The sequence below is a fragment of the Aphis gossypii genome, chromosome 2 (genome assembly GCF_020184175.1).
Source record: "Aphis gossypii isolate Hap1 chromosome 2, ASM2018417v2, whole genome shotgun sequence".
Taxonomy (NCBI): domain Eukaryota; kingdom Metazoa; phylum Arthropoda; class Insecta; order Hemiptera; family Aphididae; genus Aphis; species Aphis gossypii.
Genome location: NC_065531.1, coordinates 4,648,396 through 4,720,484, shown reverse-complemented (window position 1 = coordinate 4,720,484; position 72,089 = coordinate 4,648,396). Strand labels below are relative to the sequence as shown.

Genomic DNA, 72,089 nt, shown 5'->3' with positions numbered 1-72,089 from the left:
TCGACTAGTTATGCTGTACACAGACACAAAAAAAAAAACACACATCATTGTAAAATCAATACATTTATCACTTCGTTCAGAATCTAAAATCTTATTTTTTATGAACTCATTACAAGTCTTTGTATGAGCCTTTCATTGAAATACGAATTTTACAAAGTCCTTTCGTTGTATAATTCTTATTGTCATTTTTGCGGCTATATAATATTTGAGCAGTACGCGATTTACTTACAATAATATTGCTGGAGAAGCATCGCAACTACAAACAATGCAACTGAATTATTCACGATCATTTTAACTTACTAGCACAAAAACGAGCAAATCGTTCTATATATTAAAATTTAGACACCAGGATTAATATAATATTTTAATGACATCAAAGATTATTTTGAATTGCAGACTGATGTTGGTGAATTGCGGGGTTAAGGATTTATAGTCTTATAGGCGAATTCATTATAACGTTTACGCCCCTTCGTAGAAATTTACATACCTACCTTGTGGTTAACCGGTAATTAACAAAACACAATTTTTAACTTAATACTACGTATATGTCGTAGATGTTTTAAACATTTTGTGATTATTATTTTGTAATAGAATAGTACATTAAGTACAATAATTAATGTATAATTATAATATTAAAAATATATTAAATAAAAATAAATAACATACATCAACTTGTTGATCAACTTTCAATGTTTTTTATAGAGAAGGAGCATGTATGTCGTGTGGGAAACCAGCGATGATGATAACCACTAACTCTTTTCCCATTTATTGTAGTATGAAAGATATGGCATCTTAGCCACCTACATCGAAAGAAAAAATATCAAAAGGGAACCAAAAGTTTGGATACAAATATAGTTAAAATATAACATAAACATTAACTCTAAAATAGGTATTCATAATTTACTTTAAATATAGAGTATTTTGAAGTTAATTCGTATTTTGTTTTAGCGAGAATGCTAAAAAAAGTATAAAAAAAAATGCTTTTTACCTATAAGTTATTCATGTTTAATAGTAAAGTTTCGAGTAATTTACCTATATATAAATACACATAAAAACTTAATAGTGGTCCTTAAACTAAATACGATATAGGTACTATCGAGGCAGTATTATACATAATATTATAATTTGTTTATCTGTGTAACTTAATAATAGTATGCACTCATGTACTATAATGTATATTACTTAATAGAAAAACTAATTAAATTTTTCTTTTTTAATTTATCAAGTAATTTTTTTTTTTTATGAACTTCATAACTTTGTCAAATTAATTGGCCATTGTAATTATTTAGTCCTTTTTAGTTACCTATCTTGATAAATAATACAAATAAAACAAAAAATGTTAATATTTTGATTTAGTAATTTTAAAGATACAAATTCATAAAAATTGTGTAAAGCATTACAGTTTAATGTACAGTTCACAATAAATATTAAATAACAATAGTAGGTAGGTATTATGAGTTAATATAAAATACATAGGCACTTACTTGTGTTTGACAAAATTGAGCACAAACTAAGATAGTTAAGTAATAATTAATTAATAACTTACTATATTGTACTAATAATGTATATTTAAATATTATTGCAACAATAGGATTTAGGTGATAATTAAAAAAAAAAAAATAAAAAAATCGGCAAGTGGGTACCGCTCTGCTGTACATATATAATACAGTTTTCATCAATCACAATTCCATTAGCAATATAGTGTAACCAATTGTAATCAAAAAAAAAAAAAATCTTATTTTTTATAAACTCATTACAAGTCTTTGTATAAGCTTTTCATTGAAATACGAATTTTACAAAGTCCTTTCTTTGTGCAATTCTGATTATCATTTTTGCGGCTTCAGCTAAAAGATAATAAATTAATGAGTGAGGGCATGTAATTATATATCACCAAAACATACATGTAAAATGATAGCCAAGTTCAATACTATAATATATGCCCTGGTTGTTGACTTCAACGACAAAAGAAGTGAGATCTAAATGGATGCCAAGTTTAATGTTCAGTCCAGAAATTTATTTATAACAACATAACATATAATTTCTTCTTATCACTTAGAATAATGTTTTGAAGCCTAAGGTCTGACTTGGCTGGTTTCCATATACGAATTATGTTATAGCCTTCGCAAATTCTAAAGTTGTGAGTTCTTTTTTATCCTTCTAAAAATTTGACTTGCTGGTAGGAACTAGCTATGGAACATAGTGCTCTTGCATGACTGTTTTAGTTGTATAATTCGTATATGACAACCAGCCAAGTCAGACCTTAGGCTTAGGTTAGGTTAAAATTATTTTATCTTCTTTTGAGTATATTATTTTTAATTATCATAATTTTATTTACTTTAATTTCTACTGGTGGGTGGATAATTCATAATTGTAAGATTAATTATTTAATTATGCGCGCGGGTCGCCAATATCGACACGACGACACATATCGACTGGACGTATTTTTGGAGCCGCGATTTAAAAATGTTCAAGTTTCTGATTTTTTCCTTTATATTAACCTAACTACCTATTTGTATGCCAAATTTGAACTTTCTAGGTCATCTGGAAGTGGGTTAGAATTTTGATCTATAGGTGAGTCAGTGATAAAAATGACGATTTTGGGACGTTAATATCTAAATAACGGTTTGAGATATGTTTATAAAATTTGAAAAAACATATGTATCTAGTAAGTCTCAATATATGAGCCAAATTTGACATGTTTATGTGGAATAGTTTTTGAGCTATGAAGGGGTGAAAAGTGGCTCCAAATGGTTCGTGTAATATTACACACGGTGCTGCTCGCCAGTTCTGTTAGCTAGAACTTGGCTTGACACGCTACCGCGTGTTTAGATAAACATATAAATATAAGAAAATATAACTGTAGTAATTATATATTAGGCAGTAAGTTTAATCTTTATTATAAATTATAACTGTTTATTAAATCCTTAGAAAACCTGAAAATAAAAATGTCTGGAGATAAAACGCAACAAAGTGAATGTTCTGGATCAGATACACTATGTATAGTTAAGCAAGTTGTATAGTAAGTTATAATTTTATAAGCTTATTTTAGTTTATTTATAGTAAAGTTTATTCATGTGTGCATAATTTTATTTGGTGTGTGGGAAGGGTGGCAGGGTATTAACATTTTAAATTTTCACTAAATTTTTCTTCTTCTTCTTCTAATGGCATTTCTAGTCTCTAAGAGTTTTTGCCGCCATTACTACACTTCGCCACCTGTCTCTATCTTGAACTGCCTCCCTCCAATTCTCAAATCCAAGGATTTTAAAATCTTCTTCTACATCGTCTATCCATCTTTTTCTTGGTCTGCCTCTTGGTCTTTTACCTATTGGGTTCCATTCCAATGTCACTCTAACTACTTCATTCTCTTGTCTTCTCATTATGTGTCCTAACCATTGTATACTTTGGCTTTTGATGAAGTTTGTTACTGTTGTTAGCTCCAACATATCGTACAGCTCTCTGTTGTACCTTCTCCACCAATTCCCCGTTGTTTCATTAAATACAGGTCCACATTTTTTCCTCCATATTCTGTGTTCAAAAGTCCTCAATTTCCTGAGGACTCTGTTTGTTTGGTTGTCGTCCAAGCTTCGCAACCATAAGTTAGCGTCGGTCTTATAATGGCTACGTATAGTCTTGCTTTCGTTTTCTTTGATAACATTTTGGACGTGAAAAATTTTGTCAGAGCATAGAACGTTCTCTGAGCTTTGTTTATCCGAATACTTATTTCCTTTGACCAGTCATTCTTTGTACTTAATGTGGCTCCCAAATATTTGAAATCGCTAACTTTTTCATAGGCTAAATTCTCCAACTCACTAGGGTCCTCCACGCTCTCAATTAGTTCCATTATCTTTGTTTTCTCATTGTTAATTTCAAGACCTGTTCTTTTCGCTGCTTCTTCTAACACTCTGGCTGAGTTGGCTGTGTCTAAAAGCGAGTCACCTATTATGTCTAAATCATCAGCGAAGCCGAGAATCTGTATCTTATTCTGACCGATTAGTAGGCCACCTTCATTGTCCTGTAGTACACTTATTACCTTCTCTAGAGCAAGATTGAAGAGTACTGGGGACAGTGCATCTCCCTATTTTATTCCGGTTTCCACTGTAAAGGTTTCTGATGTTACATTTTGTGTTCTCACTCTGTATTTCGTGTTTTCCATACACATTTTAGTTAGAGCTATTAATTTTTTTGGAAAACCGAACTTGTATGTTGTAGAGGCTCTCTCTATGAATACTATCATAGGCTTTTTTGAAATCTATGAATAGTTGCCACATATTCTGCCAATATTCGTACCTCTTTTCAATTATTTGGCCTATTACGGATAATTGTTCTGTGGTTGAACGTCCTTTTCGGAAACCACATTGGTATTCACCTAAACAGTCTTCCACATAAGGGACCATGCGATTTAGTAAAATTCTAGAGAAGAACTTGTACGCAGAGTTCAAGAGCGATATCCCTCTATAATATTGTCACATTTTTTCTTGTTTCCTTTTTTGTACAATGGTATGATGATTGCCTCATACCAGCTATCCGGTACCCGTTCTTCCATCCATATTTGCTGGCACAGTCTGTATATTACTACATGTAGCTCCTCACTTCCATATTTAATTAGTTCTGCTGGAATATTATCCGTACCCAGTGCTTTCCAATTTTCAGTCCAATTATAGCGCTTTGTACTTCATCTAGACTAACATCCTCTACATAGGGCTCCGTTATTTCATATTCGACATGTGTTACAGGCTTTGCTGGCATCTTACCATTTAGTTATTTTTAAAAATAACCTTTCCATCTCTCAGCTCTTGACTCTGGCTCCATTATCATTTGTCCGTCTTGGTCTCTGATTGCATACCATATAGTGTTGAATTCTTTATACCTAAATCGTCTCCTCTCATCAGTGCATGAGCACCCTTCATAGCGACAAGTGCATGAGTACCTCTCAACCAGACAAGTGCAGGAGCATAGCATACTCACCCAAGACCACTCAAAAGATCCTGCGTACGACATCTTTGCTGTTTCCTTTTTTTAAAACGAAATTTGTTGAGTGTTCAGTTATTTATTTTTGAGTGTTAAAAAATAATGATTTCTCTCCTTATCACGTCGACTGCGATCCCAGTCTCAATTAGACTAACCACAGAGCCTGACCTTAATTGGTCGGGCAGGCCTGGTCCACCTGCAAGCACTGAGTCGGCAATGGTGAGTGGGGCCGGTGTTTACATCGGTACTCAAGTAGCGGGCTTACCATGGTCGTCATCTAGCAACCGTGAGAGTACGGGGGTGGCCAGCCAGGCCCCCGCAACTCTAGATGCTACTAGTGCTGATGTGGCAAGAGCCAGTCGCTTATCAAGCGGTACCCGCCTGCTCAAGAACCAAGACGGCCACGAGGAAGGTCATCGACATCGGTGCCCTCAGCGAAGGAGAGCTTCTGGATAAGCTTCAGGGGTACATCAACTCAATGTGTGCTTTTGTTCTTGGCACCAGGAATGTACACAAGGAGTTAAAAGATACATTTGCTAATTCAAGGACAGTAATGCTGCAATATACCAGAGTGCTGAAGCAGGGGAGAAAGGTTAAATTAACGTCCAAGACGCATAAGTCCACCCAAACGCAGACAAATGACAATGACGTTGGTGTCACGCACAAAGCCGTGAAGGCCAAAGTTACGGTAGAGGTGGGAACCGACGCACCGCCATGGAGCGTACCTCCGGCCGGAAGTTAACCACTTCCTACTCGTCAGAAGGCGAAGAAGCAACCGGAGCAACGGCAGGCGCAGCAGAAGAGGCAGAGGAAGCAGCAAGACCAACAACAAATGCAGCAGCCGCATCAACAACCGCGTCAGCAACAGCCGAAGCAGCTAGCTCAACAGCAGCAGGATCAAACGTCTCAGCCAGGTGCCAATAGACCAGAGGACTGGAATGTCGTTGTGCGTAACAACCGCCGCAAGCCCAACACCCTAGTTGATAGCAATGGACAAAAACCTCCACCACCCAAGGTGGCTAAAAAGAGCATGCCCAGTAGTCTGGACCTCATCAAAAAACGTGCCCCTAAGAAGGAGGCGATCGTTATCAGCAACCCAAACCTTCAACCTTCAACCTTCTCAACCTTCAAGAGCTCGATGTCCAGGCCACTGCTAGAAGGACGAAATCTGGTGCAATACTATTGGAGGTAGATGGGTCAGAGAAAGCGGATAGACTCGCGGGAAAGCTTCGGCAGATGCTCGGAGCCGCTGCCTCTATAGGAAGACCAACCCGCAAGTCCCCTGTATTGATAGTTGGCATCCCCGATTGGATTGATGTCGGCGATGTCCACCAGGCGCTAAGGTCAATTAGTGAGGACGTGTCTGACGTACAGGTAACCATCCGCTCCAACAAAGGCGGTGGTCGGATCGCTCGCGCAGATATCCCTATCGGTGATGCCATCAAATTGGCAGAACTGAAATACTTGACCCTAGGCTGGGGCAGACGCAGGATTAAACTACTGGAAAAGAAAAGCCTTACCTGCTACAGATGCCAGGGCAGCAATCATGTGGCGGCAAGATGCACTGCCGCAGAAGCCCCCAGGAGATGCTATAAGTGCGGAAGACAGGGACATATTGCCAGGGAGTGTCCTGGTGTCGCTTGGAGCCCAACGGCAACCTCTTCCGCTCCGGTCCCGCTCGATACTATGCCGGACCAGGAGAAAGAGTCTGTTGACTCGGGGAAACCAACACCACTATGACGTCATTTATCCAGTGTAACCTCAATCACTGTAGCGTGGCGCAAGATCTTATCGTCCAGTACATGATTGAGGAGAAGATAAGCATCGCATTCCTAAGCGATCCTTATATGGTGAACGCAGACTCTAGTGCCTGGTTTGCCAGTTCGGGACCAAGCAAAGCTGACATATACATCGCGAGCGACGGAGCGACTATAGTCAACGTGCTGACGGATCCAGAATTCGTTTCTGCACGCATAAACGGTTTTCAGATGTTCAGCTGCTACGTGTCTCCGAACCAGCCTCTTGAGGACTTCACTGACTTTCTCCAACGACTGGAAGACAGTGTCAGGACCGTCCCTCAAGATGTGCCGGTGCTAGTCACTGGAGACTTAAACGCCAGGTCCGCAGCCTGGGGAGACTGGGTCAGCAACGCGAGAGGCGAAAAATTGGGCATGCTGATCGAGTCGCTGGACATCGTCATCATGAACTCGGGTTCCATTCCCACATTTTCAAGAGGGGCTGGCTCTGTAATAGATCTGACACTGGCATCAGAGCCATAAGTCGGGCGACTTAGCGGCTGGAGGGTCATGGAGTCTGTATTCAACAACAGTGATCATCATTCTATCCGCTTTTATCTCAGTGGTAGCACTCCAAACCAGCCGCAACCTCAGAGACCCCCATGGATGGAACACGTCAGGTGGGATAGACGCTGAAGCCTTCTGCACCGGACTGTCAATTGCAGCATAACTTGACGGATTCCATCATCGTGATAACCAAGAGGCTGAGGCCGGAGCCTTGACTTTTCGGTCAAAAATTACTGCAGCATGCGACTTTGCATTGCCCATACGGGGGATCGCAAAGCCAGGGAGGCCGCCAGTCCATTGGTTGAACGCGGAAATCGGTACCCTTCGTTCGGAATGCGTTAGGGCTAAAAGAAGTAAGGTCAGAATGGTAGCCCGCATAGCACGCCTGCGGGAGCGGACTGTGGGAGACTTTAACGAGGACCGAGCTAACGCTGAACTTGAGAGGACCAACGACGCGTTGACCACGACCAAGAATCGGATTAGAAAAACACGCGATTCCTCGGAGCAAAAAAGCCTGCTGGTGCGAGCTCATCGCCTCTGTAGACAGGGATCCATTTGGAAAGGCCTACAAGCTAGTGATGCGCAAACTTAAGGGACCACCGGTGACCGCCACTATGGAGCGCCAGACTCTGGAGAATGTCATCAGTACGCTTTTCCCACCACATGAACATAGACCTGTTAGTCTTACAACACCAGCGGAGCCAATCGTGGAATTCACCACAGAGGAAGTCGATGCAGTCGTTGACAGAGCCAAGAGGAAGAACAAAGCCCCAAGTCCGGATGGTATCACCACTCGCATACTGGCGGCCGTACACAAGGCCAACCCTCGTACATTAGTAGAGCTGTTCAACAACTGCCTTAAGTGCTGGACCTTTCCATCCGAATGGAAGTCGTCCCGAGTAATCCTGCTCAGAAAAGGTGACAAGCCAGAAGGTGTTCCATCATCTTACAGACCACTGTGTCTTCTTAACGATGTAGGGAAACTTCTGGAATCTCTCCTCACCCGTAGGCTTGATGAGTTTATATCAAGCAATAGTGGCCTTCCCCCTAACCAATTTGGTTCAGAAAGGGGATGTCAACGGATGACGCCATCCGTCAAATGCATCAAACCATTGTCAAGGAGGTCAACGGCGGTAAATTTTGCCTGGCGATTGGGATCGACATCAGGTATGCTTTCAACACAATCAAGTGGAAAGACATTCTCACTGCGTTGGAAATGTGGAGCACCCCTCCATACCTAGTCAAAATGTTCCAATCCTACTTTTCAGGCAGATATGGAACCATGGACCAAGGTCCCCGGAATAGAGGACTGGACTTTGAAATTACGGGAGGGGTCCCTCAAGGCTCGGTCGTTGGGCCGTTATTTTGGAACGTCACATTCGACCGAGTACTCAAGGAACCACTTAATGATGGGTCAAAATTGATGGGTTTTGCGGATGACACCCTCGTATTGGTATCAGCGAAAACTGTAAGATACCTGGAGTAAAGGGCCAACAGCGCCATGTTCGAAGTCGAGCAGCGTATCCACAGCCTTGGCCTAGAGATCGCCACCAATAAAACGAAGGCTGTCATGTTCACGCACAAGTATAAGTTCGAGTTACCGGAACTTATGATGTGTGGCCACAAAATTCCGCTATCATTTGAAATGACATACCAGGGCGTGACCATCGACAACACGCTACTGTTTAAGAGCCACGTAAGTAAGTCCGCAGCAAAGGCAGAAAAAATTGGGTCACAACTCGCAAGGCTAATGCCTAATGTCGGAGGTCCGCGCGAGGACAGGCGGCGCCATCTGTCTATAGTCGTCCACTCCGAGTTGCTATACGACGCACCGGCCTGGGCTCATACCATGGACCTTGTTCCTGCCAATGCTAAGGACATCAACAAGGCGCAGAACCTGTGCCTATCGCACAGTTTCAGAAGCGGCAGCAAATGTAAAAGCCGCAACTCCCCCGGCGGACATGCTGGCCAGAGAGCGGGAGGTGGAATTCCTTAGAAGAAGACTTGGCGCAGATGCATTACCCAGATATGATATAGTTATTAGTTAGCAACTGGCAGGAGAGGTGGGAGAAATTCGAATGCTGGACAAGGAAGCTCATCCCGAACATAACGCGGTGGTACACCAGAAAATCCGGTAGTACCAACTTCCACCTCACACAGTTTCTATCTGGACATGGCTGTTTCGGAAATTATCTGAACCGAATTCGGAAGCTGGAGTCACCCGAAAGCATAGACTGTTTAGCGCCAGACGACGATGCGGAAAACGCATTTTTCATCTGCGACAGGTGGTGGAGGCAGAGAAGAGAACTCGAAGTGAAGATAGAAGGGGAATTTAAACCAAAGGGCAAAGACCGCAATCATAATGATGCTGAAATCCCGAATCAACTTCTTGGCAATCAACGACTTCGTGGTCAATGTTCTGAAGACCAAGGAAGACGAAGAAAGAGAACGTCAACGCAGACAGAATAATCTTTAACCATAGTTAAGAATCGTTGTAATGTGGGCCGAAGGCCAGTTTTTCCGATGGCGTAGGGCTATCTCTTTTATTAATATATTATTTGATATTTTTATTTATTAAATAGTATATTATTTAGGTGAAGTGAGTATTATAGTGGTGAAGATATAATGTGGTGGTTTTAAACAAATTGTATTGGCAATCACAAGGGACACAATCCTTGAATGATCCCCTCAAATATATTTATAAATTATTAGTTATTTATTAGAGTAAAGTAATTAAGTTTTCTAAATAAATTGTAGGACATTCACAAGGGACACAAGCCTAGAATGAATGTCTCAAATATATTTAGAAGTTATTAGTGATTTGTTGGTTATCTTAACTTATGTCTTATTATTTTAAATTTGCGTAATTACCTTCCTCCTGATCGTCGGAGGATTCTCGAGGTCGTGCTTCAAAAACGATCAAGTAAACTGTTCATAAAATACTAAGTTAATTATTAATTTATTAAAATCTGATAAATTAATAAATAAAATAAAATACCTGCATAAAACTATTATTTTGTAAATATGGATGCGCATGCACCTTACCTTATCCGTAGCTGTCTGTGATCGCAGTCGACGTGATAAGGAGAGAAATTATTATTTTTTAACACTCAAAAATAAATACCTAACTGAACACTCAACAAATTTCGTTTTAAAAAAAGGAAACAGCAAAGATGTCGTACGCAGGATCTTTTGAGTGGTCTTGGGTGAGTATGCTGTGCTCCTGCACTTGTCTGGTTGAGAGGTACTCATGCACTTGTCGCTATGAAGGGTGCTCATGCACTGATGAGAGAAGACGATTTAGGTATAAAGAATTCAACCCTATATGGAATGCAATCAGAGACCAAGACGGACAAATGATAATGGAGCCAGAGTCAAGAGCTGAGAGATGGAAAGGTTATTTTTAAAAATAACTAAATGGTAAGATGCCAGCAAAGCCTGTAACACATGTCGAATATGAAATAACGGAGCCCTATGTAGAGGATGTTAGTCTAGATGAAGTACAAAGCGCTATAATTGGACTGAAAATTGGAAAGCACTGGGTACGGATAATATTCCAGCAGAACTAATTAAATATGGAAGTGAGGAGCTACATGTAGTAATATACAGACTGTGCCAGCAAATATGGATGGAAGAACGGGTACCGGATAGATGGTATTAGGCAATCATCATACCATTGTACAAAAAAGGAGACAAGAAAAAATGTGACAATATTATAAAGGGATATCGCTCTTGAACTCTGCGTACAAGGTCTTCTCTAGAATTTTACTAAATCACATGGTCCCTTATGTGGAGGACTGTTTAACCACAGAACAATTATCCGTAATAGGCCAAATAATTGAAAAGAGGTACGAATATTGGCAGAATATGTGGCAACTATTCATAGATTTCAAAAAAGCGTAGTAATGTCGGCAAAAACTCTTAGAGACTAGAAAATTTAGTGAAAATTTAAAATGTTAATACCCTGCCACCCTTCCCACACACCAAATAAAATTAATGAAAAAACACATGAATAAACTTTACTATAAATAAACTATAATAAGCTTATAAAATTATAACTTACTATACAACTTGCTTAACTATACATAGTGTATCTGATCCAGAACATTCACTTTGTTGCGTTTTATCTCCAGACATTTTTATTTTCAGGTTTTCTAAGGATTTAATAAACAGTTATAATTTATAATAAAGATTAAACTTACTTTCTAATATATAATTATTACAGTTATATTTTCTTATATTTATATGTTTATATATAATTACATGCCCTCACTAATTAATCTATTATCTTTTAGCTGAAGCCGCAAAAATGACAATAAGAATTACACAACGAAAGGACTTTGTAAAATTCGTATTTCAATGAAAGGCTCATACAAAGACTTGTAATGAGTTCATGAAAAATAAGATTTTAGATTCTGAACGAAGTGATAAATGTATTGATTTTACAATGATGTGTGTTTTTTTTTGTGTCTGTGTACAGCATAACTAGTCGAAATAATGCTCCAATTTCAAACTATGTGGGTGGTTTCCGATGTAAAAATGAATATCCTTGGTGCATTATACAGGTAAAAAGTTAACATTTTCCAACAGTTTTCAAAAAAAACGAGAAAAACAAAAAAAAAATGGCGGAAAAACGGGAATTTTTACGCAAATCCAGTTTTCGACCAAATGGTTTTTTTTTTATGGTTGTAATTCAAAAACTAATCCCTGAAAATACTTGAAATTTTCACCAAATGTTAATGTCAGTGGTATCTGTATATAATTAAATTTTCAAAAAATTTTGACTTTTTTTGAGTTATTTATAAACCACTGAAATTTTCGATTTTTTTGAGAAATTTTTTTTAAAGTGTCGGTAAAAAATCATGAATATTTGCAAATTATTTTGTAGTTCAAAATTCATAAAATTGTTCGTATTTATATCTAACGTTAAAAAAATCAACACTATGTTTTCCATAAGTTCTGCTTGAAAAAGCTATAGAGAACATTTTAAGCGTCATTATAGGAAAAATGTTTTGAGCGTTTGAATTTTAAATTTTTATGAAATCGGAATATTTGTTTCAAAATAGAATATATGACAATATTTAATTATAATATATTCTAGACTGACAAATCATCTCCGTTCAGAATCGTTTTTCGTAAACAATGATACCTATCATTGCATTCAAATTTAATCTACCCTAGTCCGAGGTCCACCCCACCCCCTAATGTACATCAGAGCGGTACCCACTTGCCGATTTTTTTATTTTTTTTTTTTAATTATCACCTAAATCCTATTGTTGCAATAATATTTATATATACATTATTAGTACAATATAGTAAGTTATTAATTAATTATTACTTAACAAATTTTATATTACTGTGTAATACTATACTTTTCATTAATTACTCACCACGATACAGATATTTTATATTATACCTAATGGTTAACGTTTTAATTTTTTTTTTTTTTTTTGTACACGGCTGTCCTTACAATAGGTAAATAAATAAATTTAAATGAAGACACCCTTTAAAAAATTTAAAAATTTAAATATTTTAAAATATGGTATGTTGTATGTTTATAACACAGAAATAACACGTGTGGATTTAACGTCTTTTAATAACTTAAAGTGAAATATAAGTTGTCTAGGTGAACAGCTTAGTGAATTACATTGTGTACAATACAATCGCCTTGATCACTTAATCATAAATGTATTTTATGAAATAATATTGTTATTATTAATATGAATTTATACTTTTTGTAATCAATTTTCAAACGATCTAATTCGTATTTTAACTCTTCTATCTTCTTTTTTGACACCACCGTTGTTGGCACAGGAAAGTTATGCATGGATGTACAAATTGGCACGTTTTTCAAAAAACTTTCTTTTTGCTTATAAGTGTTCATTGGTTTTGGGGTTTTTACTCCTTTGCTTCTGAAATGAATGGTTTATTATGACGATAAAAAATATTATATGGTGTTTTAAAGATTATTATTGTACAATTCGATTTTAATTTAGCTCTCATATCAAATTGTGTACCTAGATATAGTTAAGTTTTTGCCAATATATAGAAAAGATTACATAAGACAGGATAATACGAAGAGCATATCATAATATGATCGTGAAAATATTAACTTAACTCAGTTAAAAACAAGATATTTTTTTTTTTTTTTTTAATTATCACCTAAATCCTATTGTTGCAAGAATATTTATATATACATTATTAGTACAATATAGTAATTAATTAATTAATGATTACTTAACTATCTTAGTTTGTGCTCAATTTTGTCAAACACAAGTAAGTGCCTGTGTATTTTATATTAACTCATCATACCTACTATTATTATTTAATATTTATTGTAAACTGTACATTAAACTGTAATGCTTTACACAATTATTATGAATTTGTATCTTTAAAATTACTAAATCAAAATATTAACATTTTTTGTTTTATTTGTATTATTTATCAAGATAGGTAACTAAAAAGGACTAAATAATTACAATTATTAAAAGACGGATTATAATTATGATAAATGATATAATATATTAATATAATAATTAAATAATATATAAATAATATTAATATAATAATATTTTTATAATATAATATTTTAAAAATCACTATTACGCGTTTAGTTAATTTTCATAACAAATACATAAGTTTTATCGAAGCCATATAGGCAAGAATGCAAGATTTCTGAAAATAATATACCTCTTACTCATGAAGCACATAATATGATTTTATACAAGTTACAATTACAAATATATAATAATTTTGTACAGGAGTGTATTGTACAAAATTACAATAGAAAATTAACCACATAGACACACACGACCTAATTATTTATATTAACAGATAATTACGTTTATTCAGGATTCACAAATTATTAGAAAATTGGTAGATACCTTTATTGTTATTATTATATTATGTTCGATAATCAATTCTGTTGGTACCTGGTATGGTGTTATATATTATATATTTATACAGTTTATACTTTTTTTGTGAATTTTGTACCCACCTATGTATAAAAATGCCCTATAATATACATTAGTTCATAAATTTACTCACTTAAATTGTTTGGTCAATTTCTCTAGAAGAATCAAATCTTTGGCATCCAACGGTTGACTGAAACAATTTTAAAATTAATTTTTATCATTATTTTTTATGCAGTATTTTGTTTTTGATAAACAAATTTTATATTACTGTGTTATACTATACTTTTCATTAATTACTCACCTCGATACAGATATTTATATTATACCTAATGGTTAACCTTTTAATTTTTTTTTTTTTGTACACGGCTGTCCTTACAATAGGTAAATAAATAAATTTAAATGAAGACACCCTTTAAAAAATTTAAAAATTTAAATATTTTAAAATATGGTATGTTGTATGTTTATAACACAGAAATAACACGTGTGGAGGTAACGTCTTTTAATAACTTAAAGTGAAAAATAAGTTGTCTAGGTGAACAGCTTAGTGAATTACATTGTGTACAATACAATCGCCTTGATCACTTAATCATAAATGTATTTTATGAAATAATATTGTTATTATTAATATGAATTTATACTTTTTGTAATCATTTTTCATACGATCTAATTCGTATTCTAACTCTTCCTTCTTCTTTTTTGGCACCACCGTTGTTGGCACAGGAAAGTTATGCATGGATGTACAAATTGGCACGTTTTTCAAAAAACTTTCTTTTTGCTTATAAGTGTTCATTGGTTTTGGGGTTTTTACTCCTTCGCTTCTGAAATGAATGGTTTATTATGACGATAAAAAATATTATATGGTGTTTTAAAGATTATTATTGTACAATTCGATTTTAATTTAGCTCTCATATCAAATTGTGTAGGTACCTAGATATAGTTAAGTTTTTGCCAATACATAGAAAAGATTGCATAAGACAGGATAATACGAAGAGCATATCATAATATGATCGTGAAAATATTAACTTAACTCAGTTAAAAACAAGATATTTTTTTTTTTTTTTTTTAATTATCACCTAAATCCTATTGTTGCAAGAATATTTATATATACATTATTAGTACAATATAGTAATTAATTAATTAATGATTACTTAACTATCTTAGTTTGTGCTCAATTTTGTCAAACACAAGTAAGTGCCTATGTATTTTATATTAACTCATCATACCTACTATTATTATTTAATATTTATTGTAAACTGTACATTAAACTGTAATGCTTTACACAATTATTATGAATTTGTATCTTTAAAATTACTAAATCAAAATATTAACATTTTTTGTTTTATTTGTATTATTTATCAAGATAGGTAACTAAAAAGGACTAAATAATTACAATGGCCAATTAATTTGACAAAGTTATGAAGTTCATAAAAAAAAAATTTACTTGATACTTAAATTAAAAAAGAAAAATTTAATTAGTTTTTCTATTAAGTAATATACATTATAGCACATGAGTGCATACTATTATTAAGTTACACAGATAAACAAATTATAATATTATGTAAAATACTGCCTCGATAGTACCTATATCGTATTTAGTTTAAGGACCACTATTAAGTTTTTATGTGTATCTATATATAGGTAAATTACTCGAAACTTTACTATTAAACATGAATAATTTATAGGTAAAAAGCATTTTTTTTTATACTTTTTTTAGCATTCTCGCTAAAACAAAATACGAATTAACTTCAAAATACTCTATATTTAAAGTTAATTATGAATACCTATTTTAGAGTTAATGTTTGTGTTATATTTTAACTATAGTGTATCCATACTTTTGGTTCCTTTTTTTTTCGTTTGAATTAGGTGGCATATTGCAATAAATGGGATGAGAGTTAGTTGTTTTCATGATTGCGGGTCTACCACAAGATATACATGCTCCTTCTCTATAAAAAACATTGAAAGTTGATCAACAAATTGATATATGTTATTTATTTTTATTTAATATATTTTTAATATTATAATCATACATTAATTATTGTACATTATGTACTATTCTATTTCTTTTTTTTTTAATTTTAACGAATTTGCGTATATTTTAAATCATAACAGAAATATCTTTTATCGTCATATTATTTTTTATACGTAATACGTATGTTTCACTAAACCATTGTTTAATAAATTAATAATTCAACTAAATTGTAGTGATTTAATTGAATAGGTACCAATATTAGTAACTATACGTTTTATTTTCTATTTGGCTTATTATTAGTAATTAGTTAATTACCTACCTACTTGAAACTTTTTTTTTTTAACTTTTAAAATTAATTAATTTAAATATTTATAAAGTAGTTATTTGAATGAATGACAAGATAAACATGGGAGAAATATTTTTTTAAAGAACACAAAAATAAACGAGTTATTTAAAAAAAAAATAAAGAACTTGAACGTGAATGGCTTCAATTTTAAGTTAACAATTCACACCACCTTCAGCTAACTAACAAATTAAATTGTTTAAGTTTTTTGATTAATATATTAGTTTCAATCAATATTATTATCAGTATAATGTGTAATTATGATATATAATGATATCAACGTATAACAAACAAATTAACTAAACATATACTTATCTTACATTTTTAATTTTAATCATTGGTTTAAAAAATATATTATTCTTGGTTTACTTAAATAAATCTTAACACATTTTAACAATTATAATTTGTAAATCCCTGGTTAGTTTAAACCACGGTATATTATAATATATATAATATACCGTGGTATAAACCGATTTTGATAAAATTATAGTGTTCAGAGTAATTCGAGTTGTAGTAACTAATAAAACTTAGCTTTATCTATAGTGCTTGTAAGTATATAGACCATGGTATATGTCGGTAATGTAATTGTTATACTTATAATGTTATAAAATTTAATTTAATTTATTTTTTCCATTTTCCATATCTAATCCTGTCTTTCAGTTACACCTGTGTATTTTTAATTGTCTATTCAAATAAATAATTTGGTAATAATTTGTTGGATAAAAAATAGGTAGGGAATACTTGATAAAACATAAACTATTTTTATGTAAATGTTTTAATAAATTATACCAATAATTATTATCATAATCAATAATGTGTATTACTTTATAAATCTGACAATTCCACTAGCTTCAGGATCTTTTATAATATATTCTCTTATTTGATCTTTAATTTCATTATGGGTCGACATTACCGCTTCTTTAAATCTAAGGTACTTTTCTTTATGTACAAACGACTTCTGTAACTCTTCAATATCTCTTCTATCCTTCTCAAATTTTTTATTCTATATTAAGCATCATAAATATTCGATATACCTCGCCGTACATTAATAAATATTTTTATATGAAAATTATAATAATAATTACGTATGATTCAAAAAAACTAAGCATAATCTGAAAATTTGTTCTATAATCGAGATCGAATTCGCGGAAATCTCGTATCGACAATGGCAAAAATAGATCCTTCCTCTTTTGTCTTCTCCCAAAAATATCTAAGTATACTTCTCCTTTGGAACTTATATCCAACCTTTTCAAATTATCTTCTTGTTTTGTTGGCTGTTACGAATCAAATAATATTTTAAATTAAGAATTTTATTTTCGAATTTTGATCATATTAATTAAGTTATTTCTATTGTATGACTTACATCGAATTTACGTTTTTTAACTGTAAACAATGAATCAATGTCTGAGTTTATGAATTTTTGTTCTATGTCAATTTCTTCGTTTTCATAATCATTATAATTATCATTAGGCTGAAAGTAAGATAATTATTTTTTTTATTTTCGAACATTTTGTGCAGTAGATTTAAAAAAGAATATAATTTACAATATCTTTTATGCTTTTTTTAAATTTTTGCATAGCGCAACAAAGATTTTTATTTTCATTTAATAGATGTTCCATAATTTCTTCAATTACATTTCGATCGTTACTGAAAAAAATTTTCATTAATTGGTATATGACTATAACGCATATCAATTAGTTTTTTTTTAACATACTTATAAATATAATATTCCTTTTGTTCTTCTAAAAATGTGTTCACATTAAATGGTGGTTTTTCCTCCTCTATCTCTTTTATTATCTCTAGTTAAAAATAACGCACAAATGTAAATCATTATTAATGCCAAAAGGACATAAAATTAAATACGATTTCTCATATTTGAATTGTACATGAAACCTTTTTTTAAAAGAGTAAAAACATACTTTTTAGACTAAAAATTATGTGATAAATTATTACTTCTATGAAATATAAAATGTTTCCAAACAAATATTTAACAGACGTTTTTTATTTTTAGAGTAAAATGTAATTTTTTTTTGTTGTGTATAATGTTTTAATTTTTATTATTAAATAATTATGACAACTATTTTAATACGATTCAAAATGTTTTTCATCATAAAAAAGTATGTTGTTGTATACTGTGTAAAATGACTTTACCGGAAATAAATCAAAATATCCAAAACGTATCATAAATAATATATTAATAATTGTTGTATCCAATTAATTCCAAGTTTAAATAAGGGCTTGAACAAGTTAGAAGTTAAAGTCAAATTTCGTAACAAGTCACAGTAGTAATTTATTTTTGTTTTTATTTTCTTCTAATTTAACCAGTTTATAGGAATGATCATTTTTATTAAAAATAAATAAATTAAAATACCCTTAATTAAGGTAATAACCAGGAATAATAAATTATCTTAAAAATTATAATTTCACCCAAATACATTATTTGAAAATCGCTCAATAATAACACTATCAGATTATCCAGTTAAACGTTTAATAAGGCGCGTTTTTCTGTGTTTTCATTACACAATTATTATATTTCTTTATTAGTCTTTGGAAAATATATTAGAAATAGGTATTGCTTTAAAAAAATCGAACTTTGAACTTTAAACTTAACTCAAATTATTCTAAATCAACTTATATTAACAAGTTAAAAAAAATTTTTAACTAGCCAAGTTTGGAAATATAAATATATTTTTTTTTAATACTGCCTTTGGGATAAACTGGATTCCTGGCTTACATATATCTACATAAACTGAATAAGAATTAAGGAATGCCAATAATGCTGTGACAATTAGATATCGATTAACAAAAGTAAAACGTTCAATATTACCGGGTTCTGATGAAAATGTTGAAATTGAATTATATTCGAACTCTATTGATAATGCTTCAAACGATTCTCCTTCGCATTCCTACGTAAAAAATAAAACTTATAAATCAAGTAAGTTTATCAGACAATTATAGTTTATACATTTATTGATTCGGGATCGTTTTCAGGATCTGGTAACGTCAAATTCGATGTTGTAACATCTGTAAAAAGAACAAATATTGTATTAGTTGTGTTCAAACATTTTTAATTAAAAAAACAATACAATATCGACATAATATTATCTGTCTATTCAATTTCGATATATTTAATTTTAAAAATAGAAAATTTGTAAGGCGCTTCGGATCATATTTTTTTATCGGCATTTATAAAACAAAAATCTAAAAAAAAAAAAAAATAGAAAATGTTTTCTGCTAATAAACTCAACCTTGAGAGTTAAATTAATAACTTCTTTTAAAGTACATTATCGAAGCAATGTAAAATCAATACATTCATCATCATTTAGAATCTAAAACAAAATAATTGTAGAATTAAATGTTATTTACTTTGTGTAATTTGAAATTCATTGAACCTCAATGTTAATGCATTCAATTGCTCCTGCATCATTTTGATCGTATCATGCATGGCAGCTTCAGTCTCAATTGAATTCGTTGATCTTAAAAATAGATAAATAGATATGTCTTACATCTATAATATAAAGAGTATACTATAAATGATTTGTTTTTACTTTTTTTTGCATTCTTCAATAGAAACAGATCTCTCATACGTCTGTAATAAATTAAAAAATATAAGAAATCAATGCTGTTGTGAAAATTGACTTACGTATGCCTAAGTATGATAAAAATAAAGGATAGATAAAGGGTCATAAAGGGTAAACGTAGATAAATGTACCTATAAAAAACTCGGTAGTGGTGTATGCAATAGAGGTGTATAAAAAGATTGAAACCCTGCCATCCTTTGTCGAAATTATTATTTTTTGTTTTTAAATTTACTCACTATAGTCTCTTAAATCATGTATTTACCTTACCTAACTATAGTCCATATTTGTCTACAATCTATGATTACAACTGAACTGATTTTACTCAAATCTAAATATCGTTAGGTTAGCCAACATTTCGATACCCGTTGTACATATCTATGTATAGCTCTTATATTATAAATATTTTTTGATACCTATTGAATTTCCCAAGTGCATCCTCAAATATTAATAATAGAATATTATTGGAGATTAAACCAGCTAAACTTCCCGCGAGGTATAGTGGGTAATTCTAAATTTAACAGGGGCAAATTCAGACTATAAAGAATATATAAAATGTTATTCGAAATAGACTTATCTATTATCATATTTCATATAACTATACTAACTTCAGCATCTTCGGTGACTTCTTTCTGTGTTGAGAGAGTTTGAATTGAAACAGTTGGGTTATCATCATATTCTCCACTCATCTCCAACATCTAAACCATTATTGAAGTTCTTATGAATACATAATAATATAAATGGTTATATTAAATTCTTTTTAAATTCATTAATAGGTCAGCTTAGATCGCGACCAGATAACTACTTCTAAATTATGTTATTCGTGATACATTTTATCATTTTTTAAATTTTAATAATAAAAATAACTCAGATTAAAGTTATTTTTCAAATAACATCCATTTTTCTTACTTTATATTAGTAAGTACCTGTATGAGTTTTTTTTAAATTCTGTTGTACTTAAATCAAAGTTTGAATATGTATAATTTTTGAGTTATTAATATTATGTTTAATGTATAAACATACATTCTAACGATAAAAATCCTTAAGATGGCTTTAAAAACTATAAAATATATTATAATACCTATACGGAAATGATCACTCATCCCGATTTGGGACTAATAAACGATCAATTTATAACAATTTGTCTGCACTTACTCCAGATTCTTCAAAATCTTCGTGCTTTAGGCATTGACGAGCTTTTCTTTTTAATGTAGATCGTGGTCGTTCAATACGTAAAAATCCATCATATTCTTCATCAAACGTCACTTCAAAATCATCGTTCAGTGGTATTGTTAAAGAGTCATGAATTCCAGTATAAACGTCCTTTCAATTATTAGTTAATAACGTTATTTACAATTTAATAGTATGTAGCTTACAAGTACCAGGTTTTTAGTATAATCGATATTATAGTATATATAAATATGTATTGTAATGTAAAATACCTGCGCACGGTTTTGGTCACTTCCGGTAAAATCAACGTAAAATTTATTTAAATTTGTGTGGCGCACAACCACTTCCAAAAGTCGAATTAAGAAATAGTGGTTTATATGTTTCTGAAATTTACATCAATAATTATATATAATATTCATATGCAATTAAACAAATACTCACATTTCTGGCATCAATCGCCATTTGAATCAGATGTTCTACATTAACTGCGAAACCCATTTTATTTTGATTTAATATCGTAAATATGAAATAGATTATTTTTCACGAAATAAATACCAAATTAGTAAGAACGGATAATAACTGTTAATACTTTTGTTGAAAAATATCAACTAATAATGTTTAAATAATTGTTTCTAAGACGATAAAAAAGGATGTAAAAATATTTTATTGTTTTAGTAGCCAGTATAATATAACATGAATTTACATTATTATTTTATTATCATATTAATATTGAAAATGACAAAATACACGTCGACTACGGTAGCATATTGTATGATTATATTAGTAAATACCTAAGCTATGATGTTATTGAATAGGCTCTCGTAAGTATTATGTCAAATTCTTAAATTTTCATTGTAATACTGATTCTAAATAAACGATAGGTAATAAAATAAATAGTTGTTTTACAAAAAAGTACAAAAAATTGACTAATAAATATAATATATAAAACTGTTTTTTATAAGATCCATATAAAATGTATTATGTGAATAACAATTGTAACAAATGCTGAGTACAATAATATAAACATAATTTTTACTTTGAACATATTTTTGATCTAATTAAGTGAAAAACTGAAGATTTTACAACGTAATCTTCAGCTTTTTTAAGGTTAGGTAACTGAAGATATTCATTTAATTAACATAGCAACTTGATATTATGATACAGTTAAAAATATATTTCATATGTTTAAATTGGTTTGTTATGTGTAAAATTTAATATATTATTTAGAGGACGTTGCACCCACGTGCATTGCCTCCATCTTACACACTCATACGACAAAGTAAATTTTCGTTCCCCAGTTTCAATAGTGTGCTTTTAGTTTTGGTATTACAGTGAATTGACGTATTATCAAACTTTTAGGTAAGAACATTATCTGTATTCTCTAGTTGGGTTTTCACCATATTTTATTTTTTAAGTGAGTTATGAGTATGAAAGATATTAAATATTTGAAAATGCTCATAATTCAATTATAAGTTAACGTACAAACCAACAAGACAACATATTTTTATACTTAGGTATATAATTATTAAATTAAATATACAAAGTGTTTTGTAGTACGAAGAAACATTTATTAACATCACAAAATAATATTATATCAACTAATATGCACAAGTCTCCCTCGATAAATACACACACTACGTATAACGTGTACATTAGTATTAACATAGTCTCAAAATTAGATACATAATAATATTAATATTAATAATAATCAAGGTGTATTTATCAGATGACTTTACTCACAACCGACACCCGTTGATAAAATGAACGAAAAAATTGACCAGTTGTATATTCTGCTTGGGAGCTCTGTCTAATGATGATATAAATGTACGTATAACAACATCATGACGATATGAATGTTTGGACATTGTTGTTGTTTGTTTTATAGACAAGCTTTTATAACTTCAAAAAACTACAGACGATTTTTAACTCAATACTGCGTATATGTCGTATATGTTTTGAACATTTTGTGATTAATATTTTGTTTTATTTTTCCATCTATTTAAAAATGCATATTATATTATAAAATACAACCATAAACTATAATATCATAATATTTAATAATAATCATAATTCACTATATTATAAAATTGTTTTTAACACCCATTTCATGCTACACTGTGGTCCATGATACTCAAAGTGTGTAAAAACTAAAATATTTTGAGAACTATTCTAAAAACAGTAAGAATTAATAGTGTAAGATTTCAGCTATTGATACCACGCATTTGAAACTAATGTATTTACCTATACTATCTATATTCTATGATCATTAATTATTTTTGACAAAAAAGTGAAAACTTGGTTGATACAGCAGTTGACCCCACAACTATTTTAATTTTATTAAATAATTTACTTTGTGAACGTTCAATAGGTAAGTGCATATTGAAATCGTTATTAGTGGTATATTTCATACAGACTCATAAATTAAATATATCATTATAATATACTTGCTTCAAGTTAAGCTAAAATATAATAATGGAAATCTTTAATTATTGTTACAAACATGTGGCAGATTTCAAAAGACGGAATAATACTCATTTAACTATCACCGTTTGTTAGATAAACATTTAATTTATTAAAACCGATTACTTATAATCTATACATAATATATTGTATTTAATATCTCTCTAGTATAATATTATTGATAATTGTAGATAGATTTTTTTAGTATAAATTATATTCTACAATTATTTAGGTTAGGTTAAGTACTTAAAATATTTTGCTTTGGTAGAAGTTCAGATTTATTTATTTTTTTCAAGTTATCTTTATTTTAACTATATAATATATTTGATGTCATGTCTGGTCTCGATATTTGTCATCGACCTTAACTTGTACCAGATGCACTTGCAAAATTGGAATTCAAAAATTGACCCGGGTTCATTGATTGAGTTACTTGATTCTGATATTGGCTAAATTGACTTGGGTTGGGAATTTGGTTTTGGTATTGTAATAAGTAATAACGCAAAAATAAAGAAACTAAAAATATGAATATTAGTTAAGGTAAAAATATTAATATGTGATTAATATTTTTATTTTTAAAAGTAATGTTTTGATTTAAGCGAAGTAGTTCAAATAAATTGTATCGGCAATGACAAGGGGCACAAGCCTTGAATGATTGCCTCAAGTATATTTGTAAGTTATTAGAAATTTATCGATTTTTTTAGCCTATATTTTATCACTCTAAATTTGCGGAATCACCTTCCTCCTGATGGTCGGAGGGTTCTCGAGGTCGAGCTTCGAGAACGATCAAGTAAACTCTATAATACTATTATTGTTTAAATATGGATGCGCATGCACCTTACCTTGTCCGCAGCTGTCTATGGTTGCAGTCGACGTAACAAGGATAGAATTTATTAAAATTTTTAGCACTCAAAAAAAGAAATAACTAAACACTTTAACAAATTTCGTTATAGAAAAAAGAAACAGTAAAGTTGTCGTAGGCAATGTCCTTTGAGTGGTTGTGAGTAAGTCTGCTGTGCTCCTGCACTTGTCTGTCTGGGTGGTGCTCGTGCACTTATATGTTTTGGATGTGCTCATGCACTACTCGCTATGGAGGGTGCTCATGCACTGATGAGAGGAGACGATTTAGGTCAGGCCCGCCATAGTCATCGGCGGCCCGATCAAAGGTGTCGGTGTCCCCAAAGAAAATTGTCTTTTTCCCTGGTGAAAGCGACCCTGACCGGACCATCCCCCGTCTCCGGCGGCACATGAAAGAAGTTGCATGTGTTGCGCTGTACCGTTATAATCCCGTACAGTGTCCTGTACGAGACTAGATAATAGGAATCGTTCCAATCACCAGTGACTTGATTTATTGGGGTTGTTTTAGATTTTATTACATGCGTGCGACAACTCGACCGTTTTATATTTTATTAAATGAAAATAACGAATTTTACAAAATGTATGACATGTAAATTTGAGCATATCATTACAGTATTGATTTAATTAACTCGGCATGTAATTTGTATAAGACTGAAATCCAGTCGATGAAGTGCTTCCATCCCTAGCCATTATGGAAGGCTGTATCTTAGTTTCTGCTGGTTCAGGACCAGCTGCGGTCTCTTGCAGATATGGTGTTGATAAATCTGGCTGATGTGTTGGTGTTGGAGACGACTGTGGTTGAGATGTAGAGCCAAGTGATCCATATCCCTGTAACTGGCCTAGAAATTCTTTGATTTTATTTATTCTAGGCTCATCCTCGTTACTAATTTCCCTAATAAATCGACGTGTTGGTTTACCTAAGAACAAAATTTAATTCGTTGAAATTCGTTTATTAATATTTCTTAATTATTGCGATACAGATAAATTCTAACACTTCCTATATTTATACATATTTATGCTTGCTAAGAACAATAATAATATGTTTTGATAAAAACAAATTCTCAACTGTTGTGGATAAAAATTTAACATTTTCAGTACACAGTATATATTACTGCAATTGTTGAAATTTTAAGGTTTAAACGTCATATTTTTTTTTATATATTTTTTAATGGTATGTTTTCATTATTTTTTTAGGACATATTTTGAATGATTATTGAAAATCAAGCACTCTAGTAAGTATTTTTTGTTAGTTTAGATTACAGTATTTTTCAACACAAAATTTATTAAATTATTTATTTATAATATTTATTTCTGTTAATTTTAAAAATAAATTATAGAAGTTGTGTATTAATTATCTATCTGTATTTTTTTTTCAATTTTTTTTCCGTCTATATTGAATTACATATGTGAAATTGTTCGATGCATAGGTGTATATTTTTAAACAATACGTTTTTAATGCATTAGTCTTTACACTAGCTCTTAGTTATTACTTATTACTTATTACTAAATATTATAATATTTTATTATTATTTTTATTTTTTAAGACTTAATATTATAATAAGTATTATAGCATTATTGAAGAAAGTTAAAGTGGAAATCTGTGAGTCGCTTTGTTATATAAGGTTTGTTATAACGATAATAATGTTGTTCAAAGCATAAATGTTTATCACACAGAAAGATTATTAGGTTTAATATTATTTTAATATCTAATATTGTTTATATATTTTAATTATTAAAATAGGTAACTGTATGATTTAAAGACAGTTTATTTTACAATAGTTATCGATTTCGTTCGCATTGTTGGAAAATATCAAACTTGTAACTATCATATTTTGTAATGATGCATAATAATTTTGAGCAGAGCCAAAAATAAGTATAAATAACATAATAAACATTTTTTTGTTGGTCGATAATTCTATGATAATATTATATAATTAATAGGTTATTGCTTAAGGTGTAACAAATGGTACCACAGTTTTTTTCAACATTAATCTCAACAGAACAATATAATATTTGAGCAGTACGTGATATACTTACAATAATATTGCTGGAGAAGCATCGCAACTACAAACAATGCAACTGAATTATTCACGATCATTTTAACTTACTAGCACAAAAACGAGCAAATCGTTCTATATATTAAAATTTAGACACCAGGATTAATATAATATTTTAATGACATCAAAGATTATTTTGAATTGCAGACTGATGTTGGTGAATTGCGGGGTTAAGGATTTATAGTCTTATAGGCGAATTCATTATAACGTTTACGCCCCTTCGTAGAAATTTACATACCTACCTTGCGGTTAACCGGTAATTAACAAAACACAATAAAATGTTCAAAAAAGATAATCATTGTTGCGCACAACTATCATATTTGCATTTGATTACCGCTAAAAATAAAATAAGGTTTGTCCTCTATTCGTCTTTGTAGTAGTTCGTATGTTTCACTGGATTGTTGAAGTCATTAACACACTTAGAAAAATAACAACTATAAAATTAGACTATTAGAGTGATTAGATTAACTCTCCAGAAACGCGCACATTCGATTATCTAAAAACATATACTCCGACCTGCTACTTCAGTCAGTCATCTCGCTATTTGTTCAATTTGGCACAGGAATATTCCGTGTTGTGATATTACGTTTAAAACCTAAATCATCATGGTATTCTTTTCCCAGTTTTGATTAGTCGGTTGTTGATTGCATTTGATTGAATTTCCAAAAAACTTATCTGTAATCTGTATAACCTATTAATGAATAATAATTAGAAACTATCGGATTAAATTCATAAAATAACTTTTTAAAAACTTCTAAATTGATTCCAATACAATCTAATAAGTAATAAGACGAATTTTTCATAACTAATATGTTAGTGTTAGTGCATGTATCATTCAAGTATCATTCATTTTCTAACGTATAAATTATCTAAAATATTATTAGTTTCTGGTTTGTCATTTAGTCGAAATCCAATTTAGGGTCTATAATTTGATTGTCTTATTACAATAATTATTATACTATTAATTGATAATTTTATAAAGTTTCATTATAATGACATTTTTTTGGTTTTTTTATAGTAATAAATTATTCTCTAATTATTAAACTTTTGTAACTATTTCATAGCCTTAATATGCTACTATAAATATGAAATTTCATAATAAATTTGAAAAATTAATAACTATATCTTTTCAAACAGTCAATTTTACCTTTTAGAAAAAATTACTAAAATTACGATTTTAGGAATTAAAAATTATAATTTACCAATTAACACCAAAAAAATACTATGCTTCGTTTTATAATATTTAGTACCGACGATTGTGATTAAAAACGATTTTGAATGGTATAAAATTTGGTTAAAATCGTATGCACCATCATATCTTTGAAAAATAAGCTACTACTGTATACCTACTGAAAAATTAAGTTTTTTCAAATTGGTAGTATTTAGGTTCCATATATTATTTAGATTCTATGTGCAATCGATATAGTGTTGTTGGATAATGTAAAGTAAATGTTGTCCTCTGATTTAGACAAAATTATATAAACAGTATAATTATTATGAATACACAATAGGTTTAATTTCCGGGTTTTCGGTGAAAAAATTTAAAAAATGGCCATCAATCTCCGCAAAAGTCTTCAATACTACACGAACAACTACACGCGTTGTTTTGATAGGTCTCCAATGGTTGATTTGGCTTGCCACTTAAAGTAACTGGTCCTGTGGTGGTTATTAATAATTCTGATTGCGGTACCGTTGTGCCCGACCCTGTAGGTTTCACTGAATTAGAGTACCCAGAATTCGACTCCGCATTATTAGATTGCCCACCGACTCCGGAAACGGACTGTATTACATCCTTTAATCGGTCGACAGTTGGTTTGACGTTGATCCTGCTATTATCTACCGTGGTGCCTATAATATTGGAGAATAATAATATTGAATAGTTAAATCGTTTAAGTATTTTGACAAAAGCTCAAAAGTATAATAGTATCTAGTGCAGGGTAATTTTATTTAGAGCGAAACACTCGTTGTGTGTGGTAATGTTAAGATGTTTACTAAATTTTAATATATTTTACAATTTAATAATCTATTTAACATAATATCAACATCATACAATACTGTGAAAATATATGAACAATTATTATATCGTTAATTTTTTTTTTTTTTTTGTCGATTTTTAGAAGTTCTAATAGTAAGTTAAACTGTCTTATTGAAGTTTGATATATATAATATAAATTTACATGTTCTATTATGTCAATAAATAAAAATTGGTGCTTAACAACTTTTTATCTTAATTTAAATATATTTATAATTTTTAGTATTTTAACCACTTTTTACCAATATTATCATCAATAAAATATCAAATAAAAGATAATTCATTTTTATATATATGTTAAATGGTGCTAAATACTAATACTGTGCTGCAAATAAGAACTTTTTATTTTAATACAATTTAAACACATTTAAAATAATTATTTTAACTCATGATATAATTATACTTACAATGATAAAGATGAATGTAAGCCAATGTAATAGTTAAAACTGATTTCGTATACATTTTTAATAAATCTGAAAAAATTTAATTATAAGATCATAACTTAATCAATTCAAAATGATAATCTATAAATCATAAATTGCAATAAAAAAAAAACAATTTCATTAAAAAATTTTGTATAAAAAGGCAAACTCAATCGGTATAAATCTGGAACATCGTGTATATATAAATTGGACTGTTTTGTATATTATATTATAATATGATACATGTCAAATTTTTAATTATTTCCCTTCTTATTTTACTAAAACCTGACAATTTTGCCTTGAGTATCACATATATGATACCTACTAAAAACTTTTTGAGATTATTTATTCATACGTATGAGGAATTTTCCATACCAGAATCTCATAAAAACTAAATTTATTATCATACATGAACCTGGGTTTTCAAAACTTCTGAGTGCATGTAATATGATACTCATGGTGTTCGTGACAAGATCAGTGAAATTAGCTAGAAGCTAGATACCTAGTCAACTTGGTATTCTTTTTTTTAACATAACAATAAAATATAACACGAATAGCGATGCAAAAACTTACCTTTTTAATTGAATAAAAACTAACTGACGATTGCTGTTCACTTGAGACTCAATATTAAATTTAACCCCAATAGTAGCGTAGGTATTAATTGACACCGAAACAAAACAATTTTTTCACACAGTATAGAATTCTATGTATAGGTAGTTAAATTAAATTTATTAATAACTTATTTTCTTAAAACCATTGAAATGGATTTCTTATTTTTTTCCAATTAAGTGTAATAATATAACTTTGAATTGCAAAAACAATGTAGCTCTGTATGAGTTCCCCCTCTAAATCGGTGTCTCTCCCACTATTACCAAATAATGTTATGTATTCGTAGAAATACAATTTATTTGGATTGCATTGGATAATTTACGTAGATACCTAACTATGGTATAATAAAATATACTACATTTTACTACACCGCAACTGTTATTCAAAAATAAACATAGATAATCGTAAATGGATTTTTCCCAGAATTTACATTCGCTAGTCTTAATCAATTTAAAGGGGAAATTTTGGGTTTGATTTCATTTATGTCATAATAGCTATTATGAACAGTTCAGTGATTAAATACAATTTATTGTTGATAAGAATGACTTTTTACATAATTAAAGATGCTACAAATTTAACAGTTTGAGTGTTCAGGTATACATTATAATATCATATGTAAATGCTTATGATATAAACGATTTGACCCTTGTTTAATACTTCAGTGATAGCAGGAAATACTTAATCAAAATTATTTATCATTTTTAAGCTATTATAAGTGATTTGAAAATAATACGTGTATCTAGTAAACTCATATATAGCTATACAATTTTTTATAAATTTATTACTTTTACAAAAATAATTATTTTTACTATTTGTTAAAATTTTTGTAAATATAGTCAACTGTAGTGCTATTACTTAGTTATCTATAATAAAATCTATGGTATGGTTTGGTCAGTTACTACACAAAACATAGGTGGTATATCGGTATATGATAACATTATACGTTTATACTAGGTACATAAGTTTATACACACATTGACATACGTAATATACATATAGCCAAGAAAATATTGGAAAAAAAAATTAGATATTTACATACTTATTCCGAATTCTAACATATAAATTTAAACTATTTAGCAATTAATTGCAGACAAATGGCGTTGGATTATTTTAGTTTGTATGTCTCCCCCTTGTATAATTGTGTTTAATTACTAGTCTGATAGAAATCTTACAAAAAGCACTTATAATAGATTTTATTATGAATTAAACAAATTGTACTGTCATCAATCGACAACCTTATATATAAAAATGTTACAAAGAAATGCATATATTAAAAAAAGTAAATAGCAATAAGCATAAAAAAATCAAATACAATAACGGATTTGAAATAAAAATATGTCAGATTACAATTAAAACATAACATTAATTATAACACATTATGATTACATTTATGAAGCTTTTACAGTGAGCCACGTACGAATTAAATTCAAATAATTTTTATATATTTTATTGAACATGTAATGTGAAATTAATGCACTTTTACGAATTGAATCAAAAACTGGATAGAAGATATTTTTTATTCCACATGAAAACAAGTTTAACTATTCCAACAACATTAAAGGTATCAGTCCTAAATTTTAATAAAGTGGTAGTTATATTTGTTATAAATAGCTTTACCAATATATTATTACTTACTACCAGCTAAACGGTAAATAGTCATAAATTTACACGAAACCCCTATAAGTATGGATGGAAGTTTAATTCATTAGGAAACACAGTAAAAAATCGAATGTCCAAAAAATATTTCTAATCCAACAAAGTTCTAACCCGCTAATGTGATGTCACGTTTACCTCTCATTTATTTCAATAACTGAACATTTAGCACTACACAATAATAATAAGAGAAATTCTATAGATATAAAATCTATAAGCCATACGATAAAAATAAAATAAGTTTAAGTAGTAACATGTTATAAAAATAATTAATCATGAATATATTGTACATAGGTATAGAATATACTAGAAGATATATATGAATTACATAATACATTGCTAACATATACATATATGTATATACGATCGAGTGACACGATTCAATTGTAAACTAATAATTTGCAAAAGACAAGTAATAAAAATGTTAGTTAGCTTAGTTTCAATTTTTCAAATGGTAAAATTATTATACTTATACCTACATATACCAAGTATTTAAACAAAATGCATTCGATGTGTGAATTAGATCTCAATATTTTTAGTAAACTATTTTTATTTTTGAACATGATTTAGCATTTTGTAATAAAGAAGATGATTATCTCCATCCAATAAAAAATATTGTTCTCAATCATTAAACAATTTTACAAAAGTGTAATATGAATGTTTGTTTTTTTTAAAAAAAAAAATGTATTAGATAATATCTTTAAAAATCATTACTATTGTAATGATTATAATAATTTATAAAATGTGTACTTAATGATGATTGCCTAAACGAATTTAGCCAATGTGATCGATTTAGATTTCTACCGACCACATTTCTTTAATTTATATTCTTTTAATGAATTTCATAATTATATATTATTAATATAAATAATTAATTATAATAAATTAATAATAATTAATTATTTAAATCAATTATTGATTTAGTATCAAAATATTTATATTATTATAAATTTTGCTATTTTTATAGGTATTTAAATAATAATAAATATTTAGTTTCGATTAGTTAAACAAATTTCAAAAGCTTAGTTCATATAATAATAATAACAACAAACACCAAAGTTATTCAATTCTTATTGTTCCTAATGTCAACAGATTGTGTTATATATATAAAGAATTATCTAGTAAAAGGAAAACATTTTCAGTTTTTTTATACAAGTAGTAATTGTAATTATATACTTTGTATTTACGAGTAAACGTGTAAAATATACATTTTACAATGTCTTAAAATAACCATCTTATAACCTATTTGGAACAGCAATAGCCAATACATAAATATTACATATATTTTGAGTAAAACACATTTATAGTAATTATTAATATAATATTATATCAACTTTTTAACTATAAAATTTGATTTATTTCCAGAATTTACAATATGACAAAAAAATTTTTAACGAAATACAGTAAAAAAAAAAAATATGAACTGAGAAATTTTTAAATTGTTTAAACAAAATAAGATAAAATTACATACATTCTATTTATATACGTCTCGGTACATATGTTATGGTAAAATAAACATGTCCTTAAACCTATAAGTTGAAGCCAGCTGATTTTCTTTAACCTACACCATCACTTTCTCTATGCACCAGTAGGCTTTGAACTCAAATATTGACCAGGATTCATCGATTGAGGAATTTGGTTCTGGTATTGACTAAACTGACTCGGGTTGGGAAAGCTGTTCTGGTAGTGACTTAATTGACTCGGCATGTAATCTGTGTAGGATGGAAATCCGGATGAAGATGTGCTTCCTTCTTTAGCGGCTATTGAAGCTTGTGGTTCAGATGCGGCTCCGGTAGAACCAGCTGTAGCACCGGAACTACCCGGAAAGTATGAAGTGAATTGACTTGGGTTGGGGAATTGATTCTGATATTGGCTAAATTGACTCGGGTTGGGAAAGCTGTTCTGGTAGTGACTTAATTGACTCGGCATGTAGTCTGTGTAGGATGGGATTCCAGATGATGACGTGCTTCCTTCTTTAGCGGCTATTGAAGCTTGTGGTTCAGATGCGGCTCCGGCAGAACCAGCTGTAGCACCGGAACTACCCGGAAAGTATGAGGTGAATTGACTTGGGTTGGGGAATTGATTCTGATATTGGCTAAATTGGCTCGGGTTGGGGAAGCTGTTCTGGTAGTGACTTAATTGACTCGGCATGTAATCTGTGTAGGATGGAAATCCGGATGAAGATGTGCTTCCTTCTTTAGCGGCTATTGAAGCTTGTGGTTCAGATGCGGCTCCGGTAGAACCAGCTGTAGCACCGGAACTACCCGGGAAGTATGAAGTGAATTGACTTGGGTTGGGGAATTGATTCTGATATTGGCTAAATTGACTCGGGTTGGGAAAGCTGTTCTGGTAGTGACTTAATTGACTCGGCATGTAGTCTGTGTAGGATGGGATTCCAGATGATGACGTGCTTCCTTCTTTAGCGGCTATTGAAGCTTGTGGTTCAGATGCGGCTCCGGCAGAACCAGCTGTAGCACCGGAACTACCCGGAAAGTATGAGGTGAATTGACTTGGGTTGGGGAATTGATTCTGATATTGGCTAAATTGGCTCGGGTTGGGGAAGCTGTTCTGGTAGTGACTTAATTGACTCGGCATGTAATCTGTGTAAGATGGGATCCCAGATGAAGACGTGCTTCCTTCTTTAGCGGCTATTGAAGCTTGTGGTTCAGATGCGGCTCCGGCAGAACCAGCTGCAGCACCTGCCGACGTCGATTCAGATCCTGCATTGGCACCTTGCTGATACGATGACGAGTCTGGTTGACTTGTTGAGGACGATGGTGACTGTGATCCATAGCCTGGAATCTTGTTTAAGTATTCTTTGATTCTAGATGTCCAATCCTGTCCTTCTCTGCTTGTTGCTCTAACATAACGGTGCGTTGGTATACCTAATAATATTTAATTTATAAACTTAATGAGATAATATATTACATCATATACATATGTTTATTATCCTTAAGCGCATAAAGATAATAAAATATATTTTTATATTGAATTCAGTGCAGTAAGTATAAACTAAATTAAACTATATTATTTATTTAATATGTAAATAAAACTTGATAAGAATGTAGTTTTCTACGTTGTTCATAGAATAAAAATGAAATATAATAATTATTTTATGTTTAGTTTATTGATTGAATTGAAATTAATTAATTATTTAAAGTTAATCTAACTTAATTTATTACATTAATAGTAAATTTTCAGTTTAATAGCTAATAGGTATATGTTTTATTATTTGTTGGATCATCATTTATGAATTATGAATTTTTTTTTTAAGTGGGTAGACAAAGTAGAAAAGACGGAAAAATAAAGAATTTGCGTGCATATACCCTCTCTTAAATTATAAAGGCCAGTACATTTTTTATCTGGTTAAATTAAGTATATTTTAAATAACTGAGTGAAGGTACATTTATAATATTTTTATTTTAGGTCTTGAAGTAAAAATTATGACTTAACTATTTTTAATAATTTATAATCATTCATAACGCAGCTTTAATCATTAGACAAGAATACTCGATAAACATAAAAATATCACCTTAATAGAAAAATTAAAAAAAAAACTACATATTTCATCAAATCATTTAATATATTTTTACTATTTGGCCAACCTTAAACATAATAATATACTAATAGTTGACTATCATACTAATGTAAATAAACAAAACCGTTAAGTTTAAAATCAAATGGCACATGCTAAATAAAATTGTGCGATTAAATGTACTTACAGTGAGATTGCTGGAAAAGCGTCGTCACTGCGAACAGGATGACTGCAATTTTCACGTGCATGTTGTATGTCTTGATGGTGGTTGAATATAAATAAATCGTATTGCTCGAAATTAGTCACTGTGATTCGAAAGGCGGTTGCTATAATTTCGGCTCACAGACCCATATACGACTGATGTTTGGATGACCGGTCGTTTTGGATTTATAAAGAAAACAAATGCCAATGTCCGTTTCCCACTAGTAGTTCGTAGAGAATTTGCATAGCGATTGGGGGAGTAAACGGACCATTAACGTTCTACACAATAATTGGCAAAACAGATAAGATCCCCGGACGGATTTACATTTGAACGCCACGATTCCGATTGCGGTGAGGGTCGTCTGCGCGAGAAACGGTTGCAATAAATTAGAACGATTAACGCGGCCCATCACCGGAAACGTCCGTGTCGCCACTATCAGAAAAGCAATTTATAAGCGACTGGGCGTTTGCGACTCGCCACTGTATACGGTGTACATTACACTCCACTCGTTCCGACCACATATACTTTGTATTAATATTTTTATTATTGTCTTCGTCGTCGTCGTATTGTACCTAACAGATTGACCGCAGTCATCATGTCACCCAAGAATTTCGCTCTGATCGTATTGGTGTGCCTCGTCAAGGGTAAGTCATACCAAACGCCGCGAATGTATATCTTACGTAATTACAGGTGCATTATCGCAACTGTGCATCATATCATAATAATACTACATTATGTTTACGACCGTAATTAATGGTATAATATTATACTGCTGCAGCAATACACGCCCGCAACATTTCGCTGATAAAGTTATTTAAAAGCGTCCTTACGAATTTTAATTTCGATTAAAAATAACACACTAATAGTCCGTTTACGAGTTTTAATTGCTATATTATTTTATTATTATCTACATCGTGATGTAGATGTTCAATAAACTGGCGGTCAATATTATTAGATTAGTACCTCGAGGTTAAACACATGGAAACCGAAGGATATACTAATTTTATTAATTTCTTCAAGTATAATTTCACGTGTTGTTTGTCTACCACATTTCTGGATCGACCGACTAATCGTGTCAGTATACACCGATGTGTTCCTATTACTACCTACGTAGTGATAATTTTAATATTATTATTTTTTATTTATTTTAATTATTCAAACACAATACCAAAAGTTTAACTTTGACGTGAAACACATTATACAAAGTCATTCACAGCCAGTCATTGTAGTGATACGTTTTGTATCGTTTACGTTTAAATATATTGAATTTAAATCAATACTTGTACATTTATTTTAATCCAAGCCGAAATCTTTTTTAATAATAATCGGTGTAAGATTATAATATTATACTCTAAAAATGTCGAAAACCATATTGGTGATGACATTCGTGCACACAGTACTGTATAATATGCAAAAAAGTAAAATACATCGTCACTTAATAATAATAATAATAATAATATAATTTTAACAGTGTTGAAAATTTCGTTCTCATTTATTAAACATTCGTATTTTTGCGTCGCTGTAAATAATCGTATAATTATAATATTTAACTTTATATTTTTAAATAATTATTTTTTTATTTTTTCAGATGCTTTCCATGTAGATGCCGCTCCATCAATCACACGCGACGATTTGACTGCTGTGAGTACAATATACTCAATATTAAAGTATTTTTCAGTGACTTTAATAAGTAGATTTATTGAGAATTATTATTTATTATATTTTATTAAGTAAAACAATTTGAAGGAGACCCGAGGGGGAGCATCACTATATACGAATAATATAAATACCTATATTTAAATATTTTAAAATATGTCTACATGTAAAAATGGAAGAAAATAGAAACAAGTTTTGTTTATGTAATTGTAAAAATTTATAAAAAAAAAATTCTTTAATATGTACATTAAGTACATCGATGAATAAAATAAAATGACAATTTTATCATAATAATAATAGAAGATTGAAAATTAAAAATAAGAAATTGATTGTTTTAGTATATCGTGAAAATACTCTTTAAGATTATAACAAGAGTAAATTACTGTATTGTGTTTTTATAATTTTGACTATAATCAAAAAACGTTATAGTATGGCTTGAAAAAAACTTATTGACGTTGTTCGTTTCAAAAAAATATTAGCTGCAAAAATTATTTAAATTATTTATTTGATGTACAAAATAAAGATAAATGTAGTACTGCAAAAAACATAATAATATATAAAGATAAATGTAAAAAAAATGCACTCGATACGAATTTCCATTAAAGTTTATCGCTTGTTGTAGTCCAAATATCAGATGCTAAGTTTATCGTAAGCTATTAAGTCGTTATTTCAAACTTAATAGAATTTAAATAAAATACGTATAGGATTCATTCAGCAAAAGCTACGTTAGAATGCTGACAATCATTCTATAGTAACTATAAATAGTTTTCAGCGTTTGTTTGCCAATGTTTATATTTATATCGCTAACTTATTATTATAAATGATATATTAATTGTATAGTAATACGCAATAATATACTTGTGCCATAGTGAATAAAAAAAAATTATGAATTTTTGAATACCATACAACTTGCAACAACATTTTTAATTTTTTACTCCAGTATAATAAAACAAACAATAATATATTAAATAGATATCCTTCAATATTATTATGTTTTAAAATACAACGTTAATAAATTGACCAGAATTATTAATGTCCACCGTTTTAATATAAATACATCGTAACTTTCCTAAAAAAAAAATGTACTTAAATAAATAATGATTAACTCTTCAATATTGTTAAATGTATAAATCGTTATCGCGATGCTTTCGTTGATTATAAAATAATATATATTCTAATTCGTATTTTAATAAATGTATATCACTCAATCATAAAAGAAACGTTCCAGAACGATGCACACGACAAACAAGTAAAATAGCCGATTATGCACTTAAAAAGTTCTGGGTGAACGCCTCCCCCAAGTAGGCATACAGGCATAGGTACATGTATCATAATATTTTACTTATCAAAGTAGTTGATTTTATCGTGTGCAATTAATATGGATGAAGGTATGACAATCAAACGAAGTCTTTAACAAATACAAGTAAAACGATTTACGGTTTAATTTTTTGATTATATTTTGTTCTGATGTATTATTATATTAAAGTGTTATTATACTCAAAGTATCAGGTTTGCTATTGTTTATTGTTTGGACTAGTAAGCGACAATAAAGTTATTTTGATGTCATTATGTACCTACAATGACCACAGTGTACAAAATATAAGCAAGTCGAAGAAAAGTATTAACTTGAATTTGTATTTTCAACTACTTAATTAAATTTTACTGATTTAAATGAACGTTAATAATTTTAAATTATAATTAAATAGCTAACAAATAATATACTTAACTCCGAGAGTCTCAAAATTAATATTTAGATAACTACCAAATTGCTCAGTTAAATATTTTTTTTTTCAATTACGATTGGCTCTCCCGTAGTGAATATGAAAGTTTATAATTTTTAAATTTATATTTTGCGATAAAAGAAACTTTTATTTTACCGCTTATTATTATTAAGTATTATACTACCGTGTATCTGTAATATTTTAGGTAATTACTTATTTGTGTTAACTAAATAATCAAATTAATGAATATTTATTTTTTATTTATTTTTTATTTAAAATCCTAATAGCTTGATTAAAAGAAAAATAGTTATTATTTAGATTTAAATACATTTATTGTAGGTATAATATAATATTCAATTATAAAAAATATTCATATACAAGGTGTTTAATAAGCTGGAAAACGGTTATTAGACTGAGTCTATAATATGATATAATTAATGAGGTTATTAAATATTTTTTATAACAAATGTAGAGCAGTGTTATCTGTTATTGTTTTATCTAGGTATTAAAAGATACATAATATAAAAGTTAAGATTTTCTAAATTTTTTGAGCACCAAGGAAAACCTAAACATGATATTAATTTGGAAGTATTATTTTCCATATTACCTGGAAAAATCTGAAATTATCATAATGGATATGGCTAGTTAACTCAATTAATAAATTAGAAAATTAAATAACTAGTTATGTCTTATGTATAAAAATGACTACATGAAAATGTAATACTAATCCCCCTTGCTATTGTGTTTAATATATAATAAAAATATGTATATTTGTGTGTGTGTGTGTGTGTGACGTGTGTGTGTGTGTGACGTGTGTGTTGTGTGTATGTGTGCAAGAATTTATAATTGAAATTTCTATGATCGTACATTAATTACGTGTGAAATATATTTTGAATTTAATATGATGTTAGGCTATTATTTTCCACGGATCGTGGAATCCGAGATTCCACAAAATCTTGGAAACGTTAATGGGTCTAACATAGTATCTAACTTCCAAAACGCATTCACTTAGCCAATTTTCAATAACTACTTTATGAAAACAAATTAGCAAAATCGTAGTATACTAATAACCAGTTATCCCATATATATATATATATTTCAGTTGTTGTGAATAGATTTTGTGCATAAAATGTATAAGTATCTGGAAAATATATTATAATATTGATACGACATTTCATATATTCGGGTAAAACAATTATTTACACTTCCAAGAGCTTACGGAAAAATTTTACGCTTGGGCCCCACTATTTATGAAACAGGATCGATTTGACGGCCGATACATTTTAGAGTTTATATAATTTAACTCGAAATCTATAAAAATGTTTTTAAATAATGTCTGAGTCATGTACGTTGACAATATGTCGAAAATTGGTATTTTATAACCCTATAAACGCATTCACATTTGAGAAAAATGGATAATATAACCTTGTGTGTGCACACTGCACACGTACCTACAACTTTTCCGTAACAGTCGTCGTAACATACCTATATACTTTAAATTACAAAATTCAAATTTTATATTATATCTAAGCAGATGGTCTTTAAACAATATTCAACTCTAGAATACAGAATTAAAAAATAATATATGTATGTCGTCTTTCAAAAATGTGACAAACTTAAAAAAAAAAAATGGAAATCAAATCAAACTATATAAAAATTTTATATTTTCAAAAAAACGTAAAACTAATTCGAAACAGACACACTCAAACGGGTACATAATATCGTACGTAGTGTAGGATTTCGATTTTCACTTAGACTCGGATAGATCGAAACAAATCGACCTGGCAAATGTATACGCAGACCGCATTGCTGTTTTTTCAACACACGCTCGTCCCGTGAACACCCTGCTCAAACACAAACAATAGTAAAATTGTTATTTAGAACACGTGCGCGTGCACACACACACACACACACACACACAGAAAAACGCACAAACGCAAAACAAACGCGCACAAAAAAAAAAAAAAAACAACACTGGTGGTGTATTGGCCGCAGGTGTTGCCCGGTTCGCTGGCCGAGCTGTTCGACTCGGAAGCGTTCGAACGGATCTGGCGGAAGGCCGCCGCCGATCAGATGGTCAAGCGATTCGGAAACGGCGCCGGACGCGACGACGACGGCGGCCCGATCACGCGCAACATGGTCGGCGACTACATGGTGTCGGACGAGTTCCACCAGGCCGTGTGCAAGGCCGGCGGCCAGGGCATGTCGTCCATGGGCGGCATGATGGGCAACGCGCCGCCCCCGTGGTCGTATATGGGCACGTTCGTCGGTTCCGACAAGTTCCAACACGGCACGTGCGACATGATGTCGCAGGGGCTGATCCAGTTCGGCGAGGGCATGAACGGATGGTTCCGGTCGGCCGGGGCGGAAGCCCCCGAGGCCCGGGACCCGCTGCGCGCGGTCGACGCGTTCTTCCGGTCCGAGTACTACGACAACGCCCGGCTAAAGCTGCGCGACATGTTCGCGGACGTCCGGTTCTGATCCGGCCGGATTCGCCGTCGCGGATCTCTAATATACCGCTTTTTTATTTTCGCGCAGCCGCGTGTTGAGCGCTGTTGTCAACCGTATTACTATTTAGTCGTCGTCGTCGGCATCACATTGTTATCGCATCACTAAAATACGAGAAACCACACGTTTCGTTAACGATTAATTTTTATACGCACTATTTTTATGCTGCACGACAATATTATAATGTTATTATGTCGTCGACGATCGCAAACGTTATGATTTGATGCCTATTATATCGGTCAGTTTTTTTCTATGACCATTGTACTACACATACACAACGTGCCCGCTAAATGTTGACCGGAATTGTATATGTTTAATATTTTTTGTTTATATAATATTAACGCTTACTGCTTACAACTGTATTCGAGTGCGCAATTCGTTTCGATTCACACTCATAATGCGTTTAAGTCTCCGTCGTTTCTTGTACGGCATAATACGTTGTATACACTCACCCCGTTCGCAATACCTAACCCACCAATTTAATTATAATTGACATGATACGGTACACAAAACACAGTTAATATGTTCCGTCGACTGTAGAGCACACGCGTTTTAATAGTTTTTATAATAAGTCATAAAATTTAGAAGCGTTCGACGAGTTCGACGAATTTGATATTTCTAGTTAAACACATTTTTCGTTTTATCATTGTGCACTTAATTATCGACAACAATTGTTATTAGTTAAAGTAATAGTAAAAAACCGTACAGTTTTATATTCCTGATCGTGCCTCAGCAATTTAAATACTTGTACAAGGATAATTTATGAAATCGAATACGTATTTCGACACGTCAGATAAAATATTATCTTTACGCACCTATATATTTATTAATAGTATAATAGTTGTAAGTGATATGTATAAATATAAATAATTTAATTTAATTAATTAATGTATCTATACGTCGAATATTGTTTTCAATAAATTTCAGACTGAAAATAAATAAACACGTCTAACAAGCATTTTAATTTCTTTAATATCTATAGTAGCGATACAGCTAAAGTAATTCTTAAGTACAGCCTCAGTCTTTTAAATGTTTCAAACAATTCTTGTTCCTACAATTATAGTATAATATAATATTATGTTCTCAATCACCATTATCATAATAATGATATCATGTATGTATTCAAATAATATTAACTGAGGTTTTTGGTTATCATAATAAATAACTCCTATAACAGTATTACCATACTTAGTTAACTGCGATACTAATAAATTACCTATTATATAACATAACATAATATGTATAAATATTATCATAAATCTTAAGCTAATAAGGGAATACGGGGATAAAAAAAAATAGAAAAATTAATACCCTCGTCATTATTCAGAATCTTAAAATAATATTATACTTAATTAATTTACACAGTAAGTTGTATTAAGTTACTTCTTGTCTATAATATATTTTAATTATAATACAGTGAATATGACATTCATATTTTAAAACATGCTTAAATAACTTAATTAAAATGGGTAAATACAATAATAATCTTCAAAATGTTCGTTATCAAATAACAGTTCAAACCAGAACGTTGAAATTAAAGTTTAAGTAATTAGTAATAACAACATAATTTGTAATAAAAAATGAAATAAATAGAAAACTAATAATTATCTACCGTAGAATACCGAGTGTCGAGTGATAAACATCAGTTTTATCCCGTATTCCTTTATAAGTTCGTTGAATCTAATTTAATTATTATATGTATTATTCTATAATTCTATATGATTAATGCTTTAATGCATGCACCTATGCTACAAAAATTATTGTAACTTTAAAACGATAAAACCAATCAGTATTTTTTTTTTTTTAATTTAAATGCATATTTTTATATCACAATATGCCTGTATTATTGCGGTCATCACGATGTTTGTGCTATACAATTCATACATAGTGTCTCATGAAATTACGTGTAGGTAGTGCTTTAATAACAATATATCGATGAATACCTATATTGTAATGTATTTTTACTAAATTATAGGAATCTAAAACTGTCGAAGTCGAAAATAGAGTACTAACAAAAGAAGAAGAAAACGAAAATGAAGTCGACCAACGAGAGACCCCGTTTGAAAATTTTATTCAAGGGTTGCACAACATTGACGCTGCAATGGAAGCTATGATCGATAACTATACAGACGGGGTCGAGAATCTGAGCCAAGAAAACGGATTTCAGGATAAAGACACTTCGATATTCGACAAGATTAGTATCGAACGCAAGGATAAAATAGCGACTGACGTCTGATAATTTTCGTGATGATCACAATACAAATGATAAAATATATTAAAAACATATGTCACTTAAATTATTACTTATATTATGTAAAATATTCGTAATAACAATATACGCACATTTTCATGAATAATCGTATTGTACAGTTTGTCGTATGTTAAGTTCACACCTATACAGAGTATAATAATGCAATTATTACAATAGATATAGTAAAATTATCCTTGTTTCATCATTATTATTGTAATAATATTTTTCATTATAATATATTTACGATTATTATAATTATTATATTTTGAGATTTTTTTCATTAAATTCGTACCATTTTCATCTTATTTGCAATGCCAACGTATAATTATTGTTTTCAGGATACCGTGGTGGAAAACCGGAAGGCAAATCCGACGACTGATCAAATCGAAACGCCACTGGTTGATGGTGATGACGGATTGCATTTCACGGAACACGAAATGTTGGCCAAAGGTCCGCTTTCCGGTATCGTATCCGGAAGCGGCGGTGAAACGACAACTTCCTCGCCCACCACCGGTTATGGGGGATCAACACTGCCGTTTGGGGGTTTGCCGACCGGAATTCCCGGGGCTGGGGCTCTGCCTTCATCGTCCCTACAAGGAGACGGTGGCGGCCAGAGCCCGACTCTGATTTTAGGAGGTTTTTCCGCCATCGTCATGCCCCTTCGTGGCATGAACATGGCCAACATGGCATCAATGCTTTCTGCCGGACAACAGTTGGGTCAAATGCTACCTAAACCCGGTGGTAGTTAAACAGCGAAACACGAGCATCAACGGTCGTTCATATACATCACACAAAAATTCACTCAGGGCATTATCATCACACTAAATAAAAATATCGATCTACTTATTATAATATTTATTACTACTCGACAAACAATATGTCGATACAACATATTATTATAACGAATAAAAAAATAAAAGTAAAATTGATTTTGTTCTCTTTTTGTATTATTATTCTCATTACTAATTTTTATGCTCAAAAACAATTTTTTTAACCGTAATAAGAATATAAAATGTTCACAATATAAATGCAAAATTCCACCCGTATAATAGAAATCGGCGAAAGGCATATTAATTATAGGTACACTATGCGAATAATATGCAAATCGTATGCGTTCGATTGATGCATAATATATATTATAATATTATATTATATCATTTATCAGACGATGGACGCCATCATTATAAGTTCTTCCTGACAAAATCTGAGTACTTGGCCACGTCCGTGAACACCACGTAATGTTTGGTGTCGCATACCCGTAGTCCGTCTTTGGCCACCGTTAAGGATACAATTCCTCTCAGGTACCACCTATGGTTCCTTACGAACACCATGCCACCGCCACTGTCTCCGTTGCATACACTTGTGCCTGTATCGGATCATATTATTATTATTATACAAAATTAATTAAATACTATCGTATTTTATACATTACAAAATTTTAATACAAGATATTTCGAAGTATATTACATTTTTTTTACGTTTGTCAATATTCGTTCTAACAGCGTGAAATAATAAAATTGTAGTTTCTAAGGTATGCTTGGCTCAAAAAATAAAAATTCTCTATACATCATCGATACGAGAAATAAAAATTAAATTAAATTTTGGAGTGGGTAGTATTATGGAATTGACAAGTTATAAAAATATAAAATAAAAAAATAATATAATACATTACTGATGTTTAATGTTTATATTATATGATAATATATTGATCATTAAAATCAGAATGATTTTGTCATACAACAAAATATTTAAGTAAATACACGTATGTCATATACAAATAAACTATATATGTTTATATAATGTCTATACCTCCCCCCCCCCCAAAAAAAAAGGAAACTAAAACGACACTCAATCGAGATTAGAGGGGTAAATAACGATAAATATGTCAAATAAACATAATGTTAAAAATCGCATATGCATTTTAAATCGATTTCTAACCGTCATTATTTTTCATAACGGGACTCAATAACCAATTAATGTATAAAATAAGTATAAGAAATAAAATACTATTACGTTTTATTTATAATATAATAAACGTATAACGAATCAATTACCATTTCTGAAGCCGGCGCAAAACGTTCTGTCGGACGTGAATTCTGAATAAAATTGTGGATAGCTCCAGAGGCACGTTTCCTGAGATACGACCGGCATCTTGGCCATTTTCAGTTCTTCGGTTGGCGTGTTGTTTTCATCGAAGCCCCAACCAACAACCTATCGAAAATAAAATAAAAAAAAATAATAAAAAAAGAACCAAAAATCGACAAATATAGCAATAGGTATAATCGAAAAGAGAAACACAACATTATCAAAAAGTGGTTTATGTGCATGTGGCACCTAGATTATCAAATTTAATTTTAACTTAGAATTTAAAATACGATCGGTCAAAAAATAATATCGGTGGAGTGTACGTTTGTCCAACAAAGCAAACGTTAGTACCATTTTGTTGGAATTTATAATTACACATTTAATAAGTGTAATACGATTAGACCATTATTATACTATAATTCATAGTAAATGAACAGATTAAGCAAAGTAAAAATTATTCTAACCGTTCCGTCTTTGTCAACGATGTCATCCAAACTGTCAGACCTCTCTTCCCAAAGGCATACAGGAGTCACGTAGCTTGTGAGTTCGGCGTCCGAGGACAGCGTCAACATAGCTATGTCTCCGTAGTATGAGCTGCTGTTGTAAGACGGGTACACCTTTATCCGGACGACCTACGGCGAAGAATAAAGACGATAAAAATGGTTAATGGTGTTAAGACAAGAGTCACATTTCCGTTCGTATCACCTGTTTAATTTGAACGCCCAGCTCGTCGCTGTACTGGAGTTGATGGTATTTTCCTAGATAGACGACTATTTTAGTTGAATTTAGGACTGCGTCGTTCAGTTTCTGTGTCACACAATGAGCGGCTAAAAAATGAAAATACTACTTAATAATATTGTATTATCGATTAAGAATTATTGAGTCCAAAAAATTTTAAATTAGATTCGAAAATTTTGAGTATTAGAATTTTAAATATATATATATATGGATGTTATATACCTAATGTAATATACATTATAACAAGCGAAATGAAAAAATCCAATACCAATATTTAAAATAATTTCTTTCTATAGTATAATAATTGCTATAATATTATGTACCTATGTTACAAATAGATCTATATTATATAGGTTCCGCGAATACAAACACAAACAGTTGCCAATCATACTATGGTAATTATATTTTCATGGCTATAATAACATAAATGCTGCAGCATTTACAAATAATTTGATATCTCTATAATTATTTTATTCGATATTAAACTTGTAAAAATGTTTTATTACATTTTAAAGGATAAATATAGGTAAAAAAAAAATTTGCCATTAAAAATATATGCAATTACGGATTGGCACACAATTTGTTAGGGGGGAAGGTGTTACATATATCCATGTCATAACAATTGTATCGGAGGAAACCGCTTCAAAATATACAACTTACCCGTAATGACTTTGTTTTTGGAGACGAGCGACCCGCCGCAATGGTAGCTCAAGTTTATACCTTCGATCAGATAGAGTGCCACATGCCAGGGCCATTGTCCTCTGTACGTGGACTGCCCAGCAGTTACCAGCGGCACGGCCATCTTGACTTCGCCGCACGATGGGCCACTAGACGAGAGCGAGTTTACGGAACTGCGAATAAAAATTGTAAACTTTATACAAAACTTTTTTAAAATAATTATTTTTCGAAAAACTAGTATAGGTATTACTAGTAGTCTCCATAAATTTGAAAAAAATATAAACTACTCAAAACTAGCTGTAAAATCATCAACTGATTAAAATATAATTTACGTAATAAAATCTTTAATTTAATCTTAAATTATAATAAATTATTTAAGATAAAATATTATAAAAAATGACTACTCTGAATTTACCATTCGGACTCATCTTGCATTCTCCCGATAATAATTTAAATATTATATGGATTTGATAGCAACCATTTTTAAGGGATAGGTATTTAATGTAAGTGCATATACATTTTTGTGTAGAAACTTATCATTACCTAGTGTGTGTGACTGTAGTATAAAAATATCAGTCAAGTTAGATATTTTTTAATTCAATAACAGTTATACTTGAGATGGATGATACCATTCTTTGAATTATTTTCGTATAAACAATGTTTATAATTTTATAAATGCATAAATAGTAAGACAATTATTTTAAATCAAATTTAATGGAAAAACTTGAATCAACGTTTGAAAAATGGGGGTTGGTCGACTTATGATCTCTAATAAACTGTACAACGATTATCGAGTTTAAAGATTTTTGAATTTTTTATTGAATTACTCAAGTATTATTGATACGAAGAACACAATATAGGTATTATAATTATTTTGTTGAAAAATAAAGATCAAAATATGATTGTATTTTATCGATGCTGAGGGCTTCAAAAAAAAAAAAAGCTGTCATCTAAATTTTTAATATTGGACAAACTATCAGACCTACATCAAAACACCGTGCATTGTAAGTAATGCAATACATCGTGCTCGAGTCATATTTTCCTTGTTGGAAATTTAAGAGAAACTTAAACTAATTTACCCCTCTCCCCTGGTCATTTTAAATTGTAATATTATACATATATATTTCATATGTCTAAAATTTCATAAATAAAATTGTTAACGATATCAAATCTTATCCATCATGTAAAATTATAAATATATTATTTATGAAAAATATTTAGCCCCACTAATTTTTAGTTTTCTAAATCCACGACTACTTGTTCTCCTCAAGAGGATCACATACGAGGCGTTTTATGCTACCACGACCGATGCCTTAACCGCGATTTCGTAACTAACCCTGTATAAGATCCACTGGTTCCACCGTTGTTGATCTGTTGGTTGCTGTTAGGCTTTTGGCTGGTTTGCTGACTGGACGGTCTGTTGTTTGAAACATTCGGCCTAGTCGCACTGCCACCATCCGTACCACCATTAGGTCGGTTATTGTGATTTTCATCGATGACGGTTATGATGACAGTTTTGTTTCTACTGTTTTGGTTCTGCAGTAGCTCGTTTATGACACCGTTTATGTCACTGTTCGTATCAGTACTACTGGCCTGCAATGTTACTGTGTTCGGTCTGTTGCCATTGCCGTTACCATTACCGTTGATGTTGCCCTGTTCATAGGGATTTCGGGGAGGCGTCGTGGTTGTCGATGTCGTGCCCCTGCTTGGTTTACGGGTGGTGTACAATCCTTCGGTAGTCGTCGGACGATTATCTTGCGGTGAATAGTCCGATCCTGGTCTGACTGGGTTATCTTTGTCACGGTGGTTATTAGTAACACCGTTTACCGGATATGTATTCTTGTCGTGATGGTTAGTGCTACCGCTGTTTGCTGGATATTCATCCGGATCGGCACCGAACTCGGGATCCGGTCTCCTGGTACTCTGCGGTGGCCTTTGCGAGGGCCGGGATTCCTCCCCATATCCGGAACTGTAATCTAAAACAGCCAGTAGAGGTTGTGAATAACTTACAATACACAATAAAGATCATAGTTTAATAAAAAAAAACACACAAACTTTTGATTTCCTTCTCTCCTACCTTCCTACCACATAAAAACGGTTAATTGACAAAAACGTTTTTCGGTCAAATACAGAATAATAAACATAATAAAGTATCACAAACGCTGAAATCTAAAACCATGCATAAACAAAAATATAAGTAGGTTATATAGCAAAGAATTATATAGTATACCTAGCTAAAGTATATCATAAACTTGAGGAAGAAGCCACCTAATGACAACACTTCACATATCTAATGAATACTAAATACCTAGCGATTTCTAATCATAAGATAACATCTAAAAAAAATTTTAAATTCTAAATACTATATTACATGAAAGCTTAACACATCTAAAAAAGTAGGTGTTTAATCAAACTCAACAGATAGTTGTATATTATTATATACCTAATTTATATTCTAAAAACTTTTAAAAATGTGTGACAAAGTACACCGTTAGTTGACAAAAACAAATATTATTTTATAGTATTGAATCAAACATAGATTGTTTAGAAATTCGATAAATGTAAATTTTTTAATCGTTTATTATCCAATGCTTTTTCGACCACAGTCGTAGGTATTTAAACACTTGGCGCTTATTTGGTGATGTACCTATGTAGCTTGTAGTCTACCTAACCACCGTAATAGTCCATCGGGTGGTGTGAATGTGAATAATGGCGTGTTTTATTAATGTTTATATTTAAGTTCTGAATGAACAATGGTATAATAACAAAGAACGATTAACGACACTATAACACACAAATATTCGTAGTATTGACGAGTGATAGACGACGCGTAGATTTTTTGGTTGTCACAAAAAAAAAATTATGATTATCGATCCTCGCAGTACGGTGGTACTGGGGGAAAAGACCGGCCTTTACCGCTGACGGCACATTATCACGACGCAATCCTCCATCCTTGATTAATTGGTTAGGTAATAATAACAATAATAATATTATTATTATAAGAAAATGTGTTTGGATTTATAATTCAATTTTAATTTAATACGATTTGTCATGTCACTTTGTTTCATCTAGTATTTCTTATATGGTCTTAACTTAGTTTTTTTTTATATAATATTCATACAAAATCATTACTGTTATTATTAACCTTACCATAATTTGACTTATCATCATAGTTCATGATTATACTTAGTATTTTTTTTTATATATAGAATAATTATTATCAACGAAAATTAAACGTTAGGTACAATACTTAAAACATATTTAAAATTGTACATTTATCGTATAGGTACTGTAACCATTCATTACACTATAACATTCATCTTTGAAATGCCTATCGGATTTAGTCGGTATAAATGATTAGTAATAAATGGAATAATTAATAATATGTAATATGTAATACATTTTAAACTAATATTATAATACAATAATAATTGCTGAAAGTATCTAAAACAAATGTGTGGAATTTATCTGTATAGACATTAGACAGTTTTGTTTCATATTACGTACTTTATACGTCATGTACAATTTCGCGGACAATAGACCACGATAGAAGAGGAAATTTATTTGTTGATATACATTAAACATTTATGTCGATTGATTCTTAAAATATATACATATTATCACGTCTTCACGTAATCATAAAATTACTACTTCTTAAATAAAATTTTGAAATGTCCAAGGTCTCGCGTTCAAATAAAAATTTAAAATAACAACATTGGGATGAAATATACAACTTTCGTCAACATTTAAACTGTAAAATAGAAATAGTATAATTTCCAAGAAGCAAAAAAAATTGTTTTTACATTAATCTATAGTTTTATTTTAAAGGAACTTGATACAATAACATGATCATATTAATTGTAATATCGGGGTAACGATAGTTTACAGACCAAAATAATAACACTATTCATTGTTCATAATTATATAATATATTATGTATCATGTATATAAAATACATATTACATAAATAGGTTTATAGTATAAAAGATAACTCACTCAAATCTTCGGGGCAGATCTTACGACCGTTAAGTCGAATGAACCGCAATTTTGGACTTCCCGTCGACCGGTTGAACTTGACCATGATCCTAGACAGCACTGGGGGTCCGGGCTTCAGTTTTTGATTTAAGTTCAACACAGTAAATTTCATATTGTCGTTTGTTGTAATCTCTCCCATCCATGACTGAAATATACAAATATAATAATTGTTATGTTATATCATTACACTAATGATAATACTTAGATATTTGACAGTTCTTAATTGCATGTCTGCTTGTTATTATAAATTATAAAGTTAAACACCTCTACACTTATCAGTATTACAAAATAAATTTGTGACTCAACCTTATAACAATTTAAATCCTAAACAAACGCGAAGCGAGTATTTGAGAATACTAAATTTAATAACGCGACATTTTGTTTGAATCGTTATATAATATTTGTATTTCTTATGTAAATTGTACACTGTACAGTGTACATGAACAAGGAATTATTAACTTACCGGGATTTAATACAAGTTCATAGCTAAAATACATATTTTTTTTAAATGTTTACACATTTTTCAAGTATTTTTGGTGTATTTATCTTTTTCTTCTTCTGACATTTTAAAGCTATACTTTTATTGGTTTAGGTACCTACTTAAAAATTGTTACTTCAAATAATATTACATTGTAGCGTAACTTCTGCAAAATTATTTGTTCACTTTAAGTCTCTATTATAGTTTGTGTATAGCCTTGTAGGGACACTTAATGCAAATTATTAACTCTATCATAAAATTCCTAATAATAATATAATATAATTATGTAACATCAATAAATCACATAAATTAACAATAATATTTTATAGCAAACTAAACTTCAACGATTTGTATTATTTGGTTCCCTCGAAAAGCAAATAGATGTTGGCTATATTGACGCCGAAATCAAAAATCCAACGACACATTATCTCTATAATCTAACTTATGTTATATCTATAAAATATAGATAATTATATAACATATAAAACTTACTACCATTAAATCTGCTGGTCGGTCCAATTCAACGTCCAGTCGGATGCCGACTAAGCTCTCGTCAGTTCGCAGTGATATCTCACCATACCACCTGTTGTTCTCTGGTTCCGATCCTTCATAAACAAATGTATCCGGGCAAGGTGACGGCGGATGAGCAGCTGAAGACAAACTCGCCAACAGCATACAAGCAAACAACAATAATCCACAAATCGGTAATGGCTGCTATAAACAAGAGAATTATAACGAAATAACAAAAATGAATTACCAACATTAATGAAGAAGTGTAAAAATTACGTTAAAAATATTTTATAATTGCTGCTATTTAATTTTTGTTTATTACTTGACGTACCATTTCTTTAGGCTAGAAGTGTTATTTTATGTATTTTTTGATTTTTAGTATTCAATCTCTTCTCCCAAACCAGTGAATTTTTATAATAATATTATGATAATATTATTGCTGTCAAATCGGCACCGAACTACGTTTTTGAACTTTCGTAGTTTTCGTCGTCGTTGTCGTCGTCGTTGTCGTCGTCGTGGCGCAGATTTTATGCATAAACATCTCACTCGGATTCCAGTCCCAGATCAAGTCTTTAACGACCACCGTATGTTTTCGATCTATCTAAAAATACCATTGTTAGATTTGACAATATATAAAAGACTATCGTGCTCGTTTAAATCTTAGAAAAATTTCTCAACAATTTTGTACATGTAGGTAAGTTGGTACTATATAATATTATATATATATATATATATATATTTTTAAGTGCATTATTAAGATTTAAATCGGAGATTCTGCACAAATAACATTTAATTTTATAAAATAAAAATAAAATACCTACATCGCTGCGAACCCCTGCGATTTCTTTCTCGCTCCGATTAAAATCTAAAATAAAATAAACTCTTATAAATATTAAAATATAATGTATGTTGGAACGTAGAAGTCTGAAGGACGACTGCTTATATTTATATCTGCTAGTGTATTATTATTTCTACTTTGACGTGTACCTAGTGGTTAAACAACAGATTTTACATAAATATCACAATAATAATTAAACTAGGTAACCTATAATAGTTATAAATAATAAATATAAAATAAATTATATTTTTCGGTGTTAATCAATTCAAACGCACCCAATTAAAGTAAAAATTATATAATGCTGAATATAAACCTAATGATACCTTTTAAAACTTATAGAAAAACATAATGTTCCATGAAAACTTTGAAGAGTTATAAATTATAATATTAAAATTTAAATTCATCCTGAACATTGGGTATTAATTATTACATAACTTCTGAAAAATGTAAAATGTTAGTAGTATTACCGCTCAGTTTAGATTTTTTTTATGAATAACTTTTTTTTTACCGACAATACTCGATGTATATAGTTTTTAAAAACAAGTTATTTCATAATATTTTGTGTTTTTTTTTTAACTTTAAATTGTCATTTTAAAATAAACTTTTTGGGGGTTCAATATGAGACCGTTTGAAGGAAATTACCATCTGATTATTGATGATAAATTGAGAAGGACTGGTTTTGATTATTATTTGAATATTAAACTTCACAAAATAAATAAATCGGTATTCAAAATGTAGATAATCTAATTAGAGAAACTAGAAAAATATAATATAGTCATACAATGATTATGCCTAACGCTCAATAATAATTGTCTATATTATTTGAACGTCTGTCATCTAGTAGGTACATATTATAGTACAATTATATTTTATTAGGAGTATATCGTAATTTCAATTTAAAACAGAAAGATGATTAAATAACATTACGTTGTTTACCTTCGAATTATCATTTATATAGCTACCATATGTATACAATCAAAGATACATGGACATCATCGAATATCATAATATGTTATATTATAATGTGTGTGTCGTATATTCGTATGAAGTGTGTAGTACACGTCTAATTTAGATATTACTTATCACCACCATTGAATATAATATTATTATGAATGTTTAATAATAATAATAATGAAACATAGAGCAAGCCCTGCTTAATTAATGCGATTATAAATTATGTGCATATTAAGTATGTATCGATTTCATACTATCCGATTCTAAAATCATTGCTGTATTCGTGGAAGTGGCTTTCCCCGAAATCGCGTAAAATATATTTATATTCAATCATTAACATTTTTTTATTTATTTATTTGTTTTTATTAAAAATTATTTCACTATTTAATCCACCATCCGATAATAGTAAGAACCATAGTGGTATAAACAATTTAGGTTCTGTGTGGTAGTAAAAATACCCATACATAACAGTATCGCATAATATGTAAATGTTATTTAAAGTTAGTGTCATTTATTTATAATATATTATATATGTATACTGTATAGGTATACTATGTATACCTGCCCGCTGGTTTTACCATAGAAATAATAAATTTATAAAAAAAAAAACTTAATAACCTCTTCAAATGTTGCATCTCAATACAAATTAATAAAATATTGATATTTACTAAAATTATCAATACTCTTGAAGAATTATTGTTATTGTTATATTGTTTTTTACATGGCGATTATAAAAAATTTAAAAAATAAATGTAATATTTATTTTCATATTATAATCTATTATCTTTTAACTGGTACATGAAATACAGTTATTTGCTATTCTGCAAACAAACACTAAATGCAAATATTATAATGATTAATCGGGTTAAAGTGCGGTATTCTTACATTACCCAATCTTCGTAGCTGCACGAATTATTTATATGGAAATTTAAAATATTATGTTTCATGACTTATATTAAGTTGTATAGGTATCACATGTAAGTTATACTTATAAGCTAGGTACTTAGCTACTTTACTCTAATAAACATGTTTGATTGACTCTTGAATACAATTACAAATGAATTGCGCACCTATGTGTGGATTTTTTTCTGTTAGAATATATTTCACGGTTATCATTCTAATAGATATTACAATAGATTGTACCTCAGTACCTAATCATTAATTATTACATAATAATATTGAGTAGTTTAAATTCCAATTAAATATTATAAACGTACTACGACTTTGTTATTATACACTGGACGTGTGATTGTATACAGTCGTATAAAACAAAGCTCTATTCACTGATAGTGTAAAGATCAGTTATATTTAAAATACTTTATGATTGATAATTTCAATAAATATTGATTTGATAGATTTATATATTGTATATATTATAATACATTTATTTATATATATATGTATATTATATTTTTAGGTACATGAATCTATTTTATATTGAAATATAAGCACCTAATTAAAATAATAATTTTCTAATTAATACACTGTACGTAACTATTATTATATACGCGCACAGGATCAATTATATAACGTTTCCTTAAATTTGATAAAAATGAAAATGTTGCAGTTTTCTAAGTAGAAATTCCTATTAGTCATAATATGATAATATTATACGTAAATGTAAACACTAGGTATAGCCGTTATAAGTATATAGTATTACAGCCGTCAAGAGTAAGAAGTAAAAATTAGTATTTAGTAAGTACCTAAGTAATATTAGTGGAACCAAAAGTAATTTTCAAATATTTAGTATGCAATAAGGTAGTTATAATATTAATATATTGGTATGGCTCTAATAACACTCCCTCAGTTCTCGGCTATTATTTACAGTCATGTTTATATACCCTAACAATAATATTTTAATCTGATAAAAAGGTTAAAATTGTATAGAGTTATCCTATATGAGATTACCAAAACAATTGTTTAATACTGTATACTATTTTGTATTGACACTAAGGTCCATATTATGTAGAATTAGTGAAGTATGATTAAGAGAATCAGAAGCCATGATTTTTGGTACCTTAAAATCATTACATAGAGTCATATTATAGTACAACACGAGAATTTATTGTCATATCATGTATTTTGAATGAAAATAAAAATTAAGGCCACCGAAAAAGTAACAATAACATAATAATACCAAGATAATAACATCTATTTTAGTAATATATTACACACGTAGGTATGTCAAAAATTGGGGGAGGGGTCATAAAAAAATGTACAATATAATAAATATTGTTATACGATATTAGTACAGTCGATCTATGCTTTTTATAATAACCCATAAACAATTTTTAATATACAATATTTTGATATGAACTCATCATATAAAGTATAGTTAGAGAACTAAATTAAGTGGCCCACATCAGTACACCATAATGATATTTACGTGAATCACAGATGTAGGTACATAATACATAATATAAAATATAGTATAGTCATCCGGGGGAAGGGGATGCTCGCCTATACATTTATACGCTGTTTCGGTTTACCTACCTACTATTTATGAATGACATATAATTATCTATAATATTATAATATAAAAAATATCTACATATTTTTATCTCCAATCTAAATATACAATAATACGTACCTATTATTGCGTACTTAAATGTGCATGTTATAATGAGTTCCTGACAAATGTGATCACTATAGTTTATAGGATACGAAAAAAAACGTGTATTTGAATTAAACAAAAAAAAAAAAAAAAATTAAGCCAAATCATTTAGAATCATTTAAAATGCTATATAAGTTACGTTTTAATAGAATCATTGTTTACCGAATAATAAATTCATTTTTATAGCATCTTTAAATAGACAAAATCAAAGCTTATTGTTTTCAAACGAACGTCATCACTGAAAGTTTTAAGTTATTACAATAAATATATTTATCCATTATTTTATTTCATCATAAGATAAAAAATGAGGTACTTACTATAATAATAAAGTAGATACCTACGTCATGTTTTGCATAACATTTACTAATGTATCTGGGAGTTTTGATCTTATAGACTAATATAAAAATTAAATTACGAGACGCTCAAGTTCAATCAACTATAAATTGCTGTTAAAGTATTATTATTATAATTTTTATTTTCTTGATAATACTTTGTATGTTTTGTATACTATCGAAATTACATTTGTAAATATTACACAGAATTCTCTGTATATTCGTACTTAAATTAATATTATAATTATTGCATTAATCTTACTCTAGATGCAACACGCGTCACTTAGATATACATAAATACATAATATTATTAATATAAGAATATAAGTTTGAATTAAGGCAAGTTTGAGGATAGTTCGAAAATATGTACAATAATGGCTATAACTACAAAACACATTGACATTAATAATTATGTCTTCAGACTGCAGATATTGCAATAATTATACACTATGTAATTTCACACATGCAATGGAATGCCAATCAGTTTTATCGGTTTACTTGCATAATGATATTATTTATATAAATATCGGCAACGACAATATTTTATGAAATTATGTGAGTAGAGGGTCAGATATAATATATGATATAGGTAAAAACATATTATTTTATACAATAATTCGTAATCCGGTGAGCAATAACGGCACTAACTACCTATGTAGAAATGTAAAATGTACTTATATTTTTTTGCGGCTAATTTACAGTAAATCAGTAAATTCAGTCAATTGTATACCTAACGTTCAGTATTGTAGGCACAATGACACTCTCGGAGAACTAAAATAAATAAAAATAATAAAAATAATCGATAAGGTATCAGTATGATAAGGAATCTATAAGGTATACATAACATGACATTAGTGTAATAGTATTAGAACCTAATTAAAACTTTACGTTTTATATTAACATACTATTGTTACGATATATTGTAAATATTATAGTAAACTTGAAATAAATTGTTAAAAATTGAACGGTGAAAACATTAAACCCGGTAAAATTGACACACATTTACGTTTACCCATAATTTACGAATTCGCATACATATAATTAATTAAATAAACCGTCAGTTTTGCAAGCAGGTTAACGGGTAGGTAAACGAAATTTTCTTTCGGTCGAACTAGATACATAAACCTGATACATTTATTATCAATAACACTGATCTTCAATGTGGATCCCTTGAAATTAAACATCGTTACAATTAGGTAGGTACAAATTATAATCAACCTTATAACTTCCACCTGAATAGGGACTGATGTACGATTACTATTATAGATTCAACGAGATGGCGGAAAGTCGAAAGACGTTTAAAAGAATCGATCTTTTCCACCCTTAAAATATAGGTACCTATGTACTATACCTACAGACTTTAGCAAGAAAATATCAATAATATATAAAAATAATGCATAGGTAATATTATAATAGGTATAATATATACGCGCTAAGCTCATACCAATCGCTTCGGTGACGGATCGCGAGCAGTTTTCAACGGCGTCGTCGGAACGGTTTAAATAAAACAATAACAATAATAATAATAATAATATTTAAAATGAAAAACTGCACTTAAACAACACTACACACAATAGGGTTTTACTACGTCGTTAAATCGCATCGAACGAATGAGAATAAAATGGAAAACTGTATGTTTGATAATATCGATAGATATATATATATATATTTTAACCGAACAGCGATGCACACGTTTAAGCTATACTTATAGGTATACCGGGATTAGAATAATATTGTTTTTATAATATATCGGTCCGGAAAACGGTAGCTAGACTAGATACGCCAACTGCGATGGTCCGGTTGTGACTGCTTCTCGCCTCTCGGCGTCCGTTTCTTACCCGAACGATGGCGAGTGCGCGCGCTCGTGTTCGGCCGCGTGCTTAGATAGGTAGGTAATAGGTATACACACACAACAAAGCAACAACAATAATAATAACATTATGACGGCGTTGATTATGTTAATAATTATCATAAACACGTAAGTGACGATGTATCAGAGCAATGTCGTTATTATATTATTATAATTCCGGAAACGCAATTGCCCGTGGACGGGAGCGACGAGGCGGTCATCACAGTGTATTAAAGAGGAAGGGAATCGCATCGAGACCGAAAACTAGTTTTCCCCACCGAAATGTCCAACGACTGTTGTACCTATGGTTATTTCACGACGCGGATCGCTAAAAAAAATAAATTAAGTTTTAGTAAAATAAACTATACGCAGACGTCATACATCATGATGATTTAACGCTATACTTAATACGTACGCAAGATGAATCTTTTATTAGTAGGTAAACAATAATTTACTTGAAAAGTTCTAACATTTTTAGGAATATTTTAAATTTGTTTCTTCAAATTGAACATGTAAAGCAACGAAACAATAGATATTTTTTAAGTATTATAATATAATATGCTTTTTACATATTTTTAAGTTTTTTTATTTTTCTGAATACCTCAAAATAATTGAAGAATGAATTTTTAATTTCATACACAACGAATAATTATTATTTATAGCAACGAATTAATTAGTTATAAGTAACTTAAATTTAAATAAGCCGAGTGAAATTATCAGGAATAGGTACTCCTTAAAATGTTAATTCACTACTATTCCATTCGTCAATAAATAGCCAATAGGCATTAGGATAAGCAGTAGATACCTATTACTGATTTAACATTTGATTTAAAAAATAATAAAAAAAATATTTTATTTTAAAAATATATGTTTTATTATACATTCAAATTATGTAAAAAACAATATATATTTCTAGAAACGTCAATTAAAAAAAATAAGTGTTTACTTCCAACAGAAATCACCTTATGGCTGCTGAACGCCCACGTGTCGGACGAACACCACAAACACATTTACATTTTTTTTCAACGGTTAATCCACCTCAATCCTTTTGGTAGCCAGTGCCCAGTAGGTATAGGGTACTTTTGTACGATAACTTAACATTATGTAACAAAGTTTCTCCCATTCCTGTACATCTACCCAAAATATTTTGGTCTCTAAACTCATTACACTATGCGTTGTTTTTGTTTATTTTGGAGTGATATATATATATCCTATCTTAAGTCTTTGACAGAAGACTATTGCCAAAGTCAATACTATCCAATTGATAATAATCTTTGAGATGGTTCTCATATGGTCTTCTTGTTATTATGAGATTAAAAAAAAATACACAAATATTATATTAGTATATCGGTATTATATTTGTATCGTAGAATAGGTCGGTTACTGTAGGACTGATATGAGACGCATCGGGAGTTTTGAAAACAAATCGAGTATGAAGACTGAAGGATGAGTCATGACGGTAAATCCAATTGAGTAACTCAGGATTTATTTAATTATAGATTTTACGGTAATATAAAATTAATTTTATGGACTATGCATTTTTAAAACCTCACATTGAAATATGTAAATATATAATCAATGATTAAAAATTCATTGGAAAAATACATGCTTTCCTTAAACGTGTTTGTTGGCTCAAGTAAATACAAAGCAGACCACCGAGCTACAGGTTGAAGGCCCCTGATATATAAATGATAACGGTTTAGACTAGTATCGGGTTATTGGCTAATTATGACATGAAGAAGTTTTCAAGTGCATTAACCACTATTAAATAATATTTCTGTGTTTCGAACAAAAGTTTTCAACTAGTTGACACGGAAAACATAATAAAAATCTTTAATTTACTTACAACTGTGCTAATTAGTAGATGAGTATGCGTTAGGTAGGTTCAAAACTTAAAAATACTTGTAATGTACCTAATTACAATTTAAGTAAAAATTTTAAAAAATTTATTTAAATACATTTGTTGTGTAATACTGGGATATAAAAAGTTAGAATACCGCGTTTGGCCGTTGTAGAATATTTAAATCATGTAGTCTAAGGGTTGAAAACTGAGAGATACAAATGACACAAATTTATTATTAGACTTTGAGTTATGAAAATATTTTCAATAACTCCAAACAATAAAATTGTACACATTTAAATATCAGGAAATTCAAAATGTAAATAATATATAGGCAATATTTATTAAGTTGTTTTGGCAAATAAAACAAGGTTAACTTCAATTCACATTATGCTTTCTTCGTGGTAAAATAAACAGAAGTTTTTTTTATTTGAAACCTTGTAAGCACATAATAATTGTGTACATATTGAAGTCTTATTCATTGATTTTTGTAGTATTTGTTAATAGAATATTAATTAAAAAGAATATGGGAATATAATTATATTATAATATTATTATTATTTTATAAATACATAAAAAAATTCAACAATTATGAAAATAATTATCATAAATATATTCCAGGTAGTATAACAGTGATTTAAACCACGGCTATAGATAATATTTATATATTTTATCTAAAGCTGTGGTTTATGTAAAGCATTTTAGTATTTATATACCTATACATATTACATACAAACTCTTATCACACAATAGGTTAACAAAAAAAAAATATAAAGTATCGTTTGAAAAACAAAATTAATAATATTTAAAAATTAAGATTTATATTATTGTCAATTAATTCAATTTATAGAGAGTTGATTCAAAGTTAATACCAGACAATATGTTAACCAATGACCAAACATATGGACCAAAAAATTCCTCGGGTTTCTCTTCCTCCACATATTTGAATTTAAGATCTGGGAATTTCTACAAAAAGATAATATCAGCAATAAAAATATTGTTTTTTGAAAAACGTATGATAATTATGGCTATACAATTTTAACAATTTTACCTTCATGAGATCTCTGGGCCATTGAAGGGACCAATGTTGTACTCGGGACAACATTGTATTTACATCAGATGAATTTAATAATTCTTCTTCACGTTCGAGTTTTGCTGAAAAGAATGTTATGACCATATCTATGTTCTGGATGACATCATGGAATGCTTCATGGCTCTTCAATGGCTCAAACACTTTGCGTTGGTAGAGAAGAGCATACACTAAATTAGGGTTGTGTATCAGTTGATTTGATAGACATGAATTTATCACTTCTAGTACTATACGTAATGCTTCATCAATGGCACTCATCTAAAACAATAAGTCCATGTAAATTTGATATTATAAAATATAAAAGGTCTACATCAAGCCAAATTCAAAAGTTGATGATATTAAAATAAGTGTTTGGAATTTAAAAACTAACATCTTGATTTGGACTTCTCAAAAATGTTTTTGATAGCACCTCATATAGACTCAACATTCTTTGACAAACATATGGATGCAATTGATTAAATTGTGATGACATGTTTGCTAATGCCGCAAAACAATTAATGTGTAAGTATTTATCCTGAAAATAATATAAATGAGTAAGAAAAGTAAATTTTTTGAAAGATAGCAAGAAAATAGTTGCTTACTCTCATTTTTAACAAATTATATTGTGCTGTTCTTGTAGTGACCAAAATAATAAGACCTCCTAGAGATATTTCAGACACCACTCTTTCTTGATACCAAGTAGCACCTTTCAATATAATACTATGGACGGTTTTGTTGAAGAGTTGATCTTCTGTCAGTATCAGCAGTACAATAAGGGCCATATACATATGCTGAAATCGACTGCTCTGTGTATTGTAAATTGTTCTCAAAAGTGGAATCAACTAAAGAAAATTGATAATTCAAAATTATTCACCATTATATATGGGTAAAAATTGTTATATCATACCACTACTTCAATATCAGTGCGAGCCAAGAGAAATGATTTAAAACTAGGGTTACAATGTATCAAATGGTACAATAATAAAGTTTTTTCTTCGCTTAATGGAGCATCTGGATTATCACCCAAAAATTGGTATATAACTACAAGATTGTCTGAAAATGTAACATACATTACAATTAACATTATTTTGGAAATTATTTAGTCATAATTCAATTACTAAGTAATATAATTTTTAAAAAATTGTTACCTGACAGCGAAGAAATACAGGTACGATATGGATTTCCTTTCGGAGGCGGCGGTGATGTGCAGTGATTAATTAATATTAATAACACACTAATTGACAATGAACTTAAAGGACTCTGATTTGTTTGAACAGGAACATTAGTACTCAATGTCAATATGTTCCATAAGTTTGCTACAATAATGTAAATAAAAATTAGTATTTAAAAAAAATGAATAATAATAAATAATAATTTCTCACAAGCTAATCCATAGAAAATGCCACCTCCTGATAACACAGGTGGCTTAATTTGCTCTGTATACCTTTGTAACAATGCTTTTGACAATTTTACAGCATCAATATTTTCCATGAATATTCTTAAAAAAATATGATTTAAGTCAGATTATAATTTTCAAAATTATTTTTAAGTTGACATACCTGTATATAATGAGACTACTAGACGTTTGGATGGTATACATTTGAATAGATAAAACAACTATAATACAATTTAAACTCTCTAGGTGAATCGAATAGGTAGAATCCCTATAAAAATTATAGTCCATGTCAATAATGAAAAAAAAAAATGTTTATAAAAATATAACAAATATACTCACGTTACTTTTAATTCAGAAACAATTTTAACTAAAAGTGATAAAAACTTGAATGATGTTGTCTCATTTAAATCTTCTGGAACAGCGTACTCTTTTCGATCACCTAATGCTACTTCAATTCCATCTGAAACATAAAAGACAATTTATCCTTAAAATGTGTTATGATATAAATCATAAAATGATTAAAGCAACATTAATTTGAAAATTTGATTTTAAACTGCATATTAATATACATTAGTAATTTAAAAACAGTGATATGAATATATAAGTGTATGATTGTAGATAACAGTGTTGTACTCAAACTATGATTTAATATATGATTATATTTTATAAAGATTATAATATTATCTATAAATTAAAATTGATAAATTTCAAAAAAATATTTGTCAACTTATTGAATTTGTAAATATTAAAGGATTAACTGTATTGATATATTAATGGTTTTTAAATAAATTAAATTTTAAATTATTAAATTTAAAAACTAGATAGGTAGATGTTTAAATTAATTATACCTACTCCAATACTTTATAGTAAGTATAATATGGTTAAAAATTAAATTATTGTTTATTATTACCTATATCTATACTTATCATTTAGGTAAAACTGTATTTTTCATTATAATTTAATTAGATTGACACATACTAAAGTTAATAGTTTTTTTTTATCCAAAATTGACTGAAAATAGAGCCAAAATAATATAAAATATAAAGGTACTTTATAATTATTAATTTTCAATCTTTAATTTAATAAATAAGTTACCTACTTGATTGGTTAATTTTCCATAGTACAATAAAATCTGAAGAAGTAAAACAATCAAAGAGTGTAACATAAAATCTAAATATTTAATAATTAAATTTAAAAAAAAAAAATTGTGCAGAATATTGTATTTATAGACTTACCGGTTTGTAGCTCAAATTGATTGATAATTTCAATTTCTTTTGAGTTTTGAACAAGATATTTGAGGAAATACCGAGCAATAAACAGACCATTGAATACTTGCCACCGTAAAATATTGCTAAAGACATTAAAATACATTAAGCAATAATTATAATATACTTTTGAATGTTGAGAAGTTATGAATATGCCAAGGTGGATTACTTTTCTTCGGCTTCTAACTTTTGGAAATCGGCTTTGTCCAACAGCAGTCTGATCAATGTCTTGAAATTGGAAGTGTTTCTATTGTTGACAACCAGCGATTCGCAGATGCTCTTGAGACGATCAGTCAACATCTTATCGTCTTGACTGAAAACAACGAGACTATTAAACGGCGATCGGAGGCACTGCGTTTGTCGATAAGAAGACTTATGTAACCTTTTGATTTACACTCACCTACAGGTCGGCGGGTTCAACGAGAACGTGAGGAACGTGTCCCAGAACGGGTCGTCTATGGTGATCTCCAGCTCACCGGCCAACCGCAGTAGACAGTCGTTGTCGGCCAGTTCGCCGTGACTCGATCCAGCGCCCATGTTAAAGACGGTTGTAGGGTGCACCGACTTCGTTAGCTCAGTCGGCTAATGGCGCGCTGGTTTTGGGAGCCGTCGGGCGGCCGATAAACGCATCGGCTGGTGGTCGTGGTGCGACAGCGAACTTACCAAAACGCAGAGCGTCCGACCGATCGGATCGAAACGATGAGAATCTACGACGAAACGGATTCTGACGGCGTTTACGTTAGGCCCGCGAAACGGCAACAGATAAGAAATCGAACCGGAAATGACACTGACAACTACTGTAATGGCAACAACAAAGGCTAATAGAAAATTAAAAAACACCTCTCCATCGACCGCGACTTCCCGTCCGTCGGTGTGTACTTTTTTTGTCTGCGGTACGGCCGCCGCATTCGTCCGCGTACACTCTTATCTATTGCACACCGCGTGTTATCAGCACTGCTGCGACTGATAACGTCGGTGGCTCTCGTACGGTTCGACGGCGGGCGCGCGATCGCCGAACGATGAACACCGTGCCACGATGGCAGATTTTTACGGTTTTTACCCGTAGAAGTGAGTACGCGATCTGACTCCTATAACATTTAAAATGTCGACTATTTTGTTATACAATCGACATATAATCGTGATGTAATATTTGTCATCGTCATTATATTATTTTGCTGTCTTGTTGAATCGCACGACGATGGTACCATTGGTACCTATGTGTGTGTAGAGTTCGGGTGGTGGGGAAACGGAAAGATTGAAGCACACGGTCGAGCATCACTTTTGAAGTTTTTTTCTGTCGGAAAACAAAAACGTGGAAAGATAAAACGTCAGCCGACGAAAAAAAATATTCAATTAAATATCTTTAAATTACTGTATAGCAGTAAAATCACGTTTTTGTTGTAAAAAGTATCGTGACAAATCGTGTGTTGTTTTCTTTGTAGAATTAACAGTAATATAACTATATTATATTAGTTGTTGTTATCTAATAAGTATATTTTATTATTGTTTTTATACAAAAATACTAATTTGATACTTTAGAATTATCTATAGATACCTATATAATATATTATATAATATAAATAATGTTATAAAACCAAAACAACGGAAATTTGTTCATTTAAATCATAAATGTACATTGTACCTATGCCCAAGAATTATTGAATTATGTATTTGATTAATACCCTCTTGCAATCTTAACTAGTGTGACTTAGCTACATTCATTCAAAGAGGACCATATTTTGTGACATTGGCCATTGAGCCGTGAACGTATCGTCAGTACAAAATTAAGAAAAAAAATTAATTATTTTTTAAAGTCTATACTCTATACATCTACCCACATGTTATTATACTTATTACGTATCAAAATACATAAATTTTGAAAATATATAGTATATTTATATTGGGAAGAAGTTATGAATTAAAAAAAAAAATAGTTTGATCAAGGCTCAAATGTGTTTCATTCTTTTCCTATAAAAATAAAAATAAAAAACGTTAAGGGAGTCCAGCGTACAAACACTGTTGCAGGTTGATTTTTCATTTGGTTTCGTGTAACTAGGTGTGGGTGCTTACTTTTTTATGTCCCAAAAATGCCGTTCTTATATTTCATATAATACAAATGTATTTATTACATTTCACGTATACTGTTGCCTATTGAATAAAAATCCGTTCTCACTCGTTCTGACAATAATCACAAGTATAGCAGAGGTACCTGCAGCAGTCGTGCTATAATATAATATCTGTACGCAGTACTACGCCTCCACTGTATGTAAGTATATTGTATTTTTATTATAGGTAGGCGCGTTGGTGGGTGCAGGTATACTATACAATGAGAACATAATATTATGAGTAGGTGTCATTTATGATTCGGTTATATTATTATACTACGCGTACGTACTACGTACATAACAATATTGTAGCTAGGGTATAAAAATACACATATAGAATGGACGATTGTTATTGTGTGATAATGAGCGACAGCGGTTTATGTTTACCTTGTAGGAGGGGTGCTTTTGCTGTGATAAACTTCAATATACGGAGTGATTTTACTTTATCAAGAAATCAATTTTAGAAAAACGTTGATATAATAATATCCGCAAATAAAATAATTTATTGGCCGGTTCACAGTAAACCGGAAAATCATACTGTATTGACGTATTATACATTTATACATAACACATGCACTACCATCAGGGTGTATAGTGATAGTCTATATAAATTATGTACTATAATAGTATAAATCGAGTGTGCAATAAACCGTGTAGCGGATATCCGTAAATGCATATAATTACATTTATTGTAATTTAATGCACTTGCTGTTTTATTTACAAAGGTTATTTGAAAAATAAAAACACATGTAACGTTACTATCATTAAATTTTAATTTAATTATTAGTTTTCAAAAAAAAACTACAAGTTCTGCTATTAGAATCATTTTCTTAAATTTAATAATATACGATCGACAGTAAATTTCTTCAATATTACAAAACTTAAACTTCATTTTTTTTTGAAAATATATAAAAAATAATTCTTTTATTGTTGTAATTTATACGATTTTAAATAGTTATAGTATTTTTTATACCATAATATAATATAATTAGCTATATTGTTGTGTATACCTATTACCTATACGCTGAACGATAATCATTGACTTTTAAAATTGTGTTACTACGATCTTAATGTGTCGAGGCCAATCAATAATATTATACGTATACTATATGTATATAAATTATTACATTGTTATTGAAATATATATTATACTCAACTGTATTTTATAGGCATAGGTACGCTCGCAAACAATACAAAAATATATATCTCTATACGTATAGATACATATTGGAATTTAGAACGAGCGTATTCCAGGGTTGTGAATCGACCATGCAATCGAATTTCGTTGGCTATACGTAAACATAATATTATTATTATAGTAGTTCTATACTTCAATTGCCAGTTATTACGCCTTTTCCGCGATGTTTTTTTTTTATTTCATTTACAACTTCGTTTCTAGTGCACTATTATAATATATAAGTATCTATATTTATGTATACAGGTTTTGAATACGTGCGTATATACATAATACTATTGTGATACGCAACGACCTATAGGTAATGTATGTTAATCTAAGTATGTATAGGTATAGCACATATATTATTATAATGTTTGATAACACATATACGTATACATATATAATACAAGATGGTTACATCATCGAAATACGCGCGAGGTTTGAATGTAGAATAAGAGTGCGTTCTAAATCCAATTTGTTTTTTTTGTAGCTATTTTTGTTTTGTTTAGATTCTGAGCTCGAAATGTAAGAACGCTATATTATATAATATTATATTGGTTTTTAATGAGAAGTGTGACATTTTTATCTCTTATTTCTTTCCTATACCTATATCGACTTGTGTCTCGAGTTTTAATGAAAAAAAACACCATATTATGCGACTCTCTTTCAATGATTTGTGAACTGGTCGAATGCTAATATATTTAGGCATATTATATTTTTTTACTCTCTCAATGGTTTTCCATAAAACTATAAGAGACTGTCGCTATACAATAGAAAAAACGTCAGCCGAATAATAATATTATATATTATTTAAACTCTATAAAGACATTAGAGCACCAGCTGTTGAGTTGTACCTTTACGACCGTAGTCGTTGTAATAATTTTATATTGCTTTTGGATTAGAACACAAGAAGCCACACAGTGTTCTCACTGATTTTGATCGATGTTCTGGACACAGAAATTTTCAGTTAAGAACGAATTTCATTGAAAATACATGAAACATAAAAGTTATAAGCGTTTAGATACCTATACAACAATAAGTCATATATAATAATAAGTCAATTCATTTGAAACGAACGAAACAATTAGACGAGCATTTCACTCGAAATATAATATACCTATAATAATTGGGTACTTACAAAATATATTAATATTATTTTATAACTAGTTATGTCTAACTTGTTTAATTAACATAATTTTTTTAAATGTTTTCACTTACCTACGCGTTTCTTCTAAATTAATTTATACTTATGATAAGTTACATTTTGATTTTTAATTCATATAAATATTGGGATAAACTATAGGTAATATATACGATTAAGCAAACTAAAGTAAATGTATTTTACTATTTATATAGGACCACGGACATGCTTTTTTTGAACATAGTTAATATAGTTAGGTATAGTTGAGTTAGTTACCTGGTGGCTGATGTATAATATGGTGTTGATTTGAAAGTCTTCGTCTAGTCATTTTCCTTTAAACGAGTATAACTAAATAAATATATAGGCATATCGATTAGCTATTTATTATATTTGAATCGAGTAATATTATCGATGTATTGTAATGGGACGTATAAACTCTCGTAACCCGAATATATAAAATATAATTTCTTGTTGTATAGTGAACATACATAAACTGAACGATTAGTTATAACTGTTATAAGGTTTGGTCGTTAGATTGACTGATATACCTTCCTATATTTCGTACCGATATATATATATATATATAATATATATAATGCACATACTACAGTGTATTTGCGAAACTGCTAAGTCGCTACTTAATGTTCGCATTGTTATTTTCTTAATAGCAATGAATCAGTACTTGTATACTTATCACTGAATATATTTTTTGTTCACATAGAACCTCTATTGATTGTGTTCTCAGAGCTCATCATCGGATGCTGTTTAGTGTTTACAACAAGTGTTTAATATTATTATTGTCTTTAGTTAAATCAAAACAGTGGAATGAAATATCGTATTTAGTTAACTATAAGTTAATTAAGTTAGATACTTATTAAGCGTACCTATTTCTCAAAGGGTGTTGATCATGCTTTTGATTAATACGTAGATAATAATAATATATTATTGAAACGATATTGATTTTTGAAAAATAAAAATTATCAATAGATATCTTTTTATATAAATATTATATTGCAACTGCAAGAGATGGATAATTATAAAAATAAAATAGTAATTACACAAAATCTTTTAAGTTCATAGTCTAAAATTTTAGTGCAAACATTAAATTAATTTGTCTATGGTAAATTTTTCATTAATTAAAATTATAAAACTTACCATGACTTTTAATAGCTGATTTTTGATACCAATATTTCAAGAGAGAAAAATTTTGGGAATAAATGTATATGTGTATCTAGTAAATATAGTAATTAATTTAATAACCGCATTAAAAAATGAAAGAATATTCAGTTGATCCTCCAGTATTATATATTTTCTTCTGGGTAGGTAATGATAATATATGTAGGTTGAAGTTTAGAAATCAACTACCTATATTATATATACATATAATATTGATCGAAGTAATCATATCGACTCTCGATGATAACTTAATTGAAACCTATTGCTTTATGAATTTTTAGTTTTTCAAAAATAAGTGAAAAATTATAAGTTTGTGAGAATTGCGGATATTATACGACACTAGGTATGACATATTATTAAACATTTAATATATTCATCTATTCAAAATATTGTTTTAAATTATAATACATTACGTCTGTGTTTAACAATTTTTCATTGCAAAATTTATGTAATAATCTGAATCAGCCGAAAACAATTTATTTTTAATTAATTACAATTTAGTACAATTTAATAGCTTAATAAATCTATAGGTATTATAAGAACTAAAAAAAACTTTTATTTCGAAAATGAGTTGTGTTTCAATTTCAAGTCTTGAAAATAAATATAAATAAGGCTACCGCCGCGAGTATTATTATTGCAGTCCGAAATTTCAATAAACCTCGAATGCAAATTCAAATGCATTTCGGTGTTTGACAATTATTCATCATAGTCATCACCTAACGCGTTCTCGCTGTAGTTCATTTCGACAGCCGTGCGCATTATTTCTTTGACTATAACATAAATAATAATCAAAAAGTTTCAGCAGTTTGAACTTTTTCACCCTCAACTGAAATTATTTATCTTCTCTTAATTTCTCATCTACTTAGGTAAAAGTAAAATAATACAGTATAGTCAGTATAATATGTTTCAGACTAAACTTTAAAAACGTCTTTTCCCAATCGAAATCTAAAAATGTCATCATATCACCATAGCTATTTCTGTATACTATATTCAAAATAAGTATATTACAATAGGATTTACAAGATTATTTACTTTCATAGAATTCAAACTAGTTAAAATTTATAAAAATGATCAGTAAAAATATAATATATGAAACCTATTATACAATAAAATAAAAATGTAATTAAAAATGTGTAATATAAATGTATAATATAAATATAAATAAAAATTATATTGAAAAAAATCTTTAAAATCGGCATTTATAATTATTTATGGAATTTAAAAATTCGAAATTTGTTATTTCCTTTTTTCTTTTTTTGTTGCTGGTTGCATAAATTTAATAGTATATTATTGTCATCGGCATTGAATTTTTGTCTTTTATGAAGTCTATTACCAAATTTGTTCAATTATGTTGCCCGCAAAACTGTCCAAAATCTCTAATTAGTTGTCGTCGTCTTAGTGAAATGCATTTCAACGATAAACGCAAACCATAATTTAATTGACTTCGATTTCATGTTTAGGAAATATATACATTATACATTGATAAATTATTATCGATAAGTAACCCTAGATTCCTTTCTATTTGGAATGTATAAGATACTTCGATTTTCCAAATAATATTTAAATTAATAAAACTGGTCGCATGGACTTGTTAATATTATAATATGCCTATAGCCTATAATACCTGTCTGCATAAAGTGACTTAGCACCAAATATTATGTACTTGTTACCTATATTTTATATACTTTATATTATGTATAACTGTTTGGTTTGTTTTTAAAAAGGCCATTCACAATGGTTACTTGTATGAAACATGTTTATTTCTAATAATACACGCTGTACGATATGCTGCAATTAAAATAGAAACTATAGGCACAAGTGCACATTACGAGTACCTATACGATCAGCCATAAAACAAAGGAACGCGTGCATGTACGTAATAATATTATCAATAATATATTAATATTATGTTCATCAAATCGTAGTCATCACTCATCAGGTATAATCACTTATTTCAGCTCTCGCGGGCAATTGAAAACAATAATCCGACAGGTTCGAGTCTCGAAAAGCATACAGTGCTTCGATAAACATATTATTATACTATAATACGGTTTGCATTCGGGTATCCACTTATCCTGCAAGTATAGTAAAGTATTAATATAATAAAATAATATATTATTATTGTTTGTGGAATAGGAGTATACTCGTGTAAAATCTTTTGTGCAAGGTGGATATATATATTATATTATAATATCTACTTTGCTTTTGTGTTTTGTATTACATGAGTCAGATTTGAAACGATATAGGTATAAACGGTCGGAAATAATAATATTATTATTATATCGTATTGTTCTATTATACTTAAATGAGCTTTAATAATGTAATTATAGTGAATATAGTATATTGAGAGAGTGCACCAAAGACTGAATGTATTTTTTGTCTTTTCGGTGAAACTGAATTCGCCGTCGATCTCGATAGCTCACCGAGAGGTGCTCGAAGCGAGATTACAGGGGTTTACAAGGTTTATAAGGCTTCCAAGTACCTATAATACATTACTATAGACAATAGTAATATGTACCTATATATATGCGCCTATATGTTTTGCAGATTTATATCCATCTAAATATAATAGGTATATTATTATATATGTACATATTATTAAT

At 30.0% G+C, this 72,089-nt stretch overlaps 7 protein-coding genes and 1 long non-coding RNA gene across 20 annotated transcripts; 3 read left to right on the top strand and 5 right to left on the bottom strand.

Moving 5' to 3' along the window:
• Positions 1 to 8,772: 8,772 nt before the first annotated feature.
• On the top strand, positions 8,773 to 9,267 carry LOC114127744 (uncharacterized). The gene has a single exon (XM_027992065.2). The coding sequence runs from the start codon at positions 8,773 to 8,775 to the stop codon at positions 9,265 to 9,267; it is 495 nt and encodes a 164-aa protein (XP_027847866.2).
• A 1,398-nt stretch (positions 9,268 to 10,665) lies between these two features.
• On the bottom strand, positions 10,666 to 22,160 carry LOC126550454 (uncharacterized). 3 transcript variants are annotated; one of them, XM_050202062.1, is made up of 18 exons: positions 21,687 to 22,156; positions 21,518 to 21,628; positions 21,231 to 21,398; positions 20,684 to 20,773; positions 20,046 to 20,086; positions 19,864 to 19,973; positions 19,463 to 19,521; positions 19,325 to 19,403; positions 18,212 to 18,296; positions 18,042 to 18,144; positions 17,861 to 17,968; positions 17,583 to 17,771; positions 17,322 to 17,500; positions 16,018 to 16,128; positions 14,824 to 15,003; positions 14,319 to 14,375; positions 13,004 to 13,183; positions 10,666 to 11,425 (listed from the first exon to the last, which is right to left on the bottom strand). In XM_050202062.1, the coding sequence occupies exons 1-18, from the start codon at positions 21,741 to 21,743 to the stop codon at positions 11,395 to 11,397; spliced, it is 1,938 nt and encodes a 645-aa protein (XP_050058019.1). In that variant the 5' UTR covers positions 21,744 to 22,156; the 3' UTR covers positions 10,666 to 11,394. The 3 variants fall into 3 exon arrangements, with proteins under 3 accessions (XP_050058019.1, XP_050058018.1, XP_050058017.1); XM_050202061.1 differs by lacking the exon at positions 10,666 to 11,425 and having other exon boundaries at positions 12,126 to 13,180; positions 21,687 to 22,160; XM_050202060.1 differs by lacking the exon at positions 10,666 to 11,425 and having other exon boundaries at positions 12,126 to 13,183; positions 21,687 to 22,157.
• A 254-nt stretch (positions 22,161 to 22,414) lies between these two features.
• Positions 22,415 to 26,604, top strand: LOC126550267 (uncharacterized). Its single transcript, XR_007604315.1, has 5 exons — positions 22,415 to 22,604; positions 22,972 to 23,069; positions 25,755 to 25,792; positions 26,302 to 26,433; positions 26,502 to 26,604. It is a non-coding gene; the product is annotated as an uncharacterized LOC126550267 (long non-coding RNA).
• On the bottom strand, positions 24,645 to 27,125 carry LOC126550266 (uncharacterized). The gene is made up of 2 exons (XM_050201455.1): positions 26,598 to 27,125; positions 24,645 to 25,477 (listed from the first exon to the last, which is right to left on the bottom strand). Exons 1-2 carry the CDS (start codon positions 26,656 to 26,658, stop codon positions 25,185 to 25,187), a joined length of 354 nt encoding a protein of 117 aa, XP_050057412.1. The 5' UTR covers positions 26,659 to 27,125; the 3' UTR covers positions 24,645 to 25,184.
• A 5,367-nt stretch (positions 27,126 to 32,492) lies between these two features.
• Positions 32,493 to 35,247, bottom strand: LOC114121902 (uncharacterized). Its single transcript, XM_027984398.2, has 2 exons — positions 35,056 to 35,247; positions 32,493 to 34,218 (listed from the first exon to the last, which is right to left on the bottom strand). The coding sequence occupies exons 1-2, from the start codon at positions 35,114 to 35,116 to the stop codon at positions 32,912 to 32,914; spliced, it is 1,368 nt and encodes a 455-aa protein (XP_027840199.2). The 5' UTR covers positions 35,117 to 35,247; the 3' UTR covers positions 32,493 to 32,911.
• Positions 35,248 to 35,495: 248 nt separating this feature from the next.
• LOC114121903 (uncharacterized) lies at positions 35,496 to 44,131 on the top strand. Of its 4 annotated transcripts, none has more exons than XM_027984402.2 (3): positions 35,496 to 35,714; positions 36,659 to 36,711; positions 43,545 to 44,131. In XM_027984402.2, exons 1-3 carry the CDS (start codon positions 35,666 to 35,668, stop codon positions 43,953 to 43,955), a joined length of 513 nt encoding a protein of 170 aa, XP_027840203.1. In that variant the 5' UTR covers positions 35,496 to 35,665; the 3' UTR covers positions 43,956 to 44,131. The 4 variants fall into 4 exon arrangements, with proteins under 4 accessions (XP_027840203.1, XP_027840201.1, XP_027840202.1 ...); XM_027984400.2 differs by lacking the exon at positions 43,545 to 44,131 and adding an exon at positions 40,443 to 41,403; XM_027984401.2 differs by lacking the exon at positions 35,496 to 35,714 and adding an exon at positions 36,151 to 36,488.
• On the bottom strand, positions 44,132 to 58,447 carry LOC114121904 (serine proteinase stubble-like). Of its 8 annotated transcripts, none has more exons than XM_027984403.2 (11): positions 57,913 to 58,447; positions 52,548 to 52,595; positions 52,062 to 52,331; positions 51,713 to 51,934; positions 50,704 to 50,887; positions 48,044 to 48,683; positions 46,690 to 46,880; positions 45,997 to 46,118; positions 45,756 to 45,923; positions 45,261 to 45,417; positions 44,132 to 44,572 (listed from the first exon to the last, which is right to left on the bottom strand). In XM_027984403.2, the coding sequence occupies exons 3-11, from the start codon at positions 52,062 to 52,064 to the stop codon at positions 44,388 to 44,390; spliced, it is 1,872 nt and encodes a 623-aa protein (XP_027840204.1). In that variant the 5' UTR covers positions 52,065 to 52,331; positions 52,548 to 52,595; positions 57,913 to 58,447; the 3' UTR covers positions 44,132 to 44,387. The 8 variants fall into 8 exon arrangements, with proteins under 8 accessions (XP_027840204.1, XP_027840210.1, XP_027840211.1 ...); XM_027984409.2 differs by having other exon boundaries at positions 51,716 to 51,934; XM_027984410.2 differs by having other exon boundaries at positions 51,713 to 51,931.
• A 2,245-nt stretch (positions 58,448 to 60,692) lies between these two features.
• Positions 60,693 to 64,998, bottom strand: LOC114121907 (dymeclin). Its single transcript, XM_027984414.2, has 12 exons — positions 64,288 to 64,998; positions 64,057 to 64,200; positions 63,858 to 63,973; positions 62,962 to 63,082; positions 62,786 to 62,890; positions 62,609 to 62,724; positions 62,375 to 62,542; positions 62,134 to 62,279; positions 61,829 to 62,068; positions 61,618 to 61,761; positions 61,209 to 61,505; positions 60,693 to 61,123 (listed from the first exon to the last, which is right to left on the bottom strand). Exons 1-12 carry the CDS (start codon positions 64,422 to 64,424, stop codon positions 60,992 to 60,994), a joined length of 1,866 nt encoding a protein of 621 aa, XP_027840215.1. The 5' UTR covers positions 64,425 to 64,998; the 3' UTR covers positions 60,693 to 60,991.
• Between the last annotated feature and the right edge of the window lie 7,091 nt (positions 64,999 to 72,089).

Coding starts and splice junctions, on each gene's coding strand:
- LOC114121902 (XM_027984398.2), bottom strand. CDS start 35,116: ATGCACGTGAAAATTGCAGTCATCCTGTTCGCAGTGACGACGCTTTTC. Junction 34,219..35,055: donor GCTTTTCCAGCAATCTCACT/GTAAGTACATTT, acceptor AAATATTATTAG/GTATACCAACGCACCGTTAT.
- LOC114121903 (XM_027984399.2), top strand. CDS start 36,428: ATGTCGAAAACCATATTGGTGATGACATTCGTGCACACAGTACTGTAT. Junction 36,489..36,658: donor ACTGTATAATATGCAAAAAA/GTAAAATACATC, acceptor TTATTTTTTCAG/ATGCTTTCCATGTAGATGCC. Junction 36,712..40,442: donor CACGCGACGATTTGACTGCT/GTGAGTACAATA, acceptor TATTGGCCGCAG/GTGTTGCCCGGTTCGCTGGC.
- LOC114127744 (XM_027992065.2), top strand. CDS start 8,773: ATGTTCGAAGTCGAGCAGCGTATCCACAGCCTTGGCCTAGAGATCGCC.
- LOC114121907 (XM_027984414.2), bottom strand. CDS start 64,424: ATGGGCGCTGGATCGAGTCACGGCGAACTGGCCGACAACGACTGTCTA. Junction 62,891..62,961: donor GTTTCTGAATTAAAAGTAAC/GTGAGTATATTT, acceptor TAATTTTTATAG/GGATTCTACCTATTCGATTC. Junction 61,762..61,828: donor ATAATTTGTTAAAAATGAGA/GTAAGCAACTAT, acceptor TATTATTTTCAG/GATAAATACTTACACATTAA.
- LOC126550266 (XM_050201455.1), bottom strand. CDS start 26,658: ATGATCGTGAATAATTCAGTTGCATTGTTTGTAGTTGCGATGCTTCTC. Junction 25,478..26,597: donor GCTTCTCCAGCAATATTATT/GTAAGTATATCA, acceptor TTTTGTTCTTAG/GTAAACCAACACGTCGATTT.
- LOC114121904 (XM_027984403.2), bottom strand. Junction 48,684..50,703: donor GATCTGCCCCGAAGATTTGA/GTGAGTTATCTT, acceptor TGGCTGTTTTAG/ATTACAGTTCCGGATATGGG. Junction 44,573..45,260: donor TTGCGCCGGCTTCAGAAATG/GTAATTGATTCG, acceptor GATCCGATACAG/GCACAAGTGTATGCAACGGA.
- LOC126550454 (XM_050202060.1), bottom strand. CDS start 21,743: ATGGGTTTCGCAGTTAATGTAGAACATCTGATTCAAATGGCGATTGAT. Junction 18,145..18,211: donor AAGGAATATTATATTTATAA/GTATGTTAAAAA, acceptor AATTTTTTTCAG/TAACGATCGAAATGTAATTG. Junction 17,501..17,582: donor TTAGTTTTTTTGAATCATAC/GTAATTATTATT, acceptor TGCTTAATATAG/AATAAAAAATTTGAGAAGGA.